Source organism: Oncorhynchus keta, unplaced genomic scaffold, assembly GCF_023373465.1.
Source record: "Oncorhynchus keta strain PuntledgeMale-10-30-2019 unplaced genomic scaffold, Oket_V2 Un_scaffold_23083_pilon_pilon, whole genome shotgun sequence".
NCBI lineage: Eukaryota > Metazoa > Chordata > Actinopteri > Salmoniformes > Salmonidae > Oncorhynchus > Oncorhynchus keta.
In genome coordinates this window covers 266827-338915 of record NW_026290873.1, presented here as the reverse complement: position 1 = coordinate 338915, position 72089 = coordinate 266827, and the positions used below count along the sequence as shown (strand labels likewise).

At 45.0% G+C, this 72089-nt stretch overlaps 3 long non-coding RNA genes across 13 annotated transcripts; all 3 read right to left on the bottom strand.

Moving 5' to 3' along the window:
• Positions 1 to 19885: 19885 nt before the first annotated feature.
• Positions 19886 to 22741, bottom strand: LOC127928201 (uncharacterized). 7 transcript variants are annotated; one of them, XR_008130871.1, is made up of 3 exons: positions 21969 to 22741; positions 21519 to 21718; positions 19886 to 21421 (listed from the first exon to the last, which is right to left on the bottom strand). It is a non-coding gene; the product is annotated as an uncharacterized LOC127928201 (long non-coding RNA). The 7 variants fall into 7 exon arrangements; XR_008130872.1 differs by having other exon boundaries at positions 19886 to 21259; positions 21557 to 21718; XR_008130870.1 differs by having other exon boundaries at positions 21519 to 21706; positions 22007 to 22741.
• Positions 22742 to 22989: 248 nt separating this feature from the next.
• Positions 22990 to 28035, bottom strand: LOC127928196 (uncharacterized). Of its 5 annotated transcripts, XR_008130849.1 has the most exons (4): positions 26883 to 28035; positions 26699 to 26790; positions 25651 to 26606; positions 22990 to 25459 (listed from the first exon to the last, which is right to left on the bottom strand). It is a non-coding gene; the product is annotated as an uncharacterized LOC127928196 (long non-coding RNA). The 5 variants fall into 5 exon arrangements; XR_008130847.1 differs by having other exon boundaries at positions 25651 to 26560; positions 26607 to 28035; XR_008130848.1 differs by having other exon boundaries at positions 25651 to 26560; positions 26653 to 28035.
• Positions 28036 to 30199: 2164 nt separating this feature from the next.
• Positions 30200 to 32565, bottom strand: LOC127928199 (uncharacterized). The gene is made up of 3 exons (XR_008130867.1): positions 30826 to 32565; positions 30506 to 30633; positions 30200 to 30462 (listed from the first exon to the last, which is right to left on the bottom strand). It is a non-coding gene; the product is annotated as an uncharacterized LOC127928199 (long non-coding RNA).
• Positions 32566 to 72089: the final 39524 nt, after the last annotated feature.

Below are 72089 nucleotides of genomic sequence, written 5' to 3'. Positions count from 1 at the left end.
CTGACTCACTCTGTCTCTCTCCTCCCTCTGTAAACCCCTACCACCCAATCCCAATCCCCTGAAACCCCTCCACCCAATCCCCTGACTCACTCTGTCTCTCTCCTCCCTCTGTAAACCCCTACCACCCAATCCCCTGACTCACTCTGTCTCTCTCCTCCCTCTGTAAACCCCTACCACCCAATCCCCCTGACTCACTCTGTCTCTCTCCTCCCTCTGTAAACCCCTACCACCCAATCCCCCTGACCCTCTGTCTCTCCTCCCTCTGTAAACCCCTACCACCCAATCCCCTGACTCACTCTGTCTCTCTCCTCCCTCTGTAAACCCCTACCACCCAATCCCCTGACTCACTCTGTCTCTCTCCTCCCTCTGTAAACCCCTACCACCCAATCCCCAATCTCCCTGTAAACCCCTACCACCCAATCCCCTGACTCACTCTGTCTCTCTCCTCCCTCTGTAAACCCCTACCACCCAATCCCCCTGACTCACTCTGTCTCTCTCCTCCCTCTGTAAACTCTGTCTCTCTCCTCCCTCTGTAAACCCCCCTACCACCCAATCCCCTGACTCACTCTGTCTCTCTCCTGTAAACCCCTACCACCCAATCCCCTGACTCACTCTGTCTCTCTCCTCCTCTGTAAACCCCCTACCACCCAATCCCCTGACTCACTCTGTCTCTCTCCTCCCTCTGTAAACCCCTACCACCCAATCCCCTGACTCACTCTGTCTCTCTCCTCCCTCTGTAAACCCCTACCACCCAATCCCCTGACTCATCTGTCTCTCTGAAACCCCTCCACCCAATCTGACTCTCTCTCTCTCCTCCCTCTGTAAACCCCTACCACCCAATCCCCCTGACCACTCTGTCTCTCTCTCCCTCTGTAAACCCCTACCACCCAATCCCCTGACTCACTCTGTCTCTCTCCTCCCTCTGTAAACCCCTACCACCCAATCCCCTGACTCACTCTGTCTCTCTCCTCCCTCTGTAAACCCCTCCACCCAATCCCCCTGACTCACTCTGTCTCTCTCCTCCCTCTGTAAACCCCTACCACCCAATCCCCTGACTCACTCTGTCTCTCTCCTCCTCTGTAAACCCCCACCACCCAATCCCCTGACTCACTCTGTCTCTCTCTCCCTCTGTAAACCCCTAACCCAATCCCCTGACTCACCTGTCTCTCTCCTCCCTCTGTAAACCCTGTCTCCTGTATCCCCACTGTAAACCACCACCCAATCCCCTGACTCACTCTGTCTCTCTCCTCCCTCTGTAAACCCCTACCACCCAATCCCCTGACTCACTCTGTCTCTCTCCTCCCTCTGTAAACCCCTCCACCCAATCCCCTGACTCACTCTGTCTCTCTCCTCCCTCTGTAAACCCCTACCACCCAATCCCCTGACTCACTCTGTCTCTCTCCTCCTCTGTAAACCCCCAATCCCCTGACTCACCCAATCCACCCTCCCCCTGACTCACTCTGTCTCTCTGTCTCTCTCCTCTGTAAACCCTGTCTCCCCTGACCACCTGTCTCTCTCCTCCTCTGTAATCCACCCAATCCCTGACTCACTGACTCACACCTCTCCTCCCTCTGTAAACCCCTACCACCCAATCCCCTGACTCACTCTGTCTCTCTCCTCCCTCTGTAAACCCCAATCCCCTGACTCACTCTGTCTCTCTCCTCCCTCTGTAAACCCCTACTGAATCCCCTGACTCACTCTGTCTCTCTCCTCCCTCTGTAAACCCCTACCACCCAATCCCCTGACTCACTCTGTCTCTCTCACCACCCAATCCCCCTGACTCACTCTGTCTCTCTCCTCCCTCTGTAAACCCCTACCACCCAATCCCCTGACTCACTCTGTCTCTCTCCTCCCTCTGTAAACCCCTACCACCCAATCCCCTGACTCACTCTGTCTCCCCTCTGTAAACCCCTACCACCCAATCCCCTGACTCTCTGTCTCTCTCTCCCTCTGTAAACCCCTACCACCCAATCCCCCTGACTCACTCTGTCTCTCTCCTCCCTCTGTAAACCCCTACCACCCAATCCCCTGACTCACTCTGTCTCTCTCCTCCCTCTGTAAACCCCTACCACCCAATCCCCTGACTCACTCTGTCTCTCTCCTCCCTCTGTAAACCCCTACCACCCAATCCCCTGACTCACTCTGTCTCTCTCCTCCCTCTGTAAACCCCCACCACCCAATCTGACTCACTCTGTCTCTGTAAACCCCTACCACCCAATCCCCCTGACTCACTCTGTCTCTCTCCTCCCTCTGTAAACCCCTACCCAATCCCCCTGACTCACTCTGTCTCTCTCTCTGTAAACCCCTCCACCCAATCCCCCTGACTCACTCTGTCTCTCTCCTCCTCTGTAAACCCCTACCACCCAATCCCCCTGACTCACTCTGTCTCTCTCCTCCCTCTGTAAACCCCTCCACCCAATCCCCCTGACTCACTCTGTCTCTCTCCTCCCTCTGTAAACCCCTACCACCCAATCCCCTGACTCACTCTGTCTCTCTCCTCCCTCTGTAAACCCCTACCACCCAATCCCCTGACTCACTCTGTCTCTCTCCTCCCTCTGTAAACCCCTACCACCCAATCCCCTGACTCACTCTGTCTCTCTCCTCCCTCTGTAAACCCCTACCACCCAATCCCCCTGACTCACCTGTCTCTCTCCTCCCTCTGTAAACCCCTCCACCCAATCCCCTGACTCACTCTGTCTCTCTCCTCCCTCTGTAAACCCCTACCACCCAATCCCCTGACTCACTCTGTCTCTCTCTCCTCCCTCTGTAAACCACCCAATCCCCCTGACTCACCCCCTACCACCCAATCCCCCTGACTCACTCTGTCTCTCTCCTCCCTCTGTACCCCCACCACCCAATCCCCTGACTCTGTCTCTCTCCTCCTCTCTGTAAACCCCCACCACCCAATCCCCCTGACTCACTCTGTCTCTCTCCTCCCTCTGTAAACCCCACCACCCAATCCCCTGACTCACTCTGTCTCTCTCCTCCTCTGTAAACCCCCACCACCCAATCCCCCTGACTCACTCTGTCTCTCTCCTCCCTCTGTAAACCCCTACCACCCAATCCCCCTGACTCACTCTGTCTCTCTCCTCCCTCTGTAAACCCCTACCACCCAATCCCCCTGACTCACTCTGTCTCTCTCCTCCCTCTGTAAACCCCTACCACCCAATCCCCTGACTCACTCTGTCTCTCTCCTCCCTCTGTAAACCCCTACCACCCAATCCCCTGACTCACTCTGTCTCTCTCCTCCCTCTGTAAACCCCTACCACCCAATCCCCTGACTCACTCTGTCTCTCTCTCCCTCTGTAAACCCCTACCACCCAATCCCCCTGACTCACTCTGTCTCTCTCCTCCCTCTGTAAACCCCTACCACCCCCTTACCCCTGACTCCTCTGTCTCTCTCCTCCCTCTGTAAACCCCTACCACCCAATCCCCTGACTCACTCTGTCTCTCTCCTCCCTCTGTAAACCCCTACCACCCAATCCCCTGACTCACTCTGTCTCTCTCCTCCCTCTGTAAACCCCTACCACCCAATCCCCTGACTCACTCTGTCTCTCTCCTCCTCTGTAAACCCCTACCACCCAATCCCCTGACTCACTCTGTCTCTCTCCTCCCTCTGTAAACCCCTACCACCCAATCCCCCTGACTCACTCTGTCTCTCTCCTCCCTCTGTAAACCCCTACCACCCAATCCCCCTGACTCACTCTGTCTCTCTCCTCCCTCTGTAAACCCCTACCACCCAATCCCCTGACTGTCTCTCTCCTCCCTCTCTGTAAACCCCTCTCACTCTGTCTCTCTCCTCCCTCTGTAAACCCCTACCACCCAATCCCTGACTCACTCTGTCTCTCTCCTCCCTCTGTAAACCCCTACCACCCAATCCCCCTGACTCACTCTGTCTCTCTCCTCCCTCTGTAAACCCCTACCACCCAATCCCCCTGACTCACTCTGTCTCTCTCCTCCCTCTGTAAACCCCTACCACCCAATCCCCTGACTCACTCTGTCTCTCTCCTCCCTCTGTAAACCCCTACCACCCAATCCCCTGACTCACTCTGTCTCTCTCCTCCCTCTGTAAACCCCTACCACCCAATCCCCTGACTCACTCTGTCTCTCTCCTCCCTCTGTAAACCCCTACCACCCAATCCCCTGACTCACTCTGTCTCTCTCCTCCCTCTGTAAACCCCTCCACCCAATCCCCCTGACTCACTCTGTCTCTCTCCTCCCTCTGTAAACCCCCACCACCCAATCCCCTGACTCACTCTGTCTCTCTCCTCCCTCTGTAAACCCCTACCACCCAATCCCCCTGACTCACTCTGTCTCTCTCCTCCCTCTGTAAACCCCTACCACCCAATCCCCTGACTCACTCTGTCTCTCTCCTCCTCTGTAAACCCCTACCACCCAATCCCCTGACTCACTCTGTCTCTCTCCTCCCTCTGTAAACCCCTACCACCCAATCCCCTGACTCACTCTGTCTCTCTCCTCCTCTGTAAACCCCTACCACCCAATCCCCTGACTCACTCTGTCTCTCTCCTCCCTCTGTAAACCCCTACCACCCAATCCCCCTGACTCACTCTGTCTCTCTCCTCCCTCTGTAAACCCCTCCACCCAATCCCCTGACTCACTCTGTCTCTCTCCTCCCTGTAACCCAATCCCCTGTCTCTCTCCTCCCTCTGTACCACCCCCAATCCCCTGACTCACTCTGTCTCTCTCCTCCCTCTGTAAACCCCCACCACCCAATCCCCCTGACTCACTCTGTCTCTCTCCTCCCTCTGTAAACCCCCACCACCCAATCCCCCTGACTCACTCTGTCTCTCTGCTCCCTCTGTAAACCCCTACCACCCAATCCCCCTGACTCACTCTGTCTCTCTCCTCCCTCTGTAAACCCCCACCACCCAATCCCCCTGACTCACTCTGTCTCTCTCCTCCCTCTGTAAACCCCCACCACCCAATCCCCCTGACTCACTCTGTCTCTCTCCTCCCTCTGTAAACCCCTACCTCTGTCAGAGACACCCATAAATCAGTATCCCAGCATGCTCACTGGTCTGTCCAGTTGTCTCTTGTCTCGCTGTCTTTCTCTCCGTGTATTGAGAACCCAGCATTTCTCTCTCTCTCTCTGGCCAGGGCATGGTGGAGGGTTAAGTGGAGAGCAGAGCAGAGCGGTGGGGACCTGTGTGTTCTCCGCTGGCTGAGTGTAATATGATAAAGTCCTGTGAGGATCTGTGTGAGAGGAACACAAGGCAGCCATCCCCCTGCTCTGGCATCTCTCTGTTCTGATGTCTTCTGTCAGAGCAGCCGAGGGGAGACAGAACACAGCAGATAACCCAACGGCCAGCCTTCACCAGGTCCCTGAAGATCAGGGAGGAGAATGGAGAGAACAACCAGGAGTAATGTTCAATTCTTGTAACATTGGATGAGACAAATGTGGGTGTTTGGGAGATAACCTGGAGATGGACTGAAGAAAAGCACCTGGGTAGTCAAGGTCAGCCGGTTGTTACTTTGTACTTCAAGAGAATACACAATAAGCAACTAAGAGAGGGAGTGTGTGTGTGTGTGTGTGTGTGTGTGTGTGTGTGTGTGTGTGTGTGTGTGTGTGTGTGTGTGTGTGTGTGTGTGTGTGTGTGTGTGTGTGTGTGTGTGTGTGTGTGTGTGTGTGTGTGTGTGTGTGTACAACTGTGGCCTTCAAGGACATTTCTCCTTGACACCTCCGCTCATAAACTCATTCCACCAAGGACACTCCTGTCTAGACCCTGCTCTCGTCTAGACCCTGCTCCCGTCTAGGCCCTGCTCCCATCTAGACCCTGCTCCCGTCTAGGCCCTGCTCCCGTCTAGGCCCTGCTCCCGTCTAGGCCCTGCTCCCGTCTAGGCCCTGCTCCCGTCTAGACCCTGCTCCCGTCTAGGCCCTGCTCCCGTCTAGGCCCTGCTCCCGTCTAGACCCTGCTCCCGTCTAGACCCTGCTCCCGTCTAGGCCCTCCCGTCTAGGCCCTGCTCCCGTCTAGACCCTGCTCCCGTCTAGACCCTGCTCCCGTCTAGGCCCTGCTCCCGTCTAGGCCCTGCTCCCGTCTAGGCCCTGCTCCCGTCTAGACCCTGCTCCCGTCTAGACCCTGCTCCCGTCTAGGCCCTGCTCCCGTCTAGGCCCTGCTCCCGTCTAGGCCCTGCTCCCGTCTCCCGTGGCTCCCGTCTACCCTGCTCCCGTCTAGGCCCTGCTCCCAGCCCTGCCCCCGTCTAGCTCCCTAGCCCTGCTCCCGTCTAGACCCTGCTCCCAGGCCCTGCTCCCGTCTAGGCCCTGCTCCCGTCTAGACCCTGCTCCCGCCTAGACCCTGCTCCCGTCTAGACCCTGCTCCCGTCTAGACCCTGCTCCCGTCTAGGCCCTGCTCCCGTCTAGACCCTGCTCCCGTCTAGACCCTGCTCCCGTCTAGACCCTGCTCCCGTCTAGGCCCTGCTCCCGTCTAGGCCCTGCTCCCGTCTAGACCCTGCTCCTGTCTAGGCCCTGCTCCCGTCTAGGCCCTGCTCCCGTCTAGACCCTGCTCCCGTCTAGACCCTGCTCCCATCTAGACCCTGCTCCCGTCTAGACCCTGCTCATGCAGATAACCACCCAGTCAAACTAGGCCTTAAACTTGACTTATACAGGGCGGCAGGTGGTTAGTGGTTAGAGGCAGGTAGCCGTCTAGACCCTGATGATGATGTTACACTGAGTCTGACACCGGTCATCTCTGGAATGATGTTATACTGAGTCTGACACCGGTCATCTCTGGAATGATGTTATACTGAGTCTGACACCGGTCATCTCTGGAATGATGTTATACTGAGTCTGACACCGGTCATCTCTGGAATGATGTTATACTGAGTCTGACACCATCCCTGGTCATCTCTGGAATGATGTTACACTGAGTCTGACACCGGTCATCTCTGGAATGATGTTATACTGAGTCTGACACCGGTCATCTCTGGAATGATGTTATACTGGAGATCTGACACACGGTCATCTCTGGAATGATGTTACACTGAGTCTGACACCGGTCATCTCTGGAATGATGTTATACTGAGTCTGACACCGGTCATCTCTGGAATGATGTTACACTGAGTCTGACACCGGTCATCCCTGGAATGATGTTATACTGAGTCTGACACCGGTCATCTCTGGAATGATGTTATACTGAGTCTGACACACGGTCATCCCTGGAATGATGTTATACTGAGTCTGAATGATGTTACTGGTCATCTCTGGAATGATGTTACACTGAGTCTGACACCGGTCATCCCTGGAATGATGTTATACTGAGTCTGACACCGGTCATCCCTGGAATGATGTTATACTGAGTCTGACACCGGTCATCCTGGAATGATGTTATACTGAGTCTGACACCGGTCATCTCTGGAATGATGTTATACTGAGTCTGACACCGGTCATCTCTGGAATGATGTTATACTGAGTCTGACACCGGTCATCTCTGGAATGATGTTATACTGAGTCTGACACCGGTCATCTCTGGAATGATGTTATACTGAGTCTGACACCGGTCATCTCTGGAATGATGTTATACTGAGTCTGACACCGGTCATCTCTGGAATGATGTTACACTGAGTCTGACACCGGTCATCTCTGGAATGATGTTATACTGAGTCTGACACCGGTCATCTCTGGAATGATGTTATACTGAGTCTGACACCGGTCATCTCTGGAATGATGTTATGGTCATCTCTGGAATGATGTTACACTGAGTCTGACACCGGTCATCTCTGGAATGATGTTATACTGAGTCTGACACCGGTCATCTCTGGAATGATGTTATACTGAGTCTGACACCAGTCATCTCTGGAATGATGTTACACTGAGTCTGACACCGGTCATCTCTGGAATGATGTTATACTGAGTCTGACACCGGTCATCTCTGGAATGATGTTATACTGAGTCTGACACCGGTCATCTCTGGAATGATGTTATACTGAGTCTGACACCGGTCATCTCTGGAATGATGTTATACTGAGTCTGACACCGGTCATCTCTGGAATGATGTTATACTGAGTCTGACACCGGTCATCTCTGGAATGATGTTACACTGAGTCTGACACCGGTCATCTCTGGAATGATGTTACACTGAGTCTGACACCGGTCATCTCTGGAATGATGTTATACTGAGTCTGACACCGGTCATCCCTGGAATGATGTTACACTGAGTCTGACACCGGTCATCTCTGGAATGATGTTATACTGAGTCTGACACCGGTCATCTCTGGAATGATGTTATACTGAGTCTGACACCGGTCATCTCTGGAATGATGTTATACTGAGTCTGACACCGGTCATCTCTGGAATGATGTTATACTGAGTCTGACACCGGTCATCTCTGGAATGATGTTATACTGAGTCTGACACCGGTCATCTCTGGAATGATGTTATACTGAGTCTGACACCGGTCATCTCTGGAATGATGTTATACTGAGTCTGACACCGGTCATCTCTGGAATGATGTTACTGAGTCTGACACCGGTCATCCTGGAATGATGTTATACTGAGTCTGACACCGGTCATCTCTGGAATGATGTTATACTGAGTCTGACACCGGTCATCTCTGGAATGATGTTATGACTGAGTCTCCCCTGAGTGACACCAGTCATCTCTGGAATGATGTTATACTGAGTCTGACACCAGTCATCTCTGGAATGATGTTATACTGAGTCTGACACCGGATGTTATACAGTCTGACACTGGAATGATGTTATACTGAGTCTGACACCAGTCATCCCTGGAATGATGTTATACTGAGTCTGACACCGGTCATCTCTGGAATGATGTTATACTGAGTCTGACACCGGTCATCTCTGGAATGATGTTATACTGAGTCTGACACCAGTCATCTCTGGAATGATGTTATACTGAGTCTGACACCGGTCATGACTCTCTCTGGAATGATGTTACTGACTGACACTGAGTCTGGCTGACACCCTGGTCATCTCTGGAATGATGTTATACTGAGTCTGACACCGGTCATCTCTGGAATGATGTTATACTGAGTCTGACACCGGTCATCTCTGGAATGATGTTATACTGAGTCTGGGTCATCTCTGGAATGATGTTATACTGAGTCTGACACCATCCCTGGAATGATGTTATACATCTGACTGGAATGATGTTACACTGAGTCTGACACCGGTCATCCCTGGAATGATGTTATACTGAGTCTGACACCGGTCATCTCTGGAATGATGTTATACTGAGTCTGACACCGGTCATCTCTGGAATGATGTTACACTGAGTCTGACACCGGTCATCTCTGGAATGATGTTTATGACTGACACTGAATGATCTGAGTCACACCGGTCATCCCTGGAATGATGTTATACTGAGTCTGACACCGGTCATCTCTGGAATGATGTTATACTGAGTCTGAATGATGTTATACCTGGTCATCTCTGGAATGATGTTATACTGAGTCTGACACCGGTCATCCCTGGAATGATGTTACACTGAGTCTGACACCGGTCATCTCTGGAATGATGTTATACTGAGTCTGACACCGGTCATCTCTGATGTTAATGATCTCCCATCTGTCATCTCTGGAATGATGTTATACTGAGTCTGACACCGGTCATCTCTGGAATGATGTTATACTGAGTCTGACACCGGTCATCCCTGGAATGATGTTACACTGAGTCTGACACTGAGTCTGGTCATCCTGGAATGATGTTATACAGACAGGAAGATGTTACACTGAGTCGGTCATCCCTGGAATGATGTTATACTGAGTCTGACACCGGTCATCCCTGGAATGATGTTATACTGAGTCTGACACCGGTCAGAATGATGTTATACTGAGTCTGACACCGGTCATCCCTGGAATGATGTTATACTGAGTCTGACACCAGTCATCTCTGGAATGATGTTACACTGAGTCTGACACCGGTCATCTCTGGAATGATGTTATACTGAGTCTGACACCGGTCATCCCTGGAATGATGTTATACTGAGTCTGACACCACAGACATCCCTGGAATGATGTTATACTGAGTCTGACACCGTCATCCCTGGAATGATGTTATACTGGTCATCCATCTGGAATGATGTTATACTGAGTCTGACACACGGTCATCCTGGAATGGGGTTATACAGTCATCTCTGGAATGATGTTATACTGAATCTGACACCGGTCATCCCTGGAATGATGCACTATACTGAGTCTGACACCCAGTCATCCCTGGAATGATGTTATACTGAGTCTGACACCGGTCATCCCTGGAATGATGTTATACTGAGTCTGACACCGGTCATCTCTGGAATGATGATGTTATACTGGAATGATGTTATACTGAGTCTGACACCGGTCATCTCTGGAATGATGTTATACTGAGTCTGACACCGGTCATCCCTGGAATGATGTTATACTGAGTCTGACACCGGTCATCTCTGGAATGATGTTATGATGAGTCACCCGGTCATCCCTGGAATGATGTTATACTGAGTCTGACACCGGTCATCTCTGGAATGATGTTATACTGAGTCTGACACCGGTCATCCTGGAATGATGTTATACTGGAGATGTTATACTGAGGTCATCCCTGAATCTGACACCGGTCATCTCTGGAATGATGTTATACTGAGTCTGACACCGGTCATCCCTGGAATGATGTTATACTGAGTACACCGGTCATCTCTGGAATGATGTTATACTGAGTCTGACACCGGTCATCCCTGGAATGATGTTATACTGAGTCTGACACATCCCTGGAATGATGTTATACTGAGTCTGACTCATCTCTGGAATGGAATGATTATACTGAGTCTGAGGGAATGTCTGACACGGTCAATGATGTTATACAGTCATCATCTCTGGAATGATGTTACAGTCTGACACCGGTCATCTCTGGAATGATCTGACACACCGGTCATCTCTGGAATGATGTTATACTGAGTCTGACACCGGGAATGATGTTATACATCTGACACCGGTCATCTCTGGAATGATGTTATACTGAGTCTGACACCGGTCATCCCTGGAATGATGTTATACTGAGTCTGACACCGGTGATGTTATACATCTGACTGGAATGATCTGACACCGGTCATCCCTGGAATGATGTTATACTGAGTCTGACACCGGTCATCATCTGGAATGATGTTATACTGAGTCTGACACCGGTCATCTCTGGAATGATGTTACACTGAGTCTGACACCGGTCATCTCTGGAATGATGTTATACTGAGTCTGACACCGGTCATCTGGAATGATGAAATGATGGAATGATGTTATACTGAGTCTGACACCGGTCATCCCTGGAATGATGTTATACTGAGTCTGACACCGGTCATCTCTGGAATGATGTTATACTGAGTCATCCGGTCATCTGGAATGATGTTATACTGAGTCTGACACCCCTGGTCATCTTATACTGGAATGATGTTATACTGAGTCTGACACCGGTCATCTCTGGAATGATGTTATACTGAGTCTGACACCGGTCATCTCTGGAATGATGTTATACTGAGTCTGACACCGGTCATCTCTGGAATGATGTTATACTGAGTCTGACACCGGTCATCTCTGGAATGATGTTACACTGAGTCTGACACCGGTCATCTCTGGAATGATGTTATACTGAGTCTGACACCGGTCATCTCTGGAATGATGTTACACTGAGTCTGACACCGGTCATCCCTGGAATGATGTTATACTGAGTCTGACACCGGAATCATCTCTGGAATGATGTTATACTGAGACACCATCTCTGGTCACTGAGTCTGACTGGAATGATGTTATACTGAGTCTGACACCGGTCATCTCTGGAATGATGTTATACTGAGTCTGACACCGGTCATCCCTGGAATGATGTTATACTGAGTCTGACACCGGTCATCTCTGGAATGATGTTATACTGAGTCTGACACCGGTCATCTCTGGAATGATGTTACACTGAGTCTGACACCGGTCATCTCTGGAATGATGATTTATACTGAGTCTGACACCGGTCATCTCTGGAATGATGTTACACTGAGTCTGACATCCCTGGTCATCTCTGGAATGATGTTATACTGAGTCTCCTCTGGAATGATGTTATACTGAGTCTGACACCGGTCATCTCTGGAATGAGTCACACGGTCATCCTGGAATGATGTTATACTGAGTCTGACACCGGTCATCTCTGGAATGATGTTATACTGAGTCTGACACCGGTCATCTCTGGAATGATGTTATACTGAGTCTGACACCGGTCATCTCTGGAATGATGTTACACTGAGTCTGACACCGGTCATCCCTGGAATGATGTTACACAGTGGAATGATGTTATACTGAGTCTGACACCGGTCATCTCTGGAATGATGTTACACTGAGTCTGACACTCCTGGAATGATGTTACACTGAGTCTGACACGGTCATCTCTGGAATGATGTTATACTGAGTCTGACACCGGTCATCTCTGGAATGATGTTATACTGAGTCTGACACCGGTCATCTCTGGAATGATGTTATACTGAGTCTGACACCCCTGGTCATCTCTGGAATGATGTTACACTGAGTCTGACACCGGTCATCTCTGGAATGATGTTACACTGAGTCTGACACCGGTCATCTCTGGAATGATGTTATACTGAGTCTGACACCGGTCATCTCTGGAATGATGTTATACTGAGTCTGACACCGGTCATCTCTGAATGAATGATGTTATACTGAGTCTGACACCGGTCATCCTGGAATGATGTTATACTGAGTCTGACACCGGTCATCTCTGGAATGATGTTACACTGAGTCTGACACCGGTCATCTCTGGAATGATGTTACACTGGTCTGACACCGGTCATCTCTGGAATGATGTTATACTGAGTCTGACACCGGTCATCCCTGGAATGATGTTACACTGAGTCTGACACCGGTCATCCCTGGAATGATGTTAACTGAGTCTGACACGGTCATCTCTGGAATGATGTTACACTGAGTCTGACACCGGTCATCCCTGGAATGATGTTATACTGAGTCTGACACCGGTCAATGGAATGATGTTATACTGAGTCTGACACCAAGGTCATCTCTGATGTTAATGACTGACACCGGTCATCTCCAATGGAATGAGTCAGCTCACACCGGTCATCCCTGGAATGATGTTACACTGAGTCTGACACCGGTCATCTCTGGAATGATGTTATACTGAGTCTGCTCAACATCTGCTGCCCCAAACACACTTCAGCGGGAATGAGTCAAATGAAGAGCCTTTCCTGTTATCTGTACAGAGCTGAGCAGACCAAGTGAAACATACAGCAGGCCGGTCATAAAGTCCTGGGCAGACACCCTCCCTCCGCCTCTCCAATTGGTTAAGCCAGGCAAAAACCCAGCAGCTCCAAGGTCAAGCCGGGGACTGGGAAGAGAAGGGATATCAACATGACAAACCACTGGCTGGCTGACTGGCTTACTGACTGGCTGGCTGACTGGCTTACTGACTGGCTGGCTGGCTTACTAGCTGGCTGGGTGACTGGCTACCACTGCCACTTACCGTCCCATCTTCCTCAGTCAAGTACACTACACTGCAGCTGGCTGCTTTTCCCGTGGGCTTCATCTGTATGGGCCGAATCAGAACTGGTGAAGAGTATAACTAGAATGGCTTTTTCTTAAAGGTGCAATGCAGCTGTTTTTATCTCAATATCACATCATTTCTGGGGAACAAATAACATTTTCAAAAATAAACAAAAGTAGCTTTTTAGCAAAGAACCATTTCTGAAGCAAGAATTTTGCTAGGACTGTCTGGGAGTGGTCTGAGTGGGGAGGGGGAAACTAAACACTAACTGTTATTGGCAGAAAGGTTATGAACTCGCTTTCTTATTGGCCTGATGACTTATTTACAGCCTGGTGACGTCACCATTTTACTGCCATTTACTTTATGTTCGTATTGTTATTTTTGACTGTTTCTTATTTTTGTTGCATTGACAAGAAGAAACTTTCGTTGGACAATGAAAAACAGTCCATCCCATCAAAACAGGCTCTTTACACAAAAATGTGATTCTCATATTATGATAATTATGTGACCCAGTAGACAGGAAGATAATCATGTGACCCAGTAGACAGGAAGATAATCATGTGACCCAGTAAACAGGAAGATAATCATGTGACCCAGTAAACAGGAAGATACTCATGTGAGCCAGTAAACAGGAAGATAATCATGTGACCCAGTAGACAGGAAGATAATAATGTGACCCAGTAGACAGGAAGATAATAATGTGACCCAGTAGACAGGAAGATAATAATGTGACCCAGTAGACAGGAAGATGATCATGTGACCCAGTAGACAGGAAGATAATAATGTGACCCAGTAGATAGGAAGATGATCATGTGACCCAGTAGACAGGAAGATAATAATGTGACCCAGTAGACAGGAAGATAATCATGTGACCCAGTAGACAGGAAGATGATCATGTGACCCAGTAGACAGGAAGATAATAATGTGACCCAGTAGACAGGAAGATAATCATGTGACCCAGTAGACAGGAAGATAATAATGTGACCCAGTAGACAGGAAGATAATAATGTGACCCAGTAAACAGGAAGATAATCATGTGACCCAGTAGACAGGAAGATAATAATGTGACCCAGTAGACAGGAAGATAATAATGTGACCCAGTAGACAGGAAGATAATAATGTGACCCAGTAGACAGGAAGATGATCATGTGACCCAGTAGACAGGAAGATAATAATGTGACCCAGTAGATAGGAAGATGATCATGTGAGCCAGTAGATAGGAAGACAATCATGTGACCTACTGGGAAGATAATCATGTGACCCAGTAGACAGGAAGATGATCATGTGACCCAGTAGACAGGAAGATAATCATGTGACCCAGTAGATAGGAAGATGATCATGTGAGCCAGTAGAAAGGGACCTGTTGATCAGTGGTGCCCTTACATGCCTGGGTCTGAGTGTTACCCGCTACAGGAAACACTTCAGTACACTTCAAGCTGCCTGTCTACGCATTGAAAAGGATTAAAACCATATATTTACAGGCAATGGCACACTGGCACTGTGTAGGTCTGAAACCAAAATATGGAATCCCTGTAACCTTTAAACAGATGGAACAGCAGGGCTACAGTACGTTCACATGTTGGCTTTTCTTTCTTTTTTACATACGTTTAGCACTGCGGCCGTAAAACATGTCAGCACCTTCGGGCTGGGACCTGCTGTGTGTGTGTGTCTGTGCGCGAGCGAGCCTGCGCAGGGAGAGAGAGAGAGATGGATAGAGAGGGAGAGAAAGAGAGAGGGAGAAGGAGAGAGGGATATGGAGAGAGGAAGAGAAGGAGAGAGGGATATAGAGTGAGGGAGAGAAGAAGAGAGGGAGGAGAGATAGATAGGGATAGAGGGAGAGAAAGAGAGAGGGATATGGAGAGAGGAAGAGAAGGAGAGAGGGATATAGAGTGAGGGAGAGAAGAAGAGAGGGAGGAGAGATAGATAGGGATAGAGGGAGAGAAAGAGAGAGGGATATGGAGAGAGGAAGAGAAGGAGAGAGGGATATAGAGTGAGGGAGAGAAGGAGAGAGGGAGGAGAGATAGATAGGGATAGAGGGAGAGAAAGAGAGAGGGAGAAGGAGAGAGGGAGAAGGGGAGAGAGATAGTGATAGAGGGAGAGAAAGAGAGAGGGATATGGAGAGAGGGAGAAGGAGAGAGAGATAGTGATAGAGGGAGAGAAAGAGAGAGGGAGGAGAGAGGGAGAAGGAGAGAGAGATAGTGATAGAGGGAGAGAAAGAGAGAGGGAGGAGAGAGGGAGAAGGAGAGAGAGATAGTGATAGAGGGAGAGAAACAGAGAGGGAGGAGAGAGGGAGAAGGAGAGAGGGAGAAGGAGAGAGAGATAGTGATAGAGGGAGAGAAAGAGAGAGGGAGGAGAGAGGGAGAAGGAGAGAGAGATAGTGATAGAGGGAGAGAAACAGAGAGGGAGGAGAGAGGGAATACAGCACAGAAGAAACACCATCCGGGTGTCCTCCTCCCGTCCAGGTAGGAGCAGCAGCTTTCAACAACCCATCACAACTCTGCAGACGAGCCAACCCCAGCCTAGATCTGGCACGGGGCTGACGAAAAATGACTGGAGGAGGAAGGGAGGGAGGAGAGGAAAGGGGGAAGGACAGATGACAGGAATAAAGGAGAGTTATTAGGGGAAAGTGAGGCAGTGAGGGGGAGAGGGATTTGTGATGTGTTTTTACATGAAAAGATAGAAAACGTGACAGCAGCACCACAAGGGTGAGGCTTTAAATGACTCCCCCTTCCACCCTTATTCTCCCTGGCCTTTCTCTCTCTCTCTCTCTCTCTCTCTCTCTCTCTCTCTCTCTCTCTCTCTCTCTCTCTCTCTCTCTCTCTCTCTCTCTCTCACTCTCCTTCCACCTTCCACTCATCCTTATTCTCCCTGTCCTTTCTCTCTCTCTCTCTCTCTCTCTCTCTCTCTCACCCTCCTTCCCTCTTCTCACACTCTCCTCCCCTCTATCTCTCTTTCTCTCTCTCACAGACGAAGACAAACCCCCCCCCCATTTTGCTACCAAATGTCTGACACACATCTTTGTCACAATATAAACACAACAACAAGTTTCACCAACCAGCAAACTGCTCTAGTTCATATTGTTGGTCCTGTTTTCTCTATAAGGTCTTGTGTGTGAACAGTTATGTCAACACAGGCTGCTGTGAAGGAGCCCCACGGTCCTGTTGACACTTTACAACACTGCTTGTTTGCTCTGACCACAGTGTTGACCTATCAGCTGCCCGTATGCCTAATGAGGGGCTCGGCCATTGAAATAGAAGGGCTGTGTCCCTTCTAGGGATTCTATTTCTATACGTTCAGCTTTCAGTGGTGGCGCCCCCTAATGTTCCGGTCAGGTACTTGATGTGATTATACCTGGGTGAGAAAAGTAAGCCCCCATCTGCCCACCTGGATCTGTGCCAAAGTCAACCCTCACATTCCACTTATGAAGCATGACTGATGCACCTTGTTCATTTTGCTCCAGCGTTTAAACACCTTTTGTGGAAAAATGCATTGATCGTATATAGCGAGTGTTACTTGACTCACAGTGAACGGTTGACCCACCTATTTTCTTGACAACTGCATCAATATCTATGGTAGTGACTGAAACACAGCTTGATGCTCTGCATTTTGGCCCAGAGAAAAGGCAGCCAGGGAGAGAGGGTTTCATGTATAATTAAAGGGATTTAAATGGCTTCTTCAAAGTAGACCCTGATTCCTATCAGCAAGCCACATAATCATTCATAGTCGTTATCAACCTCTCCCCTCTCTCTCACACCTTCTCCCCTTCTCCAGTCTCCATCCCTCTTCCTCAGGTTCCCTCTCTTGTTCTACATCTCCCTCCCCTTTGTCTCTCTCTCCCCCTTCTCTGTCTGTATGGGTGAAAGGAGCCCCCCCCCCACTCTCACCCCCGGCTCCCCCTCTCTCCATCCTCCTTCTCCTCTCTCTCTCTGTGTAGGTGGGTGTGAGCCTCCAGGTGTCAGTGTGTACACAGCAGGGCAAGGAAGGGTGAGCAGGATTTACAGTTAGCATATTGGTGAGTAAGGTGCACACACGCACAGACACACAGACACACAGACACACACACAGACACACACACACACACACAGACACACAGACACACACACAGACACACAGACACACACACAGACACACAGACACACATTTAAACACACACACACACAGACACACAGACACACAGACACACACACAGACACACACACACACACACACACACACACACACAGACACACACACACACACACACACACACACACACACACACACCACACACACACACACACACACACACACACACACACACACACACACAGGCACACAGACACACACACACACACACACACACACACACACACACACACACACACACACAGACACACACACATGATACACACACAGACAGATACAGACAGCACATAGCAGAGCTCTGTTTTAAATGATTTACTCCTTTTAACCACTTTAACAAGATACAGACAGCAAAGGCATCCTCCTGGTTGTAGAGCACTCCTGTTTTCATCCTTCCCCTTTAACAAGATACAGACAGCACATAGCAGAGCTCTGTTTCATCTCCTTCCCTTTAAAAAGATACAGACAGCACATAGCAGAGCTCTGTTTTCTCCTTCCCCCTTTAACAAGATACAGACAGCATCCTCCTAGCAGAGCTCTTTTCTCCTTCCCCTTTAACAAGATACAGACAGCAGATAGCAGAGCTCTGTTTTCCCTTCCCCTTTAACAAGATACAGACAGCACATAGCAGAGCTCTGTTTTCTCCTTCCCCTTTAACAAGATACAGACAGCAGATAGCAGAGCTCTGTTTCCTCCTGGTTGTAGAAGGACATCCTCCTGGTTGTGGAAGGAACAAGATACAGACATCACATCGCAGAGCTCTGTATTCTCCTTCCTGGTTGTAGAAGGGCATCCTTTAACAAGATACAGACAGGACATCCTCCTGGTTGTAGCATCCTCTGTTTTCTCCTTCCCCTTTAACAAGATACAGACAGCACATAGCAGAGCTCTGTTTTCTCCTTCCCCAGATGGTGTGTCGCTGGAAAGGCATCCTCCTGGTTGTAGAAGGACATCCTCCTGGTTGTAGAAGGAGATCCTCCTGGTTGTTCCTCCTGGTTGTAGAAGGAGATCCTCCTGGTTGTAGAAGGACATCCTCCTGGTTGTACATCCTCCTGGTTGTAGAAGGACATCCTCCTGGTTGTAGAAGGACATCCTCCTGGTTGTAGAAGGACATCCTCCTGGTTGTAGAAGGACATCCTCCTGGTTGTAGAAGGACATCCTCCTGGTAGTAGAAGGGCAGCCTGGCTGCATGACATAGACGGAAGCTCATAAAATCACTCCCAGTCAGGAACGGTGCAGGCTTCAAAGCAACACTGCCTTCATACCGGCCTCTTTAAAGAGCCCTGAGCACACGTGCATAAATAAACCCTGTCAGAGAGAGAGAGAGACGAGCAGCCCTGAGCACAAGGGAGAGTGATGGGGTTACGGAGGTTGGGGAGTCTACAGAGGGGACAGACTTGGAGGAGAGAAGATACAGAAGTGAAGAGAGGAGAAGAGAGGAGAGTGTGATCAGGCATCATTCACCTGAACCTCCTATATGCTCCACCATTGGCCAGTTTTCTGCCAGCACTCATCCAATAAGATGCAACTAAGAATGGGCGCCAAGAAACAGCACACAAACAGTCTGTCTGTCTGTCTGTCTGTCTGTCTGTCTGTCTGTCTGTCTGTCCGTGGAGAGAGGGGGGAACAGACACACACGGACACAAGCCCTCTCTGTGGGATGGTCTGAGGACCGGAGAGAGACCCTCCTCACTGACCAGAGCCCAAACAGAGAGACTGCTCCAGAGAGAGAGACCCTTCTCACTAACCAGAGCCCAAACAGAGAGACTGCTCCAGAGAGAGAGAGAGAGAGAGACCACAGGCCCCTGGAGTATTGATGGTTATGCAAAATTACTTAAGATCTACTTTCATTTCCAATGTTTCCCATCTGCTCCCCTGGAAAGAGAGGAGAGAGAAGAAAGAAGAGAGATGAGAGAAGACAGACTGACAGAGCTGAAGAAAACTGTGTGTGTGTGTGTGTGTGTGTGTGTGTGTGTGTGTGTGTGTGTGTGTGTGTGTGTGTGTGTGTGTGTGTGTGTGTGTGTGTGTGTGTGTGTGTGTGTGTGTGTGTGTGTGTGTGTGTGTGTGTGGTGATGGGATAGGTGCTGGTGAGTGTGTACATGTGCATGCATGTTCTGTGTGTGTCTCAGAGGAGGCTGGTGGGAGGAGCTATAGGAGGACGGCTCATTGTAATGGCTGGAATGGAATGAATGGAACTGTATCAAACACATCTCCATGTATTCCACTCCAGCCGTTACAATGAGCCGTCCTCCTATAGCTCCTCCCACCAGCCCATTCCACACACATAAACACAGCAGCACATATCACACTACCGATGGTCTGCACGACAACCTGCTGTCAACATGATCATTTAGTGGTCAGTTCCATCCCCTGTCTCTTTGCACGGCATTACACAGTGAAAGAGAATGTCTACCCCCCCTTTAACATCACAATGGGCCGTTCCACCTCCGGTCCTCCTTCATTGGAGTGATCCATCTAGATCCAGCAGCCTACATGCAGGGGTAGACTAGACTAGAGATGAGCCCATTAGCCAAGATGACCAGTTCTCTCTCCATTCTTCACTGATCCGTCACACTACTGGAGGGAGGAGCCTTCCAGTTCCCAGCCTCAAGCAGACGTCGTGTTTTCCTCCCTAACGACCGCCTGTCTCCACAACACACTGACTGGTTCAGACCAGACCCGACAGGGTCATTCAGTCACCTTAAACCACTGTCTGGTATGGATTCTTGAAGACCTCTCTCCTAAGAGTAGTTAGGCTCTGACAAGATCCTCTCCCCCATTTGACCTCTCCGTGACCTCTGGCTGCAACCAGGAAGTAGTCAAGGTGTCACATGTGCAGAGACACTCCTTCGACCACGTGGACGGCTCTTACTGACCCCTTCCATTGACGTCTCTGTTGCTTCTTGTCTTGTGAAAGGAGAGCTAGAAAACACAGTCCAGGGTGAACTTCCCAGCCCAAATGAAAAGGGCAACACACCTCATAATCTATGTTGCATGCAGTTATGGCAAATGTCTCCATGAGCCTTAAATATTGCTTTGTAATTTCCACAATAATGTCTAAGGTGTGTGTTGGGGGAGGTGAAGCTGATCCTGGATCTGTACCTAGGGGAAACTTCCCTCCGAGCAGAGAAAACATGGACACTTGGGGCTGATGAGACAGAGGATCCAACCTTCAGCCCATTCAGCCACACAATCACTAAAGCACCACATCACAGTGACGACAAGGTGAAAAATCTACCGATGTGCCCTTGAGCAAGGCACTTACATGTAACCTTCATTTACTGACCCTGTAAAACAACACATTTCACTGCACCTATCTGCTGTATATGACAATAAAACAGGTATTTTTATTGTATTTGAATCATATTATATTAATGTTTCCATCCTCTTAACCCATTAAGAGACACACTGACAATAATGTATCATTACCAACTAGCAACTATCTCACAACATCAAGGCTTCCACGTTGTGTTGTTATCTAGCAGGGAACCTCGATGACCACCTTTATAGCTGAGTAAATACTGTTATCTAGCAGGGAACCTAGATGATCACCTTTATAGCTGAGTAAATACTGTTATCTAGCAGGGAACCTAGATGATCACCTTTATAGCTGAGTAAATACTGTTATCTAGCAGGGAACCTAGATGATCACCTTTATAGCTGAGTAAATACTGTTATCTAGCAGGGAACCTAGATGATCACCTTTATAGCTGAGTAAATACTGTTATCTAGCAGGGAACCTAGATGATCACCTTTATAGCTGAGTAAATACTGTTATCTAGCAGGGAACCTAGATGATCACCTTTATAGCTGAGTAAATACTGATGACCACCTTTATAGCTGAGTAAATACTGAGTAAATACTGTTATCTAGCAGGGAACCTTATAGCTGATGATCACCTTTATAGCTGAGTAAATACTGTTATCTAGCAGGGAACCTCGATGACCACCTTTATAGCTGAGTAAATACTGTTATCTAGCAGGGAACCTCGATGACCACCTTTATAGCTGAGTAAATACTGTTATCTAGCAGGGAACCTAGATGACCACCTTTATAGCTGAGTAAATACTGTTATCTAGCAGGGAACCTAGATGACCACCTTTATAGCTGAGTAAATACTGTTATCTAGCAGGGAACATAGATGATCACCTTTATAGCTGAGTAAATACTGTTATCTAGCAGGGAACCTAGATGATCACCTTTATAGCTGAGTAAATACTGTTATCTAGCAGGGAACCTAGATGATCACCTTTATAGCTGAGTAAATACTGTTATCTAGCAGGGAACCTAGATTATCACCTTTATAGCTGAGTAAATACTGTTATCTAGCAGGGAACCTCGATGACCACCTTTATAGCTGAGTAAATACTGTTATCTAGCAGGGAACCTAGATGATCACCTTTATAGCTGAGTAAATACTGTTATCTAGCAGGGAACCTCGATGACCACCTTTATAGCTGAGTAAATACTGTTATCTAGCAGGGAACCTAGATGACCACCTTTATAGCTGAGTAAATACTGTTATCTAGCAGGGAACCTAGATGATCACCTTTATAGCTGAGTAAATACTGTTATCTAGCAGGGAACCTCGATGACCACCTTTATAGCTGAGTAAATACTGTTATCTAGCAGGGAACCTAGATGACCACCTTTATAGCTGAGTAAATACTGTTATCTAGCAGGGAACCTAGATGATCACCTTTATAGCTGAGTAAATACTGTTATCTAGCAGGGAACCTAGATGACCACCTTTATAGCTGAGTAAATACTGTTATCTAGCAGGGAACCTAGATGATCACCTTTATAGCTGAGTAAATACTGTTATCTAGCAGGGAACCCAAGGGCTTTTCTGAATCAGGACCCCAATACACTCCCACCAGCTGCCCTCTCAGTTGCCTGTTTCCTGTCTCTTTTATTACTCAATCACATCTTCACCACAGTATCCATGATCCTCTTTCCATTGGGAAACTCCCATCGCCCACACACACACAGACACAAACGCAGACACACACAGATGTGCAGTATAAGTGCCAGTTGAGTTCAACACGTGAAGAAAGTTTTCCCACCACAAGAAACTGATTGAGCCACGTAGAGATATACTGATAACACGTGTATGCGTACAAACACAATCACATCACCATGATCCTCTTTCCATTGGGAAACTCCCATCGCCCACACACACGCACAAACGCACACACACCAGTTGAGTTCACACGTGAAGAAAGTTTTCCCACCACACGCCACGCACTGATAACACGCACGCACGCACGCACGCACACACACACACACACACACACACACACACACACACACACACACACACACACACGCACACACACACACACAAACACACAAACACACACACACACACACACACACACACAAACACCTCGGGTAAGTATGGAGACTAACCAAAAGGCATTCAGCCACTTAAGCAGCCTCCTGGCTCACTCCCAGCCAAGTGAATTCTCTGTCAGTGAATTAGCCATCATGTAATCATACCCCAGCCTCACAGCAATTAGATACACTTCTACCAAATCTGAGGAGACCATGTGTTCTCCTACCACTAATAGTTTACTTTAGCTCACCAGCTGACAGGCCTAGCCCTGCCGCTCTCGACTTCTACACACAAAGACAGACACACCAGTGGAGGCTCCTCAGATGAGGAAGGGAGGAGGACCATCCTCCTCAGTGAATTTCATAAAAATCTACATTTTAAAACATTAAAAAAGTTATCCCTTTTAGATGAAACTATACTAATTATATTCACGTCATCAAATCATTGATGTAAATACACTGCTTTGCGATGAAGGTCTACAGTAGCCTCAACAGCACTCTGTAGGGTAGCACCATAGTGTAGCCGGAGGACTGCTAGCTTCCGTCCTCCTCTTGGTACATTGACATGGTACAAAACCTAGGCTTTTGGTTCTCACCCCCTTCCATAGACTTACACAGCAATTATGACAACTTCCGGAGGACGTTCTCCAACCTATCAGAGCTCTCGCAGCATGAATTGACATGTTGTCCACCCAATCAAAGGATCTAAGAATGAATCTAGTACTGAAAGCATAAGCTACAGATCAGAGAATGAATCTAGTACTGAAAGCATAAGCTACAGATCAGAGAATGAATCTAGTACTGAAAGCATAAACTACAGATCAGAGAATGAATCTAGTACTGAAAGCATAAGCTACAGCTATCATTGCAGTGCATAAAATGTGGTGAGTAGTTGACTCAAAGAGAGAGAAAGGCAATAGCTGAACAGTTTTCGACAAATTAATTTATTCAAAAATGAAGGAGAAGCAAGAGAGAGAGATTTCGTCTTTTTTTTTCACTTTCAGTTTCACTTAATTAGCTAGCAAATGCAGCTGGCTAGTTTAGCCTACTGAAACACCCTGCTCAGACAGAGGGATGCTTTGTTAGCTAGCTGGCTAGTTTAGCCTACTCAAACACCCTGCTCAGACAGAGGGATGCTTTGTTAGCTAGCTGGCTATGACTATCCAACACAACACTGGAACTCTTAGCTATACAGCCTGTAACCTGGCTGGTCCCTCTTCCAGTAAACTTTCATTCATAGGCTAGGTTGTAGCAAACGCATGATGGGTATAGGGAAAATTCAAGTATCATGTAGTAGCCTAAACCTATCGCTGTTAGATTGAGCTGGGTGAATGGAATATGAATAACAATAGAAATAAGGCCATGTTCATAAAAAATAAATTGTTCTCCCTCATCATAAACGGCACTGACCGCCACTGAGACACACACACACACACACACACACAGGCATACAAATCTCATCATCCCAGACACCCTGAACCCACTTCAATTTGCATACCGCCCCAACAGATCCACAGATGACACAATCTCTATCGCACTCCACACTGCCCTGTCCCACCAGGACAAAAGGAACACCTATGTGAGAATGCTGTTCATCGACTACAGCTCAGTGTTCAACACCATAGTGCCCTCAAAGCTCATCACTAAGCTAAGGACCCTGGGACTAAACACCTGCCTCTGCAACTGGATCCTGGACTTCCTGACGGGCTGCGCCCCTGTGTTGAGGGTTAGGCAGCAACACATCTGTCATGCTGACCCTAAACACGGGGGCCCCTCAGGGGTTCGTGCTTAGTCCCCTTCACAAATGTATATGTGTATTTTAACCCAATAATGGTTCAATTTAAGACGTTTAAGCTGCCTATCAATCATTGACCAGTGGACAGCCAGTGAAAAATGTGCTCTTGCAAAATCTGCATAGTGCAGATCCCAGCCTATGGAATAACAGTTCTTCCCTTCTAATCTTTGCTATGGTATTGTGCTCTGTACTGTCATCAGCAAGATTAATTGAAGAAGACCGATGGGGCTTTTATTGCTCAATCTAATTTGTGCTGATTAAAAAAAAAATATCCATAAAAAGTAATCTAAACATAACTGAAAGTAATCAGATTATGTATACACACATGTGTGCCAATAAAACATACACACGCACACGTGTCCATGAACACGCACACATACACACACAAACACACAAAGACACAGCTGTGGCTCATCTGTCGATATGTGAAACCAAATAGAATGTCAGTAGTGTCTAACTGGTGTCCAAACTATTAACCTACATCTCACCTGTATGAATGAAGACTATCCCATAATATTAACCTACATCTCACCTGTATGAATGAAGACTATCCCATAATATTAACCTACATCTCACCTGTATGAATGAAGACTATCCCATAATATTAACCTACATCTCACCTGTATGAATGAAGACTATCCCATAATATTAACCTACATCTCACCTGTATGAATGAAGACTATCCCATAATATTAACCTACATCTCACCTGTATGAATGAAGACTGTACCCATAAATGAAGACTATCCCATAATGAAGACTAATAATATTAACCTACATCTCACCTGTATGAATGAAGACTATCCCATAATATTAACCTACATCTCACCTGTATGAATGAAGACTATCCCATAATATGTATGAATGAAGACTATCCCATAATATTAACCTACATCTCACCTGTATGAATGAAGACTATCCCATAATATTAACCTACATCTCACCTGTATGAATGAAGACTATCCCATAATATTAACCTACATCTCACCTGTATGAATGAAGACTATCCCATAATATTAACCTACATCTCACCTGTATGAATGAAGACTATCCCATAATATTAACCTACATCTCACCTGTATGAATGAAGCCTATTACATAATATTAATCCACTGGTGTGTAAGAGATAGCGTCTTAGCAAGAGAAAGCGTGCGAGAGAGAATAGTGCCTAATGAAGGTTGAGGAAGTGAGAGCGTTTCCACACACACACATACGCAGACCCACTGATGCTATTACTATTAGCCTGGTGAGCCCATTGCACTCATGTGTCACTTCAAAGCATTCTCAGCTATTAATCAGGAACTATCCAGCCCTCCGAGCGAGCGAGGGCCCCAGCTAGCCGCGCCGCGACGCAACGCTAACTACACCCCTCAACATCAACACAATGGAGCCATCATTACAGCCGTTACGCTACGCCTCGGCCTAGACAGCACACCTTTATCTAGGCATATACATTACACACTCACGGCCAATTAATTTGTCTGCCACGTCTGAGAATACAGGGGGTGGGTAGTGGGGAGGGTTTGTGTGTGTGTGTGTGTGTGTGTGTGTGTGTGTGTGTTTGCATGCGTGCATGTGTGGCACCTGGCTCCTGTTGCTTACAGTGGGCTCTGTGCCCTGCCTCAGAGCCTCTTTATTAAAGCACCTGTCAGCTAGCTATACAGCCTGTAACCTGGCTGGTCCCTCCTCGCCTGTCAGCTAGCTATACAGCCTGTAACCTGGCTGGTCCCTCCTCGCCTGTCAGCTAGCTATACAGCCTGTAACCTGGCTGGTCCCTCCTCGCCTGTCAGCTAGCTATACAGCCTGTAACCTGGCTGGTCCCTCCTAGCCTGTCTGCTAGCTATACAGCCTGTAACCTGGCTGGTCCCTCCTAGCCTGTCAGCTAGCTATACAGCCTGTAACCTGGCTGGTCCCTCCTCGCCTGTCAGCTAGCTATACAGCCTGTAACCTGGCTGGTCCCTCCTAGCCTGTCTGCTAGCTATACAGCCTGTAACCTGGCTGGTCACTCCTAGCCTGTCAGCTAGCTATACAGCCTGTAACCTGGCTGGTCCCTCCTAGCCTGTCAGCTAGCTATACAGCCTGTAACCTGGCTGGTCCCTCCTACCCTGTCAGCTAACTATACAGCCTGTAACCTGGCTGGTGTAGGCAAGCCATTCTCACAGCCTGGCCCTCCTCACCTTGCAGCCACAGCGTGCGTATACAATCAATCCTGACAGCAAACACACACACAAACTAGACAGCTAGCTTCCGCCTCCCAGCCCCTCCGCTCAGATAGCACTAACTCCAGCAGCCCCACCCATTCAGCTGGATATCAGGCACCTCACACACAAGCCTCCCAGCCCCTCCGCTCAGATAGCACTAACTCCAGCAGTCCCATCCATTCAGCTGGATATCAGGCACCACACACACAAGCCACCCAGCCCCTCCGCTCAGATAGCACTAACTCCAGCAGCCCCATCCATTCAGCTGGATATCAGGCACCACACACACAAGCCTCCCAGCCCCTCCTCTCAGATAGCACTAACTCCAGCAGCCCCATCCATTCAGCTGGATATCAGGCACCACACACACAAGCCACCCAGCCCCTCCGCTCAGATAGCACTAACTCCAGCAGCCCCATCCATTCAGCTGGATATCAGGCACCACACACACAAGCCTCCCAGCCCCTCCTCTCAGATAGCACTAACTCCAGCAGCCCCATCCATTCAGCTGGATATCAGGCACCACACACACAAGCCACCCAGCCCCTCCGCTCAGATAGCACTAACTCCAGCAGCCCCATCCATTCAGCTGGATATCAGGCACCACACACACAAGCCACCCAGCCCCTCCGCTCAGATAGCACTAACTCCAGCAGCCCCATCCATTCAGCTGGATATCAGGCACCACACACACAAGCCTCCCAGCCTAAGGGATTACCAGAGGGATAGCGTTGTCTCTTTAATATTAGATACATGTTATACAATGCTAATCCCTCATATAAACCGTTTTGTCTCTTTGTTTTGGCTGAAGTGATGTACGGCGCTTTGGTATTGAATGAATTGGGGCAGGAGGGGGGTGAAGTTGGGGGTTTGGAGGGCGGGCTCCTAACTCAGTGGTTCTCGTGGCTTTGGTCTGATAGCTAACAGTTTTCTAGTGAAAATCCAGGCAAATACACCAGATAATGACATAGTTTCCCTTGATAGTTCCACGCTGAGGTTGAATGGAGGTCAGGCTTCATGTATTAGACACTCTGCCCCTCCCCCACTCTCCAGTGGACTGTCAGCCTGTTGAACAAGCCCCTCCTCCACTCTCCAGTAGACTGTCAGTCTGCTGAACAAGCCCCTCCCCACTCTCCAGTAGACTGTCAGCCTGTTAAACAAGCCCCTCCTCCACTCTCCAGTGAACTGTCAGCCTGCTGAACAAGCCCCTCCCCCACTCTCCAGTGAACTGTCAGCCTGCTGAACAAGCCCCTCCCCCACTCTCCAGTAGACTGTCAGCCTGCTGAACAAGCCCCTCCTCCACTCTCCAGTGGACTGTCAGCCTGCTGAACAAGCCCCTCCCCCACTCTCCAGTGGACTGTCAGCCTGCTGAACAAGCCCCTCCCCCACTCTCCAGTGAAATGTCAGCCTGCTGAATAAGCCCCTCCTCCAGTCTCCAGTGTACTGTCAGCCTGCTGAATAAGCCCCTCCCCCACTCTCCAGTGAACTGTCAGCCTGCTGAACAAGCCCCTCCCCCACTCTCCAGTGAACTGTCAGCCTGCTGAACAAGCCCCTCCCCCACTCTCCAGTAGACTGTCAGCCTGCTGAACAAGCCCCTCCCCCACTCTCCTGTCAGTGCTGAAGCCCCTCCCCCACTCTCCAGTAGACTGTCAGCCTGTTAAACAAGCCCCCCCACTCCTCCACTCTCCAGTGAACTGTCAGCCTGCTGAACAAGCCCCTCCCCCACTCTCCAGTGGACTGTCAGCCTGCTGAACAAGCCCCTCCCCCACTCTCCAGTGAACTGTCAGCCTGCTGAATAAGCCCCTCCTCCACTCTCCAGTGTACTGTCAGCCTGCTGAATAAGCCCCTCCCCCAATCTCCGGTGAACTGTCAGCCTGCTGAACAAGCCCCTCCCCCACTCTCCAGTGAACTGTCAGCCTGCTGAACAAGCCCCTCCCCCACTCTCCAGTGGACTGTCAGCCTGCTGAACAAGCCCCTCCCCCACTCTCCAGTAGACTGTCAGCCTGCTGAACAAGCCCCTCCTCCACTCTCCAGTGAACTGTCAGCCTGCTGAACAAGCCCCTCCCCCACTCTCCAGTGAACTGTCAGCCTGCTGAACAAGCCCCTCCCCCACTCTCCAGTAGACTGTCAACCTGCTGAACAAGCCCCTCCTCCACTCTCCAGTGGACTGTCAGCCTGCTGAACAAGCCCCTCCCCCACTCTCCAGTGAACTGTCAGCCTGCTGAACAAGCCCCTCCCCACTCTCCAGTGGACTGTCAGCCTGCTGAATAAGCCCCTCCCCCACTCTCCAGTGGACTGTCAGCCTGCTGAATAAGCCCCTCCCCCACTCTCCGGTGAACTGTCAGCCTGCTGAACAAGCCCCTCCCCACTCTCCATATGCTGACCCCTCTCTCTCTAAATTGACATGGGAAACATATATTTACATTGCCAAAGCAAGTAAACTAGAAAATCAACAAAAGTGAAATAAACAATGAGAAATGAACAGTAAACATGACACTGACACTAGTTTCAACAGAATAAAGACATTTCAAATGTTATATTATGTCTATATGTACAGTGTTGTAAGAATGTGCAAATAGTTCAAGTACAAAAGGGAAAATAAATCAACAACATATGGGTTATATTTGCAATGGTGTTTGTTCTTCACTGGTTGCCATTTTCTTGTGACAACAGGCACAAATCTTTCTGCTGTGATGGCATCAAAAGTGGATTTGTTTACTAGTTCTTTGTGGGTTCTGTGTAATCTGAGGGAAATCTGTGTCTTTAATATGGTCATACATTTGGCAGGAGGTTAGGAAGTGCATCTCAGTTTCCACCTCATTTTGTGGGCAGTGTGCACATAGCCTGTCTTCTCTTGAGAGCCAGGTCTGCCTGCGGCGGCCTTTTTCAATAGCAAGACAATGCTCACTGAGTCTGTACATAGTCAAAGCTTTCCTCACCTGACCACTGTCAGTCACAGTGGTCAGGTGAGTGGACCCCAGACATCACAAACATAAAGGGAAATGGATTCTAGAAAGTATTCAAGTATTTTTTTCCAGATCCTTATTGGGATGTCAAATTGTATGTTCCTTTTGATGGTGTAGAAGGCCCTTCACGACTTGTCTCTCAGATGGCTCATAGCTCTGTGGAAGTAACCTGTGGTGCTGATGTTTAGGCTGAGCTATGTATAGTTTTTGGAGTGCTCTAGGGTAATGGTGCCTCTCTCTTTCTTTCTTTCTTTCTTTCTTTCTTTCCCTCCCTCCCTCCCTTTCTGTCTCTTTTACCGCTCTCTCCCCCTTTCTCTCTCTCCCTTTCTTTCTCTCTCCCCTTTCTGTCTCTTTACCTCTCTCTCTCTCCCTTTCTTTCTCTATCACTCTCTTTCTTTCTCCCCTTTCTGTCTCTTTACCTCTCTCTCTCCCTTTCTTTCTCTATCACTCTCTTTCTCTCTCCCCCTTTCTGTCTCTTTACCTCTCTCTCTCTCCCTTTCTTTCTCTATCACTCTCTTTCTTTCTCCCCCTTTCTGTCTCTTTACCTCTCTCTCCCTTTCTTTCTCTCTCCCCTTTCTGTCTCTTTACCTCTCTCTCTCTCCCTTTCTTTCTCTATCACTCTCTTCCTCTCTCCCCCTTTCTGTCTCTTTACTGCTCTCTCTCTCCCTTTCTTTCTCTATCACTCTCTTTCTCTCTCCCCCTTTCTGTCTCTTTACCTCTCTCTCCCCTCTCTCCTCTTCTCTCCCTTTCTTTCTCTCTCTCTATCTCTCCCCCTTCTGTCTCTTTACCTCTCTCTTTCTCTCTCCCCCTTTCTGTCTCTTTCCCTCTCTCTCTCTCTCTCTCTCTCTCTCTCTCTCCCTTTCTTTCTCTATCACTCTCTTTCTCTCTCCCCCTTTCTGTCTCTTTACCTCTCTCTCTCTCTCTCTCTCTCTCTCTCTCTCTCTCTATCGTAAAATCAAAAAATCCAGAGGGAGGAACAGAGAAGGGGAAAAAAGGGAAGAACAGAGAAGGGGAACAGAGGGAGGAACAGAAAAGGGGAACAAAGGGAGGAACAGAGAAGGGGACAGAGAAGGGGGACAGAGAAGGGGGACAGAGAAGGGGGACAGAGGGAGGAACAGAAAAGGGGAACAAAGGGAGGAACAGAGAAGGGGACAGAGAAGGGGGACAAAGGGAGGAATAGAGAAGGGGAACAATGGGAAGAACAGAGAAGGGGAACAGAGAAGGGGGACAGAGAAGGGGGACAGAGAAAGGAACAGAGAAGGGGAACAGAGAAGGGGGACAGAAGGAGGGGGACAGAGGGAGGAACGGAGAAGGGGATATACCAGAATAGAGGAGAGGAGGGAAAGAACGACTACAAAACAAAATGAGACTAAGGGGTCGCTACAGAGAAGAAACACACAGACATTAACGAGTGACTAGTGTAAAACAACTTAACAAGGGATTCACAAAAAACCTGATAAGAGCGGAGGAAGAGTAATCAACGTCAGAGGAAAGAGGTGCGGGGAAGACAGACGCACAGAGAGCAACAAGTCCCTGTCGTATTGTGAAGCAGGCAGCTGGTTGGAGGGTCCCCCGAGACTTATTAAAATGGAATTCCTGTTGCTAATCTTTGTTTTCTCTAGAAAGGGATGACACATCCCAGAGAGGCGTTGCTGCATGTATATTTAATGGCACAAAACTCGGCATATCCTTGGCAGCAGAGGTGGCGTAGCGTCTCATTGTTTAGGTGGCTTGTGTGTCGCCACCACGGCGCCGCCCGCTGCTTCACTGACAGTCACTAAATCGCAGCCCATTATTTGGGTTTATCTGCATTCAGCTAACATCAACACCCCCTCCTCAGGGGGAGTGTCCATGACATAGACTGACCAGGTGAACGCTGTGATCCCTTATTGATGTTACTTGATAAATTCACTTCAGTGTAGATGAAGGGATGGAGACGGGTTAAAGAATGACTTTCAAGCCTTGAGACAATTGAGACATGGATTGTGTTTGTGCTGTTTAAAGGGTGAATGGGCCAGACTAAATAGGTAAGTGCCTTTGAACGGTGTATGGTAGTAGGTGCCAGTTTATGTCAAGAACTGCAACTCTGCTGGGTTTTTCACGCTCAACCGTTTCTGTGCGTATCAAGAATGGTTCACCACCCAGAGAACATCCAGCCAACTTGACACAACTGTGGGAAGCATTGGAGTCAATATGGACCAGCATCCTTATGGAACGCCTCAATTTGCCCCGACAAATTGAGGCTGTTCAACTCAATATTAGGAAAGTGTTCCTAATGTTTTGTCCACTCAGTGTATGTACAGGTTGACGGACATGCATCTGAAGCATGTCCTCTAGGAGAGGAGGAACAACAGTCATATTTGTATTACTATCTATATTACTGATAGTACAGCCTTCACTCAGTAGGCTAGAAATAACGCCCACATTCAACCTCTTCATCACACTGGAAGCATTGGGGCTTCCCCTGGGGTCTACAGGAGCCCACTGGGGCCACTAGAGACAGAGCCAGTAGGGAGGGACAGTCTGTGCTGTTATGAGGGGAACAATGCACCTGTCTGGGGTGGAAGGTTTAACCACACACACACACAACCCAGCCCAGCGTCTCTACTCTCGCCCATTTCGCCTGCTGCCCTCGCCCAGTGTGTGTGTATATGTTCTTTCCCCTGAAAGATTACAATAATAACATTGAAATTAAATTAAAAACAAGTAATCTGGATTTTCTGCATGAGCCGTTAATAATGTCTAACAGCTGTCACATGCAATACAGCCACGCCGAGGTGGGCCTTAGGCTGTCTGATGAGGAGCAGGCTGATACTACGAAGAGGGAGAGGGGAAAGGAGAAGAGAGGAGAGGAGAGGAGAGGAGAGGAGAGGAGAGGAGAGGAGAGGAGAGGAGAGAGGAGAGGAGAGGAGAGGAGAGGAGAGAGAGAGGATGAGAGAGGAGAGGAGAGGAAAGGAGAGGAGAGGAGAGGAGAGGAGAGGGAAAGGAGAGGAGAGGAGAGGAGAGGAGAGGAGAGGAGAGGAGAGGAGAGGAGGAGGAGAGGAGAGAGAGAGAGAGAGAGAGAGAGGAGAGCAGAGGAGAGAGAGGAGAGGAGAGGAGAGGAGAGGAGAGGAGAGGAGAGGAGAGGAGAGGAGAGGAGAGGAGAGGAGAGGAGAGGAGAGGAGAGGAGAGGAGAGGAGAGGAGAGGAGAGGAGAGGAGAGGAGAGGAGAGAGAGAGAGAGAGAGAGAGAGAGAGAGAGAGAGAGAGAGAGAGAGAGAGAGAGAGAGCGAGAGAGAGATACATCGTTATAATACTGTTTATAGACATAATATGACATTTGAAATGTCTTTATTCTTTTGGAACTTCTGAGTGTAATGTTTACTGTTAATCTTTATTGTTTATTTCCCTTTTGAAAGCCAAGCCCCTGAAACCTGATACAGGAAGGTATTACCCAGCATGCCGCTCTCTCTCACCCGTGAGTCTCCTTTGTGTTGGTCTTGTGGTGCCGCCCCGTGCTGCAGGGCCAGGGTTCCACCATGGCACCAGGCCACATGCTGTGGAGGGGGGAAGGGAAGGGCGGCTGGCGGACTGTTTGAAGAGCCCCGTCTCTGGGACCACACTGACTCTCCAGCCAGAAGAGGCTGTTGCGACGCCAAGCGCTAGCTAGCTACTCCGGACACAGACTGCTCCATACACACAAACATCCCCCTTACCTTCACGGAATGGGAGCAAACGAGCACCACCGCATTTAGTATCTTCAGAGAAATCTGATCAAATCAGTCCTGTATTACTAATGAATACTTGATTGGATGATTGTCTCATTCTTTTGATGTTTGGCTATTACAATAATGCTAATTATTACTGTAATGACATCTGTTATTACTGTATTGACATATGTTATTACAGTAATGACATCTGTTATTACTGTATTGACATATGTTATTACTGTAATGACATCTGATATTACAGTAATGACATCTGTTATTACTGTAATGACATCTGATATTACAGTAATGACATCTGATATTACTGTAATTACATCTGATATTACAGTAATGACATTTGATATTACTGTAATAACATCTGATATTACTGTAATGACATCTGTTATTACTGTATTGACATATGTTATTACTGTAATGACATCTGTTATTACTGTAATAACATCTGATATTACAGTAATGACATCTGTTATTACTGTAATGACATCTGATATTACAGTAATGACATCTGATATTACTGTAATAACATCTGATATTACAGTAATGACATTTGATATTACTGTAATAACATCTGATATTACTGTAATGACATCTGTTATTACTGTATTGACATATGTTATTACAGTAATGACATCTGTTATTACTGTATTGACATATGTTATTACTGTAATGACATCTGGTATTACTGTAATAACATCTGATATTACAGTAATGACATCTGTTATTACTGTAATGACATCTGATATTACAGTACTAACATCTGATATTATTGTAATAACATCTGATATTACAGTAATGACATTTGATATTACAGTAATGACATCTGTCTGTTTGAATGGTCCATGTGTCAATAACAGGGATGCCCTCCACCCCCCTCTTCAGTTCACCCTATGACTGAGTTGTAGACAGACACTGACACACTGAATCTGGATAGTGACCGATTGTGTAGACTGATTTCATTGCGGGCAGTGTAGAGTGATTTCCAGGGGGGCAGTGTAGACTGATTTCATTGCGGGCAGTGTAGAGTGATTTCCAGGGGGGCAGTGTAGACTGATTTCAATGGGGGCAGTGTAGAGTGATTTCCATGGGGGCAGTGTAGACTGATTTCCATGGGGGCAGTGTAGACTGATTTCCAGGGGGGCAGTGTAGACTGATTTCCATGGGGGCAGTGTAGACTGATTTCCAGGGCAAGCAGGCTGCAGGGTGACAGCTGGTGGTAGCAGCCGGTCGATCCCTCCCCACCAGGTGTGTGTTTCAGCCAGGTGTAGGGTGCCACCGTGCACTGAATCTGGATAGTGACCCCATAGCTCAGGTTAAGGACAGATGCTGAATCTGGATAGTGACCCCATAGCTCAGGTTAAGGGCAGACACTGAATCTGGATAGTGACCCCATAGCTCAGGTTAAGGGCAGATGCTGAATCTGGATAATGACCCCACAGCTCAGGTTAAGGGCAGATGCTGAATCTGGATAGTGACCTCATAGCTCAGGTTAAGGGCAGACACTGAATCTGGATAGTGACCCCATAGCTCAGGTTAAGGGCAGATGCTGAATCTGGATAGTGACCTCATAGCTCAGGTTAAGGGAAGACGAGAGCGTATACAGCCACTACGGAGAGGGAGAGGGGAAAGGCTGGTTATAGAGGGTAGGGCAGTGTAGACTGATTTCCAGGGGGGCAGTGTAGACTGATTTCCATGGGGGCAGTGTAGACTGATTTCCATGGGGGAAGTGTAGACTGATTTCCATGGGGGCAGTGTAGACTGATTTCCATGGGGGCAGTGTAGACTGATTTCCATGGGGGCAGTGTAGACTGATTTCCATGGGGAAGTGTAGACTGATTTCCATGGGGGCAGTGTAGACTGATTTCCATGGGGGCAGTGTAGACTGATTTCCATGGGGGCAGTGTAGACTGATTTCCATGGGGGCAGTGTAGACTGATTTCCATGGGGGCAGTGTAGACTGATTTCCATGGGGGCAGTGTAGACTGATTTCCATGGGGGCAAGTGTAGACTGATTTCCATGGGGGCAGTGTAGACTGATTTCCATGGGGGCAGTGTAGACTGATTTCCAGGGCAAGCAGGCTGCAGGGTGACAGCTGGTGGTAGCAGCCGGTCGATCCCTCCCCACCAGGTGTGTGTTTCAGCCAGGTGTAGGGTGCCACCGTGCCAGGTGATCGCCAGCCATTTAACGAGACACCTCATGACATCATGTCTGCTCTGTGACGGTCATGTCATCTCACGACAATCCACAAAAAGCCCAGTGACTCTGGAAGGCTGGAGGCCAGCACGCTTTTACAGAGGCCCAGAGAGGGTGGAGAACACCAGGCATGAGTACAAAGAGCCATGGCCAAATGCAACTTGGCATAAGACCCACGTTCTGTCACTACACTCCCACCACAGCGGCTCCCTGAAACAAGTTGCTTTTTAATGTCATATTTTGTGGGCTATTTAAGATGTCATTTTTTGTTCGCTCAGACTTCAAAGGTAGGTCTCAGAGCTTTATTATTTTCCCTTCGCCAAATCCTAAAACTGGTTGTGATTTTGAGTTGGCACCAAATAATTACAGTGAGGCGCTGCAGCCCGAGTCCAGCCACTGCTCTGCCCCTGGCCCTCCCCTTCTGGCCAGACTATCAGCAGTGGCCGGGGGAGTGAAGGAGAACTCAGTGTTCACAACACCAGACACTACAAGGCCAAGACGGCGCCAGTCCCATCCTATCTCACAAACAACCTTCACCCACTCCACTCCCCTCACCCACTCCACTCCACTCCCCTCACCCACTCCACTCCCCCCACCCACTCCACTCCCCTCACCCACTCCACTCACTTCACCCACTCCACTCCCCTCACCCACTCCACTCCCCTCACCCACTCCACTCCCCTCACCCACTCCACTCCCCTCACCCACTCCACTCCCCTCACCCACTCCACTCCCCTCCCCCACTCCACTCCCTCACCCACCCCCACCCACTCCCCCCCTCACCCACTCCCCTCACCCACTCCACTCCACTCCCCTCACCCACCCACTCCTCCACTCCCCTCACCCACTCCACTCCCCTCACCCACCAGTGTTTCTTTTTCAGACAAGGTTGTAACCAGCCACTTTCCTAACTCCACCAAACACCTGTGTTTTGTCTTTGATGCCATCCTCCCCCCACCAGCCCCCCAGGCCATTGGGATATTCCAGCAATGAGGCATTCAATAAAAACCTATTGTAAAGTGATTTATTCCCCTTTGGAAGGAAAAACACAAGGGGGCAGAAGCCAGACAGAAGTGCTAACCTTTGAAGAGGCGATCTGCTCGGATATCCAGCCAGCCAGGACATAACAAGCCAGGGGACTGACAGGGACATCCTAGCAGAAAACAATAAAGAGGGTGTTTTTTATCTTTAACAACATGCAGTAAAACACACAAAGTTGGTCCTCTGCAACAATGGCCCCGTGGCAGAGGAGACTGGCTGAAACTAAAGTGTCAGGAAAGACCACTGGCTTCCCAGACACAAGACTCTTCCTGGTCAGAATGAGACCATGTGCTTCCCAGACACAAGACTCTTCCTGGTCAGAATGAGACTACTGGCTTCCCAGACACAAGACTCTTCCTGGTCAGAATGAGACCATGTGCTTCCCAGACACAAGATTCTTCCTGGTCAGAATGAGACCATGTGCTTCCCAGACACAAGACTCTTCCTGGTCAGAATGAGACCATGTGCTTCCCAGACACAAGACTCTTCCTGGTCAGAATGAGACCATGTGCTTCCCAGATACAAGCTCTTCCTGGTCAGAATGAGACCATGTGCTTCCCAGACACAAGACTCTTCCTGGTCAGAATGAGACCATGTGCTTCCCAGACACAAGACTCTTCCTGGTCAGAATGAGACCATGTGCTTCCCAGATACAAGCTCTTCCTGGTCAGAATGAGACCATGTGCTTCCCAGACACAAGACTCTTCCTGGTCAGAATGAGACCATGTGCTTCCCAGACACAAGACTCTTCCTGGTCAGAAAGGGGCGGTTGAAACAGAGGAGAGGACCAAGGACAGCAAGAGGCATAGAGAGAAGAGGAAAGAGGAGAGAGAAAAGAGAGAGGAAGAGAGGAGAGAGGAGAGAGAGAGAGAAGAGAGAGAAAGAGAGAGAAGAGAGAGAAAGAGAGAGAAAGAGAGAGAAGAGAGAGAAAGAGAGAGAAGAGAGAGCAAGAGAAGAAAGAGAGAAGAAAGAGAGAAGAGAGAGCAAGAGAAGAAAGAGAAAGAGAGAAGAGAGAAGAGAGAGCAAGAGAAGAAAGAGAGAAGAGAGAGCAAGAGAAGAAAGAGAGAAGAGGGGGGAAGAAAGAGAGGAGAGAAAGAGAGGAGAGAAAGAGAAGAAAAAAAGAGAGAAAGAGAAGAAAGAGAGGAGAGAAAGAGAAGAGAGAGGAAGAGAAGAAAAAGAGAGAGAAGAGAGAGAAGAGAGAGAAAGAGAGAAGAAAACAGAGAGAGGAGAGAGTGGGATGTGTAAGGGAATAGGAGCGAGTGTGAGTGTGTGTGCGTGTGCGGGTGTGTGTGTGAGTGTGTGAGTGTGTTCCTCTGTTTGTCTGTCTGTCCCTGTGTCTTTAAGAATGTGACGTAAATATGACCGTTGATTACATGGGGTGTTGAGAGCAGCTCTCAGCCATGGACGGTCCCCTCCAGGGCCGAAGCCCTTCTACCGACCCTAACCCTAACCCCCCCCTACTGTTTCAACAGACACACCTCCCAGATGCACCCCAATGATCAGAACAGTATGGCTGAAAGATGACCCCCAGGTCATAAATGGCAGCAGTAAAGACAGCTCCACTGTGGCTCCTAGTTTTCTGCTATCAGGTCGGCTGTGGTTCTCTCTGCTAATCAACCAGAAGGGGAATTAGAAAACCGTTTGAATTAATACAGTGTATTTTTAGCTTTGTAGCAGAATGAAGAGACCCAACACCAATAAGTAGAATCTGTGCCTCTGTGTGTGTGTGTGTAGGAACAGAGGAATAGTTATTCCGGCAGATTCAGTGAGGACATTGCTAGATTAGTACAGGCTTCACATCGACCACCTGACTTACAGGACAAATGACTGTCTGGCTGTTCTGGGTGAAGAGAGACAGTGGCAGATACATGTCTAGCGGGTTCAGCAACATGCTTCAACAGACAAGTGAGAGAATATAGGCTTCCTTATTGGGTCCACTTGCTCTCTGTACAGGGGCCCAGATTGCAACTAAAATTCCCTTCTGTGGAACCGACAGTGTGCGTTTCATACCAAAACATGTTGAAATATCGTAACCCAGCGAGGAACAGAGTGGTTACCAAGCTAAAGAGAGGGAGTCGCAACAACAGCGCCAGTTTCCAGACGTCTCTCTGCAGCCAGAGTGGAGAGAGATGGTTGATGATAATAAACACCCCTAAAATCAGACAGAGGAACTTCTTTCAAGGAGCCACAGCACAAACCTGCTTCTGAATGCATTTTTACACCAACTCTGAAATATGAATGCTCTGTGTAATGTATTCATGGGAACCAGTGTGTGAGTTAGTCCCCGGGGAAAAGCACCGAGAAAACTGAAGAGTTCAACACACTCAGCAAACAACGTGCTCTGTTTTCCCTAATGGTAGTGGTGCCCAGGACAAGACAGTTGAAGAGACACTAATGACTCCTAGAAGACAAAATAAACCTGTTTAGTTGAAGATGTTAAAATGTGATTTCAGCCACATACAGTAGGAATATTGAGTCTGTGTTGGATGGTCTCAGTCCACATTTTGTTGAGAATCTATTTCCACATTTTGTTATTTCTTAAAGTTCTGTTAGAAAGGTTTCACCAAGTAGTTTTGAAACTAGCGCTCATGAGCCAAAACAGGTCCCTGAAAACTGTGCACAATTGTGGCTTACATCATCCATTTGGTATGACGATGTCACGTCCTGCAATTAAAAACATGTATAATCCTGTATGATATCTAACAAATTCCAATTTGTACAATATCTTACAAATGTGTAAGTGCTTAAGAACCCATTCAATCTGCTTAAATGATACATACATGATGGTATTGTCTGTAGCGGTGTGAAACCTGTATCTCTGTCCTGTTCAGGTTATTCAGTACAAGTCTCTACACACTGATAAGAGAGTATCTAGATGCATCATCAACAAATCACATTTTCTAAATCACATTTTTTTTTTATCTCTTTTTTTTTTTTATTACACAAATTCCTGAATTATACTCAAATTCTCATCCAAAGGATCATTTCTGGTAACAAAATACTAAATCAGGACAACAACAAAAAACATACAGTAACAAATCAATGGATTTGTGAATAGACTTTAAAACAATCTGGTGTCAGTGAAATCAATGAATAGTAAAGCTGACCATCTTTAACGTTATGTAATTGCCATGATTTTGTGATTTATTGCAAGAATGTCTTAATGCACCTGTTCAAAAACGTTGGGTAATTCCGATGGTGTTTCTAAATGGGTCTACAACTGTCTATTCTTTCCAACAACCTTACATCGAAATCAATTAGATTGAGTCGTTTGACAAATAACCCAGCAAACCGAAATTGGTTCTGTGAACGTTCCCAGAACATTCATTAAGGGCTAAATGACTATACAATTAAATAAAATTAATACACAAGAACGTTCCAGTTGTGCTGATGATTATACAATGTTGGTATAAAACATTCACCCGATGTTGCACGAACGTTCCCAGAACACATTTTGTTATTACATTACCTGGAAACCTAACAACAACCTCAGGGGAATGTTCTGTGGTGGTTGTTACAGGTGTTGTGCACAACATCTTAGTGCATCTGAGGAGAACATTTCAAGGATATTTCATTGAATCACTTTCTGAAGAAGAAGTAAATATTTTGTGATGAAAAACATTATTTTAATGTTTTTGGGGTGTTATCATTCTAATGTTAGATTAAAAATGCTAACTAGAACTTAATGTAGAATGTTAAAGCTAAGGTCCTAGGAATGTTCCCAGTTTACTGGGAAGAGATTGGACCCAGTGGGCAAAAATGCCTAACATTTTCAAACGATGGATTTTGCCAGGAACTCCACATGAGGTGCACACCAACTGGTTATCAATGAGAGATTGAAAAAAACACAATAGATAACTTTACAAATGGTAAAAATCAACTGACAAAAGTATAACACATAAAAAAAGTATGGTTTGCCTTTTTTCCAAATGACTCTCCCTCCCTTCAACCACTGCACTGTAGCTGTTGTCTATGTGGTTGGGTGGGAAGCCAGGACAACCCCTAGAGCACCAAGCAGGCATTCACAGACATACCCAGACCTGCTGCCCTTTATAAGAGCTAACCACGTCACAATCTCCTGCAAAGGCCAGGACTGCATGCCTGACAGACAGACAGACAGACAGGAAGAGGCATCGTGAGCCCCTTGTCAACAAATGTATATTGATTTTGATATAATGTATACAGTGTGTGCAGTACATTCCAATAATGTATTTTTTTTAAAAACATATTTGTATAAGAATTGATGTAATTGCTATAATCAGATGTCATTTCGACAAATGACACTGCACTAGAAGAGCATAACAGGGTATTTAAATCAACTCTATGGGGGACTCCAAAATGCAACGTCTCAGCATAATTCAGAAACAGGGCAATAGTAGGAGAAAAGATGACCCAGCCTTTGCCAAATATGAATCAAATATTCAATAACTCCTACAGATGATTTCATTATTTAACCATACCCCGCACCTGCCTGTAACATATAAGAAATATAGTGCTGTTGTCCTCTATGGTGACCCCAATGACCTTAAAGTTGCATGTGGGTATATCATCTAATGACAATGATTATTTGAGGAAATTGTGGAAGCATTAACGACAACAAAAACAAACTTTTATATGAATGATATATGTTATACAGTTTAATGTGACATGTCCAAATCAAACTATTTTGTGCTGTTGTTCCACTGGACACAGATGTCAATTCAACTTCTATTCCACATTGGTTCAACATCATTTCTTGAGATGACGTTGAAACAACGTTGATTCAAACAGTGTGTGCCCTGTGGGGTCTCCCCAAACTTTGATAATCTACTCCCATACCCTAAAATGTAACTGGTGTGAATATGAACTTCTAACGTTGCGCCTTCCCCATGTTTTGGTTGTCCCTATATAATACAGTTAGTTGGTCGTTCAGTGGAGACACGCGCGCACGAGTCCACGCACGCAGGCACTCCATGTTGACACACGTGCCTATTTACATGCCGTACACTTCGATAAATAGATACCTAAGTCACTGATGCATGCACTGCGAATGCCCGATATAGAAGGAGGATTTTCCCGCGGCTATGCCTACATGGTTACATACATCAGATCCCCCTTCAGTCGCCGTATGCACTTCCGTGAACAGTGAACGCCCAGGCTTTTGTTCGTGTGCTTGCCATCAACCACAGCAGCATGACACTCATGAATATCACTCAGAATCACCAGCATGTCATTGAAGAAAAATGGGAGGACGCCGGAAAGCTGCGTAAAAAAACCGTGCATTTGGTAAAAACGACCAATTGTCTAATTCATTAGACCACACGGTTTAAATTAAATAGGCCGCAACAATTGGGTACAATTGACTCCACAGAGTTACTACATTTATTACATGTGGCCCATTAAACCAAATTACAATTCACCCACTCAACATCAACAAATGGTCAAGTACAGTAGCAGACATTTTGTTTACAGTAGCCCACAGCGCGTAATAGAACACCACGGATGTGTAATATGTGCTTGCTTTACATATGCATGATGCAGCCTAATATAACCCGGGGTTTATGAAACCACTAAAACAACATGAACAAATCATGTAGTGTAAATCATAATTACACCGCAAAATCATTCTGGACATATTTAGTGCAAAATTCGTTAGTAACGTCCCTTAGCTGCCAACCTCGCGTGCTAATTAATTATCTGGTGCAAATGCATGCAGGGGGATTGGGGACATTTGGCACAAATTCGATGGATTGATATATTTTCATTGTGTTTCAAATACTCTATGGTGAAACAACACGTATATATATTTTACCAACCTGAATGCGGAGCCATTGGGATGTGAGAAGGGTAGTATTTTCCTGACGGAAAATGACCGCCATGCTGTACTGAACTGTGACCGGTGGAGGCGATCCGAGATGCGGCGCGGTGTACCAGCGCGCCCCGCTCCGACAGGAGGTGGGCAGGCGCAGCAAAATCCCGTCCCTCCATACTGGCGAAAGGTGAATAATCCGAAATCCAGCGGGGAGACCAAAATAATCAAATGCAATCCATATAATAATCCTTTATAGGTCTAAGTATTGTATTTAGTTGGTCGAAGGCTCCTCCAGCCAAAAACGTAGCCACGAATCATCTTTTCTGCAAGAAATAAAAATGAAAAGGGTTTTGATTGACAGAGAGAATGTTTAGAATATTATAACATTCTAAAGGCCTACAGTTGTTGATGGCATATGCTGGAATAGCGTTACTGTGTAGATGTGCCTTACTGTTATATACAGTTATACATGTCACAGGCTGTGCTTAAGATATTCATAACTATTATGCAGAAGCTGTGAACGGTTGAGACAAAAGCGTTGTTCAGACTTCCCTTCCTTGAGGGAGTGTAAACGCTGCACGAAAACAACACGGGATCAGCAACAATAAGAACAACCACCCAAATCTTTGTTTTCTACAACCGTATACGACGGACCAAGCACGGGTTTACTGCGACTGACAGGCAGGCCTATAGGCCTACTGAAATCTCTATTGATTATGCTATTGGGGGAAAGGCCTTCCTTGATGTAGCACTGAAACCGTTGGAGCCTGGCTTGAACACATCAGGTCTCTCTGTAGTCTGTTCAAGGTCTTACTTTGTGCACTGAGGGCTGTAAATGTCATAGCCCGTAGTTGTGTTATTTTATTCATACCTTATCGTACAGTTCATCAGAACAATCAATACATTCACTTTTGTCAGCTGTCAATGTTGGCAAATAGTGTTTAATCTGTGAAGACATTAGATAAATTAGATAAATTAAGAATTATTGGGACAAGGACATGCTATTGATGAAGTAAATGCACGATTTATAAGACAGAATGCTCAAACCGCACAAAATGAAGTATTTTTATTTTATTTCCAAATGATTATGCCTCAAATGTGCATTAATATCTCTAGGGGAACACTGATCCCTCCTGATCATATGGTCTTTGACTATTCAACCATAATACAGGCATGTTCATTATTAAAAATAAATGTATAGTTGATCATGTATATTTATTAGGCTCGTGTCAAAATGCTGGTCTATGCATAGACCTAACAATGGGATATTGTCTTGGACAGTCCACGCTAGACTGTAACGCGATTATTTCCACGTACGTGAAATATCTGCGAAGTAAATTTTCCTGAAACCCCCATGTGAAAATTACACATCAAAATGCACCGTCGTCCGAAACGTCGTTATCAATTAATCAAGAAATTGTGCGTGTCCAAACTGTCCATGCAAATAGCTGCTTTCCAGCTCCTCATCTTTCGTGACCCATTTACGCTGTTATTTCAGGTAATCAAAGAGTAGCAAACCCTAATATAACCTCTAGCCTTTAGGCTCCTGCATAAATATAATATAGCCTATCACGCGAGCTTTCTCTTTCTCATTTTAATCAAGTACAAGAGCATGTCATGTGTATAGGGCCAAACCAATATTCCTTCATCTGTAAAATGCTATACATTGGTTATTTTCTCACTTTATTAACTGACTGTCTGAGGGATAAGTAAAACAGTGCAGCCTAGCCAGCTATCTAAAACAATATTTGCATGGACATTGGAAGTATTGGCCAAATATTTTAATTGTCATAATTCCCTATGTATAAATGCTGTTCAAGTTTCTTCATCGTGAAAGGTTTGATTTTGACATGAAAAAATGCTGAATCCCCAAAATTCTAGTACTAAAAATCCAAGGTGAATGACCGTGGCGAAGACTGTCTTTGTCTCCACGTTTAGACTGCTTGCAGTCAGCCATTAGCCTTGCTACAGTCCTTCACCCGGCGGATATAAAGTCATAAACCGCCCGCCTACATGTGTTTGACGACTAAAACAAGACTATCTAAGAACAACCTGATTGCAAACCTATATTACCTTTTAGAAATGCGAAGACGCCATGGCTATTTGGGGCGAGTAGGCTATGACCATTTTTATTACAGCGTAATAGGGGAAACGCGTTGTGGTTGGTAGCCTAGCCTACTACACAAAGCTGTGTCGGACTCATGCTATGTGAATTTTATACACGAACACTGTCTTGTTTGCTAACATTTTCAAATGATCGACGCCAATAATTCAATTGCATTGCATATTTCATTTGCAGAATCCGTTCGGACACAGGAACTCGGATGATAAATCAAATTATATTTTATTGGGTCGGATCATGCTGCGGGAGAGGCGCCCATCCACGTCAAACCTGGCGGGGTGGGAATACACCATAGCAGGGCAACGATTGTAAACATTATTCCCTATACAAATACCACCACGGCGTGTAGGCTATGTTACTAATCCCACATAAACTAAATTGACGGTTGAACCATTTTTAATGATTTGCCAACAGACAATCGAGGTAAATACAAAAAATAAATACATCTTAGAGCGGCCATGTAACATGAAATAGTCCGAATTCATATATTATCAGGTCTCCTGTAAAATAAACGACTCAAGCAATTCCAATGATTACTCATTTACAAATTGATTAAATGTGTCGTCGATCAATAAATCTCGACCAAAACGTTTATGCCGCTACATAATGCAGTTTTGTCTTTGTAAAATAAAAATGTAGGAAAATAAACTGTAGATCGGTAGATCACCTCATGCCAATTGCTAATATATTGCTAATATATACTCTAAATATAATTATTGTGTTATAATAATAATAGTTTGGGATAGGCCTATTAATTTGGTTTTAAATAACGCCAACCGCATAATTAACATTTTCATTTTAAAAGCCAGCCCATAAGTAGATATGCGCACAAAGCCTCATATTTACATACATTGAATTTAGACATTGCATGCAGAGTTTAATATTTACCTAGCATACACTTGCTTGCAATTATTACACTGTTACAGCCTAGGTGTGTCATACTGTAATTGTGTTGTTTATAAAATTACCTGGGCTTTTGTAGAATAGTTACATCCATGAATTATTTAGTTATTAGGCCTGTCATTTCAAATGGTGTGTTCGTGGTCGACATAAAGCTATGGTTTAATTTGCCAAGATCAAGAAAATATAAAATACAATTTACTTACTGGTATGTTAAATCCTTGCATAGCAATAAATTAGGAAATTATAAAATAAAGGGGAAAAAATACAGACCAAAAATTACGTTCATTTGGACAAAAACGTGTGCCTACGGTTACATCCTATAGGTTTTCATTTTGAGCTGCGCAGTACGTCGTTCAATCTGCTGAAAGCACCGGGATTCGGGCTTCTAGACTACAGAATCGAGGCTCGGATCTCCGAACAGCAATTCTCTTTCCCAGTGCACTGATCAGCTCATGCCTCGCATCTCGGGGAGGGTAAACACATTCGCCCATTGGCCGGATACCTGCATGCTAATGAGCTTGTGCCGCTCGCCCGGGGACACACGAGATGTTGATTGGCCCATATCAAGAGCCAATAGCGTAGCGACTGAACAAAGTGATGCGCGCCAGATTTAAAGTTGTACTGTGAGCTATTTACATGTAGGTTTGAGCAATTGAACATTTAGGCCTCCACAAATAGACATACATCCACAAGACCACCACTAATAATGAAAAACAAATACAGTAAAGCCGTGTTTGAATCAAAGCAACATTTAAATAATAAATATTTAGAGAACTTGTTCAGTATGTTATATGTTAAAATGTATACTGTAATTGTCCCTTATGATGTATCTGTCTGTAAGTAATTAAGTAATGTGTCATTTTGGACATATCTGCAGTTTTCAGAAATGACCCATGATTTTATTAACACTTTATTCAACATTTTTAATGAGACAAGCATGCACTGTCTATCTAGTTAGTATGATAAACTTTTCTCTTGTGTCCAAAATACAAATCTCCCTAAAATCCTTACATTCAAATGCGCATTTAAAACAGTTAAATCAAGCATATTTTGTAATAAAATAATGTATTAAAAATGTCAGTGCCTCGTGGATGGGAACACATTGGTGGATCAATAGACTAGTTGTTATGATAATATATTTGGAATAAGGATGTACAATTACGAAGGGTCTATATCTTTACGTCTATGACTCAATAATCACTCTTATTTCTGCCTGAAGTGTCTATGAGCACAACAATGAGGTCAGAGCTTTCATGTTGTGACAACTTCAGATAGAAAAGTGTTTCTTCAAACCATGACAACATGCCTTAAATGCTTATTTTGCAGGGATATTATTTCAGAAGGTTATGATCAGGTGTTATTTTGTTCAACCACCAGCGTTGGAAGATAAACTATAGAAGGCATAATCAGTGTAACAAGTTAACATTTCTCCTGTATTTATTAGTATATGGACTATAAAGGGTTTAAAAATGAGTCCCACTCAATATACGTTTTGATTGGCTGGCACATTGCCAGAGCATTGTCACTCACATAGTGTAAACAAGACTCTCATTGGGTGCTGTCCAGTCCGCATTGGGCTGTCTGGAAAAAAAGAAGCAATAACTGGCCCTGCGGTTTCAAGGCGTCCCAGGGTTAGATGATGAAAGGAGATAAGACGAGACTGTTTCAAGGCGCTCCATAGTCGGACCCCATTCGCCCTCGAGCCATATGAGTCAAGCGTGAATCAAAGGGAATACGGCGGGCAGGAAGAGGGGACGTTAAACATTATATATATTTTTAAATTAGGTTATATTTCGGATAAATGCGATGCAACAATGGTTTAGCAGTAAACGTTTTGAGACAACCGCCGCGAATCACCAGATGAATGGAATACAGCGAGTTAGATATATCGTCTCATAGAGAAAGAAGTGAAACGGCAAGCCCGGAGTCCCTCCTCTTGGAGTTTCAATGGAGTAAATGTAAATGGACCCTCTCACCAATAGGCCTATTTAACAACTAGAAATGTTGTGGCTGCTTGAGGTTTGTCGTATATAGTGTTAAACAAATAGCTGTGCTTGCGAAAATACCGCTTGTTATCTTCTGTAGAAATAATAATTGGATGATCACCACGTAGTTAACATTAAAAAGTAGTTTGTAATAGCCTTCAATAGATCAGTCGCTGTAAAATGAGAGTAGTATATATTGTCAAACGCCTACACTCCAACAAATCTGTTGGGATAATTTGTCTGAAAAGAAAACCAGTAGCCTATGCGAGGGAAGGGCATAGTCTGCAACTGTAGACTCTGCAAATGTAAAATATATACGATTGTGCAAAATCGTGTGCCTCTAACTGCAATAAAATGTGTTTGTACATACTGTAAAATAATAAAACAGGAGCAAATATGTTGTGTTTACGTGAGATAACTTTATTTACATGAGACATTATATTGGCTGTGAATAGAATGAAATGTACATTGCATTTAATGATGAACTGTATCTTACTGGAAAAAAATATAAATTGCCACAATTAAGAGTCATCTAATTTATCAAAGAGACATTTAGATGTTTTGTATATTTATGGAGGAATCATATACATTGAATACTAATGTTGTTTTATTTTTTAACAATAAATCAAATGGAGAATTATCTGTATTTTCTTTATTATTTTGCTATTTTATTGTTTACATATACAGACAATACATAACATTCATCTTGGTCACCGTGGCAATAAAAACAGACAGTTATTTTTGACATGCATCATTATTGATTAAACCTAGACCTGCGACTGAATTTTTAAATAAAAAATAATGATTGAGACCCAACAATAGGCTGACATTAGTCGGGATTGCGGAGGAGCATGGTGTTGATTCTGAGAACTCATCACCATGGTTTCTCTAGGTCGGTGACCCCTGAACTATGGCGACGGCCTAGTTACACCAGTATGCATATGGTAATGGTAGTGGGAAAAGTAAACAGATATTTTACAAGACTAGGACTGGTTATAACCCGTTATAACACGATAGGTGCCAATAAATATATACATACATAGATGTATATTTATTTATCGTTTGTTGCAACATGTGTAACTTAACATGTAATTCAGTATGATATAGCCATAAATATTCGGTATTTGTAGATATTCATTGGCTACCTGCAGTTAGCATTTAATTTCAGACTCATTAAGGAATGTACCTCAAGGTAAAATGCAAGCAAGACAAATCGATTAAAACTATCCAGAATATTTTACATTTTACTCAAACACCAAATTGACATAAAACCAAACCGTCTACACCTGTCTCAGAATTGATTTGATTTTAATTAAAGTGGGTTTATTCAGTCACATCCATGCCCAGTCCATCAGGACAATACGGAATTGTAGTCCTTATTCAACAAAATGTCAAGTAGATCTGGTTAATATTGAAATGTGCATTTAGAAGAGATATGGTAGGCATTGTAGTGCTTCGTCTCATTATAGCCTCTTTACAACGGTGTGTACGCGCGTACAGGTTGAGCGCACGTTATGGGAGAGGCTGTGGCCAGTCTCAAAATTCACCACGCGCTCGCGCAAACATAGGTCAACACACGCACACGCTCACACACGACAAGTGCTTTCTCTCTCCCATATTAACCGTGTGCCAGTGCGTGCTGCGCTGCCCTATAGCAGGGCACATTGATACTAAATGCGGAGTGACTGATTTCTTACGAAGGATATTGTCCTTGGTCTATGAAGCGGCTCTGATTGACAATCTCTCCAGCTCCCACCCACATCCAAACAAGGGAACAGGCCCCTTTGTAGCCGTGCACGTAGTGGACACAGCAACCCATATACCCAAAGATGTTTTGTAACGCAAGACACTTGCTTTTTATATCCAAGAGGCAAATTATGATACATACAAGAGAATGTGAAAATAAGAGCACGTGCAATACACTGTTAAAGCTGTAACACCGTATGCTTGTCATAGCGCATAGTGGCGTAACACACGAGGTGCAATGTCTGTCTGATAAAGGTAGGCATATATAAGGTGAATTGATCAGTCCCTGCAATGTGTATAGGCTGCATTGAAACGATGGCCTAACATCATCCTTGTTATTCTTATGAATATTGTGCTAAATATGTTCTGTTCATGCATGAATCATTAGTGATGTAGGCTATATGTCTATAAATCCCAGTAAAAACCTAAATATATCAAAATCATAAGAAAAAAATAAAGAAACCTTGACATTACTAGGCCTACAGTACATTCAGAAAGTATTAATACCCATTGACTTATTCCACATGTTGTTGCGGTACATCCCGAATTCAAAATTGATTTTTTTTTAAATGCTCACCCATCTACAGAATGTGTAAATACTTAAATACAGAAATTAAAACATTTAAATTAAATACAGAATTATCTAATTTACATAGGTATTTACACCCCTGAGTCAATACTTTGTAGAAGCACCTTTGACAGCGATTACAGCTGTGAGCCTTTTTGGGTCTCTAAGCATTGCACACCTGGATTGTGCAATATTTGCCAATTATTATTTTTTGAATTCTTCAAGCTCTATCAAGTTGATTGTTGATCATGGCTCGACAGCCGTTTTCAAGTCTATCCATAGATTTTCAAGCCTATTTAAATCAAAATCGTAACTAGGCCACTCAAGAACATATATTTTCATGTTGGTAAGCAACTCCAGTGTATATTTGGCCTTGTGTTTTCGGTTATTGTCCTGCTGAATGGTGAATTAGTCTCTAGGATTTTGCCTGTGCTTATAGTTGTATTCCGTTATGTTTAATGCAACAAAAACCTCAGTAGTTTTACTTAAGTGCCTTGTTGGAGTCAGGATGCATGTTTTGGAATATTTTATTCAGTTCAGGTTTCCTTCTTTTCACTCTGTCAATAAGGTTAGTATTGTGGAGTAACTACAATGTTGTTGATCCATCCTCAGTTTTCTTATATCACCACCATTAAACTCTGTAACTGTTTTAAAATCACCATTGGCCTCATGGTTGAAATCCCTGAGCGGTTTCCTTCCTCTCCTGCAACTGAGTTAGGATGGAGGCCTGTAACTGAGTTGGGAAGGAGGCCTGTAACTGAGTTAGGAAGGAGGCCTGTAACTGAGTTAGGAAGGAGGCCTGTATCTTTGTAGTGACTGGGTGTATTGATACGTCATCCAAAGCCTAATGAATAACTTCACCAGGCTCAAAGGGAGATTCAGCATCTGCTTTTTAATGTTTACACATCTACCAATTGGCGTCCTTCTTTGTGAGGCATTGAAAAAACTCCCTGGTCTTTGTGGTTTTATCTGTGCTTGGAATTCACTGCTCGATTGAGGGACCTGACAGATAATTGTATGTGTGGGGTACAGAGATGGGGTAGTCATAAAAAAATAATGTTATCCACTATTATTGAACACGAAATGAGTCCATGCAACTTATTATGTGATTTGTTAAGCACATTTTTACTCCTGAACTTATTTAGCCAATAGCAAAGGAGTTGAACACTTCTAGACTCAACACATCTACGTTTTAAATGTGTTCTTTATTTCTAAAATGTTCTACAAACAAAATTCCTCTTTCACATTATGTGGTATTTTGTGTAGATAGATCAGTGACACAGTCTCAATTTAATCCATTTTAATTCCAGGCTGTAACACAACAAAATGTGGAAAAAGTAGAGGTATGAGAATAGTTTCTGAAGACACTATATGTATGACACTATTGATCGTTTGAGTTTTATTCCAAAACGCTATATACCCATTTTCATAAATGTTGGTAAATTAGCTTCTATTCTTTAAAGAGCATATGAAAGAGATTGGTGTGTTTTTTTTTCACTATTTAATCATGGCATGGGGTTGTTCAATGACAGACAATCTATTACTTGATGGTTTCATTTCTGAGAGACAAATATTCATGTTTTTTTTTGATAACTTCATATATCTGCCTCACTCTCAGAGAAATAAGTGAACTGGTTTTCGCACAATTTTTTGTTGTTGTAGAAATGATACAATTGTGACATCACTATTTAAATAATAATACAAAAATGAATCAATACAGTCATATGAGATCTGCATTTAAAACATTTACATTTGACAATTTAGTCATTTAGCAGATGCTCTTTGGCAGAGCGATTTACAGTAAGTGCATTGATCCTACGGTAGCTACAGTAGGTGAGACGACCACATTACAGTAAAATATACAGTATATGAACATTCCATTCCAGCTAAACAATGGAACAGCGTTTTGCAACAAAAAAAAAAACATTTTAATACACATATAAAATATATGAATTAAAAATTTGAGAACAGTGATATTTTACACACAGATGAAGGTACCCATAAGCAATAATTATTTGTGACAAAACACAAATGTAAAAAATTGGTGGATGTAGCATTTTGGAAATGAACTCTTGAATTGTTCATTGCCTGTTGCCGTCATGCAGGAACTGATTGCATGCATCCTATAGGCCTACATGGTAAGACATGACATCTAACACATTGTGTTCCGTACCTAATAAACATAGAAAAGTGTGCAAGGACTCAAGGTTTGGCTCCAATTCATGTAACAATTAGGTTACTATTGCTATAAAGCCATGAGTGTTTTGGCCCCACATGAAAACGTGAACGATGCTAAAGGTGAAGTGTATGTTGGTGGAGGGAATTTGGAGTTTGACGTGTTAACTCGGCCAATTGATTCCCATCCGGTATAGTGGGTTTCTCAGTAATAAAATGCACAAGGTTTCAATTAAGATTAAGAAGGGTTTGGGGAACGAAACTCTTAAAGACGAGCATGAACTACTGACAGCCCCCTTTCATTGAAACCTGTGTTGGGGAAGAGAAATTCAGTGCATTAAAAATGTCAAGAAAGGCATAAAGAATGTTGAGTAATAAAAAGAGAACTACATCTATAGGAATCCAAGCATAGGACTACATACACTATGAATGTATGTAGACACCCCTTCAAATTAGTGGATTCGGCTATTTCAGCCACACCCGTTGCTGACAGGTGTGTAAAATCAAGCATGCAGCCATGCAATCTCCATAGACAAACATTGACAGAAGAATGGCCCGTAATGAAGAGCTGTGACTTTCAACGGGGCACCGTCATAGGATGCCACCTGTCCAACAAGTCAGTTAGTCAAGTTTCTGCCCTGTTAGAGCTGCCCCGGTCAACTGTAAGTGCTGTTATTGTGAAGTGTAAACGTCTAGGAGCAACAGCGGCTCAGCCGCGAAGTGGTAGGCCACACAAGCCCACAGAACGGGACCACCATGTGCTGAAGCACGTAGTGTGTAAAAATTGTCTGTCCTCGGTTACAACACTCACTACCGAATTCCAAACTTCCTCTGGAAGCAATATCAGCACAAGAACTGTTCGTCGTGAGCTCCATGAAATGGGTTTCCATGCCCGAGCAGCCGCAAACAAGCCTAAGATCACCATGTGTAATGCCAAGTGTCGGCTGGAGTGGTGTAAAGCTTGACGTCATTGGACTCTGGAGCAGTGGAAACGTGTTCTCTGGAGTGATCACGGTTTACCATCTGGCAGTCAGATGGATTCATTTGGGTTTGGAGGATGCCAGGAGAACACTACCTTTCCCAATGCTTAGTGCAAACTGTAAAGTTTGGTGGAATAGGAATAATGATCTGGGGCTGTTTTTCATGGTTTGGGCTAGGCCCCTTAGTTCCGGTGAAGGGGCATCTTAACGCTACAGCATACAATGACATTCTAGACGATTATGTGCTTCCAACTTTGTGGCAACAGTTTGGGGATGGGCCTTTCCTGTTTCTGCATGACTATGCCCCCGTGCACAAGCGAGGTCCATACAGAAATGGTTTGTCGAAATACGTGTGGAAGAACTTAACTGACCTGCACAGAGCCCTGACCTCAACCATGTCGAAAACCTTTGGGATGAATTGGAACGCTGAGAGCCAGGCCTATTCGCCCAACATCAGTGCCAAAACTCACTAACATGCTGACGAGAACGGACACGTCGCGTGCGCGAGCGTTGCAAAATAAATGTTGAAATCCATGTTATTCAATTAAAAAGCCTGGAAGGAGGAGAGATGACTAGAAACGATTCGGTTGACTGTTTTATGTGTGGATTAATTGTCGGAGTAGAGGACCTTGTGCATTTCAGGGAAAATAACAACTCAATGTTTATATTCCAGGACAACAGTAGTAACAGCAAGCTAGCTAAATAGGACAAATTAGCTAGCATGTGCAAGCTAGCTAGCTAAATTGCCATACATGTTTAATAATTTTCAACCTGTCCCCAAATTAATGTAATTGGTTCAGAGTTTGTTTAGCCATTTCAACCTGTGTGTCATGATCACGTTTGGTGTGGGGGGGACAAAATAAATATATGCACGATGGCGCACGCGCGCAGCCGGTTTGGGTTCCGTGTAATGCTCTTGTGGCTGTATGGAAGCAAGTTCCAACATCTAGTGGAAACCCTTCCCAGAAGAGTGGAGGCTGTTATATTAGCAAAGGGGGACCAACTCCATATTAATGCCAATGATTTTGGAATGAGATGTTCGACGAGCAGGTGTCCACATACTTTTGGCCATGTAGTGTACCTACACAGCGACGGAAAACTGCAATTTATGCGGTAATTTGAGGTATTATCAACAGTAAAAAACGTTGAAACGTTTTACTGCATTATACTGTTAATTATGGTGTATTGTGGGGAAAGTGCTGTATTTCGAATGGTACTGTACTTCCATCCCACAGAATACAGTACCATACCATATCTTTAGAGCGCCAAAAACCTTTTGACCATGGTATTGCATGGTATTGTTGTTTCTGGCTCATTAACATATTTTGAGGTGTGCCTTGTAAGAGGCTGCTTTTGTTGCACCCCATGAGTGAGAATGCTGTACCAATTATACTCCTATGTGGCTAAAGTTCCCCATCAATTCAAAATGTACTGGGGACTGATTGAAGTGTCAGCAGGTCTTGAACGTTAAGTGGTTTTAAGCATTTAGCCATGTCCTTTTGATCCGTTTTCCCCTGTAGTTGACGTCAGTTTGGAAGCCGTCGTTAAGGCCTCTAGAAGTGCAAGTGATATAAAACACCAAATATTCATTGATATGCTGTAGTATGTAAACACTGCTTGCACCGATCCTATGTAATTACAGTAAAATACTGTGAAATACAAACCCTTACCATCAATAAATGTAATTCATTCATCCATGTATTCATTCATTCCATTTTCATTAGTGTTTAGTTTTTTTTTTTACAATATAATAAAATCAATTTTACAGTATTGTACTGTGTGTTATTACACAGTACGTGTCTTGATACCGTATTCATATTACAACAGGTGTACTGTAATATGAAATACAGGATGTTGCTTGCCACCGAGCTGCCTGTAAACTACTGTCAAATTATACCCTATAGGCTATACCATCAATTGAACGGGGTCCGTTGTTTTCTGATGTGGGAATCTCTTACTACCGCTCATGTCACAGCTACAGGCTCAGCTCTTGGTTAGGCATGGGACACTAGTGCTGATTGAATCTGATCATCAACGCATACAAACACATAGTTTTAATATGATGTAGAATTATGCAAAAGAGATTACGCCTTCTGAAATGGACACCTTGCATGTGAGAATAATGCAGTCAGGCCCCGATTCCGACCCGAGTTAAGAGCACATAAATGGAACGCACTTTTTTCTCTTTGCGTATTCTGACCTTGAATTTAAGCATGCGAATAGTGTGCTATTCACCCGCTATTCATTTTGGGTGGAGATCGAAGATATTAAGGTGTGGCAGAGGTGTGTATACAGATAAGCCGTATTCTGACCTTGACTTAATTCCACCACCTTTACACGTGAGGTAACCATGAATAATGAGCGAAACTGACGGTTCCTAGTGGAAAAGGTTCCTACTTAATTTTTGTTCTCTGATAGAAACAACAGCATTCTCCATGCACTGTAATTTATAAATGGATAAGTGCTATTGATTAGAGCTGGGTAAATAAGTAATCCATTTGGAGAAGGGGATTATAAAATACACATAATCATTGTTTTAGATGACTTTTCCTTATGATCCCTGGAGACGAATGTGAAACTAGCCACATGGACGCAAACTAAAAATCATATCAACAGGATATGTATTGCGGACACTTTCCCACGGTGAAATAGGCTATAAAGAGCTGTGTCGTTATTCCACATTTTCAATGTGTGCCCTCGTAATTTGCACGAATGAAATGTGGACACCCAAACTATAGACGTCAGTAGCGCTGAACCAGCCAAGGTGACGTGTGTGCTGTAGAATGCTTTACTTATAGCCTATGGCTGGAAACATACACTACCGGTCAAAAGTTTTAGAACACCTACTCATTCAAGGGTTTTTCTTTCTTTTTGCAATTTTCTACATTGCAGAATAATAATGAAGACATAGAAACTATGAAATAACACATATGGAATCATATAGTCACCAAAAAAGTGTTAAACCAATCAAAAACATATTTTATATTTGAAATTCTTCAAATAGCCACCCTTTGACTTGATGATAGCTTTGCACACTATTGGCATTCTCTCAACCAGCTTTATGAGGTAGTCACCTGGAATTTCAATTAACAGGTGTGCCGTCTTAAAAGTTCATTTATGGAATTTCTTTCCTTCTTAATGCGTTTGAGCCAATCAGTTGTGTTGTGACAAGGTAGGGGGTATACAGAAGATAGCCCTATTTGATAAAAGGCCAAGTCCATATTATGGCAAGAACAGCTCAAATAAGCAAAGAGAAACTACAGTCCATCATTACTTTAAGACATGAAGGTCAATCAATATGGAAAATGGCAAGAACTTTGAAAGTTTCTTCAAGTGCAGTCACAAAAACCATCAAGCACTATGATGAAACTGGCTCATGAGGACCAACACATGAATGGAAGATATGTTCATTAGAGTCACCAGCCTCAGAAATTGCAGCCCAAATAAATGCTTCACAGAGTTCAAGTAAGAGACACATCTCAAACATCAAGTGGCCAGAGGAGACTGTGTAAATCAGGCCTCCATGGTCAAATTGCTGCAAAGAAACCACTACTAAAGGACACCAATAATAAGAAGAGACTTGCTTGGGCCAAGAAACACGAGCAATGGACATTAGACCAGTGGACATTTGTCCTTTGGTCTGGAGTCCAAATTGAAGATTTTTAGTTCCAACCTCCGTGTCTTTGTGAGACGCAGAGTAGGTGAATGGATGATCTCCGCATGTGTAGTTCCCACCGTAAAGTATGGAGGGGGGTTATTATGTGGGGGTGCTTTGCTGGTGACACTGTCTGTGATTTATTTAGAATTCAAGGCACACTTAACCAGCATGGCTACCACAGCATAATGCAGCATACGCCTTCCCATCTGGATTGGGCTTAGTGGGACTATCATTTGTTTTTCAACAGGACAATGACCCAACACACCTCCAGGCTGTGTAAGAGCTATTTTACCAAGAAGGAGAGTGATGGAGTGCTACATCAGATGACCTGGCCTCCACAATCCCCCGACGTCAACCAAATTGAGATGGTTTTGGATTAGACGGACCGCAGAGTGAAGTAAAAGCAGCCAACGAGTGCTCAGTAGCTGTGGGAACTCCTTCAAGACTGTTGTAAAATCATTCCAGGTGAAGCTGGTTGAGAGAAAGCCAAGATTGTGCAAAGCTGTCATCAAAGCAAAGGGTGGCTAATTTGAAGAATCTCAAATGTAAAATATATTTAGATTTGTTTAACACTTTTTTGGTTACTACATGATTCCATATGTGTTATTTCATAGTTTTGATGTCTTCACTATTATTCTACAATGTAAAATAATATATATAATATAGAAAAACCATTGAATGAGTAGGTGTTCTAAAACTTTTGACCGGTAGTGTAGATTTATAACTGTCACTTTTGTGTCAGTTTTCTTCAATTTGTATCTTACATTTTGCATCATTCCGTTCCGTTGACCTTTCTTTCCTCTGTCACATCCTGGTAAGTTGTTCCTGAGGGTCACTAGCATTAGTGGATCATATTAGACTAAAAATTGTGCAATCATTTGGGACATGTAGCCTATTTGGATATTTATGGAAATCAGACCACACATATCAGTTTAAACCTAGAGAGCCAATCAGTAACCGAAAGGTTGTCTGGTTTGAATCCCCAAGCTGGCAAGGTGAAAAAAATCTGCCATTCTGCTTTTTGAGCAAGGCAGTTAACCCCCAACAACTGCTCCCTGGGCGCCGATGACATCGGTTAAGGCAGCCCTCTGCATCTCTCTGATTCAGAGGGATTGGGTTAAATGCTGAAGACACATTTCAGTTGGATGCATTCAGTCATCCATCTGACTAGGCATCCCCTTCTCTACACTTTTTTCCACCTTCCAATATTTCATGGATTGATCTTGAATATGACAACTTTCAGGATTAATTCAACCACTTAATCAATATATTTAGTGTGTAAAGGCTCTCCAAACCGTTTTTTAAATAATTCATACATCATTTCCTAACCCTAAAATGTACCTAAATAATCTACAAAATACTTTCAAATCTACCATATTTACAACAGGGAAGAAGAAGCATAGAGGGCATTCTTTCATTGATCCATATTTTCAGAACCTGTTCTCTCAATTCTAATTGAATGTACACTGTATTTAAAGAGATGACGTAACATAAATGTACTGAAACCCCTATTGAATGAAAACTCCACGAGTAAATCTGTTGGCCAACAAGTGGGAGGGTTTTCAGCAGTTGAACTACATTTATTCAGTGCAGGCAAGGGATCCACGCCTGCAAAGCCCATTACGCACCTTCATAAAGTAAGTTTGAATACCATCTACTGAGACGTGCGTAAGAAAGGCTTAATGTCCTAAATTGAAATCTGGCCCTCGGTGCATTGGGAGAACCTGGGGCCATATCAACATGCTAAAAAGGGAAAGGACGTTGCCATGGGATCTTACCTATAGGCCTATCTGGAAGATATGATTGTCAACATGTTACTAGGAATGTATTTATTTTCTATAAACGATTATACACAACCAACCTTTACTTACATGAAGGATATTGGAATCTCTGTGTGTGTGTGTGTCTGGCAACCTTGACTCTTTTGGCCAGGCAAGGCATGTGTCATCAAATATGCAAAGTCATTTTTTTCTGATTACATCAGGGGAAAATACAAATGAATTAATAATTGAACTCAAATGACAACATTCAATTATTTGTATAAATAAAATCCTTAAACATGCTAATTATTATCATTAAAATTCATAATTGTTATAGTTGTTTGAGTTGATACTTTTAACCATATTTTATGCCTTATTACAAAGTGTCAAAGAAATGCCAGGCATGGTAGAAACCCGGTTGGTCTTTGTACTGATTGGGATTTATAAATTACTATTATGGCAAATTATGCTAACATGGTCAGTAGAGGGTTTAGTCGTATGAACGTCACAGTAGAAATCGAGAAGCTAGTCATAAAAATGGAATAGAAAATCTAAACTATAGTATATTCGTACTTCAGAATTCCAGCTGAGAATGAATTGCGTTCATTGATTCACTGCATGCTCGCTTCTTGTGGCAACAGACAATTAGAAATGTAGCCTACCATATTTAAAACATGTTCTGTTCCATCATTCACCACCACAAAGTTGTTGAAACACAAACTATTGACAGTTAATTAACCATGTTACAGTCAAATTAATCAATACCATACTCTGCATTCGTTTTGCTCGTTTAATGCATAAAAAGCATCATAATTCCATTTAACTGAGAAGAAACTTGAAATCTAAACCAACAGTGTTCTTTCCATTTAAAAAAAAAAACAAATGGGAGTCACTCATGTTTGACACCCTTCCGTTTCAAACGGGTTTGGATTGTGAGCTGATTCTTCCGAAACTGCCAGATCTCTCTGTGGATGCAGAACTCTCCCTACTGAGATGGCCGCGAGTTCTCTGGTCCCTTCATCTCGACATACTGCCGTTCTCTCCAGACAAAAGGCTGGGGAGCCTCGTGAGAACGTCCATCAGACAAGCAATCCATCTCGGTCGAATCGACATTTCAGCACACATCGAATTATATGTACGGACGATTTCAGTAATCCTTTTAAATGAGTGGGACGCAAAATCCGTCGACACCCTGTACTGAGTTTGCATGTTAGACATGGAAGAAACGTTTAGCTATAAGCTAATATTACATTGTCACTCGTTGCTACATTTGCGTTGCCTGCTAACTAAATGCATCTCAGCATACCCTAGCTAGCCTATAGCGCCCCTAAACTCCGAGCAAATCCCCACAAACAACTAGTATATCGAGTGACGTTCATCTCCAGAGTAAAACACCTTAAATGTAAAAACGAATTGCTTAGAAAGCCATTCTATAAAGATGTATCTAGCACTGTCTGCAGGGAATTCATTAAGTTATGTCCCCTAAATTGAATAATTTTCCTCGTTTCTCAAATATCTCCGGAAGAGATTTGTATCTCTTTTCACAGAGCCCTGACGTCATATTAGTAACCCCTTCATTACTGATGAGGAGCGGTGTCGCGCTCCATTTCCTGTCACCACTCCGGAGAAATAACCTCAATCAAAATGGAATTAATTGAATTGGACAAACAAGCAGTGTCTTCAAATCCAAATTTAGAATATGTAGAATGTATTAGTCAAAGAAGTCAGACACAGGCCTAAAATAAACTGGCATGACAGCAGGATGAGACGTCCAAGAAAGTAGCATAGATTAATAAAATAGTTTGCTCATTTATTTTCAAATTATGATTTATATCATAGCCCAATCCCAGTTAAATGTTTGACTTGAGTAAAAATACCACATATTCTTAGTTTAGACTACTTATTAAAACACCATCACATTAGCAGTGCACTACTTTTAAAAAGAGCCCTATTGGTAAAGTAGTGCAGAGAATAGGTGCCATTTGGGACAGAGATGAAGAAATGCACACAAATATAAAAAATAAAAAAAATCATCACGAAAATAATGCAATACAGTACTTGTATTATATTGCATTATACTTATACTTGTATTGCGCACAACTATTCTTAATATTCAGTGTTGGAGCGAGCGGTCGCATCCGCATTTCGCTCCGCAGGTAGTATAACTTTTTCATTACATTTCATTACATTTCATTATAGTACAACGGTTTGATTTGTCTAATCTTAGCAATTTCTTCTTAGCTAGCTACATAGCCGTCTTTGTATCAAAGATAATTGCGTAATTATCGTATTTCGTCGTCCTAACGTAGTCTTCACTGCTCTGCCCAGCAGCTAGCCAGCTAGCAAACGTCCACCGATTAGCAGCACTGTAGAAACTATTACACTCAACTGAACGACTTGATTAGTGTAGTGTTAGCTAGCTACATAGCTGTCTTTGCTGTCTTCGTATCCAAGATAATTATGTAGTCTTAGAGTGATTATCTTAATTTACCGAGGTTAGCTAGCCAGCTATTTGTCGTCCTTAACGTAGGAGACACTGCGAGCTAGCCAACAGCTAGCCAACGTCTTCCGAATAGAACTCAACAACCCGGTCGCATTCCGCTTCGCTCCACAGGTAGTATCACATTTTCATTTAATTTCATTACAGTACAACGGTTTGATTTGTTTGATCGTAGCTAGCTACATAGCTAGCTACATAGCCGTCTTTGTATCAAAGATAATTGTGTAGTCTAGAGCGATTTTCTAGGTTAGCTAGCCAGCTATTGTCGTTCTTTTAACGCAACGTAACGTAATCAACACTGCTAGCTAGCCAGCTAGCCCCCGAATAGCAGCACTGTAGAAACTATTACACTCAACGGAACGACTTGATTAGTGTAGTGTCAACAACGCAGCCACTGCCAGCTAGCCTACAAAGTCAACAACGCAGCCACTGCCAGCTAGCCTACTTCAGCAGTACTGTATCATTTTAATCATTTTAGTCAATAAGATTCTTGCTACGTAAGCTTAACTTTCTGAACATTCGAGACGTGTAGTCCACTTGTCATTCCAATCTCCTTTGCATTAGCGTAGCCTCTTCTGTAGCCTGTCAACTATGTGTCTGTCTATCCCTGTTCTCTCCTCTCTGCACAGACCATACAAACGCTCCACACCGCGTGGCCGCGGCCACCCTAATCTGGTGGTCCCAGCGCGCACGACCCACGTGGAGTTCCAGGTCTCTGGTAGCCTCTGGAACTGCCGATCTGCGGCCAACAAGGCAGAGTTCATCTCAGCCTATGCCTCCCTCCAGTCCCTCGACTTCTTGGCACTGACGGAAACATGGATCACCACAGATAACACTGCCACTCCTACTGCTCTCTCTTCGTCCGCCCACGTGTTCTCGCACACCCCGAGAGCTTCTGGTCAGCGGGGTGGTGGCACCGGGATCCTCATCTCTCCCAAGTGGTCATTCTCTCTTTCTCCCCTTACCCATCTGTCTATCGCCTCCTTTGAATTCCATGCTGTCACAGTTACCAGCCCTTTCAAGCTTAACATCCTTATCATTTATCGCCCTCCAGGTTCCCTCGGAGAGTTCATCAATGAGCTTGATGCCTTGATAAGCTCCTTTCCTGAGGACGGCTCACCTCTCACAGTTCTGGGCGACTTTAACCTCCCCACGTCTACCTTTGACTCATTCCTCTCTGCCTCCTTCTTTCCACTCCTCTCCTCTTTTGACCTCACCCTCTCACCTTCCCCCTACTCACAAGGCAGGCAATACGCTCGACCTCATCTTTACTAGATGCTGTTCTTCCACTAACCTCATTGCAACTCCCCTCCAAATCTCCGACCACTACCTTGTATCCTTTTCCCTCTCGCTCTCATCCAACACTTCCCACACTGCCCCTACTCGGATGGTATCGCGCCGTCCCAACCTTCGCTCTCTCTCCCCCGCTACTCTCTCCTCTTCCATCCTATCATCTCTTCCCTCTGCTCAAACCTTCTCCAACCTATCTCCTGATTCTGCCTCCTCAACCCTCCTCTCCTCCCTTTCTGCATCCTTTGACTCTCTATGCCCCCTATCCTCCAGGCCGGCTCGGTCCTCCCCTCCCGCTCCGTGGCTCGACGACTCATTGCGAGCTCACAGAACAGGGCTCCGGGCAGCCGAGCGGAAATGGAGGAAAACTCGCCTCCTTGCGGACCTGGCATCCTTTCGCTCCCTCCTCTCTACATTTTCCTCTTCTGTCTCTGCTGCTAAAGCCACTTTCTACCACTCTAAATTCCAAGCTTCTGCCTCTAACCCTAGGAAGCTCTTTGCCACCTTCTCCTCCCTCCTGAATCCCCCCCTCCTCCCTCTCTGCAGATGACTTTGTCAACCATTTTGAAAAGAAGGTCGACGACATCCGATCCTCGTTTGCTAAGTCAAACGACACCGCTGGTTCTGCTCACACTGCCCTACCCTGTGCTCTGACCTCTTTCTCCCCTCTCTCTCCAGCTGAAATCTCGCGTCTTGTGACGGCCGGCCGCCCAACAACCTGCCCGCTTGACCCTAACCCCTCCTCTCTTCTCCAGACCATTTCCGGAGACCTTCTCCCTTACCTCACCTCGCTCATCAACTCATCCCTGACCGCTGGCTACGTCCCTTCCGTCTTCAAGAGAGCGAGAGTTGCACCCCTTCTGAAAAAACCTACACTCGATCCCTCCGATGTCAACAACTACAGACCAGTATCCCTTCTTTCTTTTCTCTCCAAAACTCTTGAACGTGCCGTCCTTGGCCAGCTCTCCCGCTATCTCTCAGAATGACCTTCTTGATCCAAATCAGTCAGGTTTCAAGACTAGTCATTCAACTGAGACTGCTCTTCTCTGTATCACGGAGGCGCTCCGCACCGCTAAAGCTAACTCTCTCTCCTCTGCTCTCATCCTTCTAGACCTATCGGCTGCCTTCGATACTGTGAACCATCAGATCCTCCTCTCCACCCTCTCCGAGTTGGGCATCTCCGGCGCGGCCCACGCTTGGATTGCGTCCTACCTGACAGGTCGATCCTACCAGGTGGCGTGGCGAGAATCTGTCTCCTCACCACGCGCTCTCACCACTGGTGTCCCCCAGGGCTCTGTTCTAGGCCCTCTCCTATTCTCGCTATACACCAAGTCACTTGGCTCTGTCATAACCTCACATGGTCTCTCCTATCATTGCTATGCAGACGACACACAATTAATCTTCTCCTTTCCCCCTTCTGATGACCAGGTGGCGAATCGCATCTCTGCATGTCTGGCAGACATATCAGTGTGGATGACGGATCACCACCTCAAGCTGAACCTCGGCAAGACGGAGCTGCTCTTCCTCCCGGGGAAGGACTGCCCGTTCCATGATCTCGCCATCACGGTTGACAACTCCATTGTGTCCTCCTCCCAGAGCGCTAAGAACCTTGGCGTGATCCTGGACAACACCCTGTCGTTCTCAACTAACATCAAGGCGGTGGCCCGTTCCTGTAGGTTCATGCTCTACAACATCCGCAGAGTACGACCCTGCCTCACACAGGAAGCGGCGCAGGTCCTAATCCAGGCACTTGTCATCTCCTGTCTGGATTACTGCAACTCGCTGTTGGCTGGGCTCCCTGCCTGTGCCATTAAACCCCTACAACTCATCCAGAACGCCGCAGCCCGTCTGGTGTTCAACCTTCCCAAGTTCTCTCACGTCACCCCGCTCCTCCGCTCTCTCCACTGGCTTCCAGTTGAAGCTCGCATCCGCTACAAGACCATGGTGCTTGCCTACGGAGCTGTAAGGGGAACGGCACCTCAGTACCTCCAGGCTCTGATCAGGCCCTACACCCAAACAAGGGCACTGCGTTCATCCACCTCTGGCCTGCTCGCCTCCCTACCACTGAGGAAGTACAGTTCCCGCCTAGCCCAGTCAAAACTGTTCGCTGCTCTGGCCCCCCAATGGTGGAACAAACTCCCTCACGACGCCAGGACAGCGGAGTCAATCACCACCTTCCGGAGACACCTGAAACCCCACCTCTTTAAGGAATACCTAGGATAGGATAAGTAATCCTTCTCACCCCCCTTTTAAGATTTAGATGCACTATTGTAAAGTGACTGTTCCACTGGATGTCATAAGGTGAATGCACCAATTTGTAAGTCGCTCTGGATAAGAGCGTCTGCTAAATGACTTAAATGTAAATGTAATGTAATGTAATATTTTGCTTCCACAGTACCAAACCGGACGCACAACACACATCACAGGCTGGGAGCAGCACAGGGGCTTGAGCAATTAGGGATAAAGTACCTTGCTCAAGGGCACAATGGCGGTAGGTAGTATACTGGGATATTGAAGCCTGTAACCCTCCAGTTGCTGCTTCACTCCCTCCAGATTTCCTCCCAGGCAGCTCAGGGGTTTCGAACCGGCAACCCCCGCCTCTCTAACCTCGAGGCTACCACCGGCCCCTAATGGTAGTAGTATCATCCCCCTAATGGTAGTAGTATCATCCCCTAATGGTAGTAGTATCATCCCCCTAATGGTAGTAGTATCACCCCCTAATGGTAGTAGTATCATCCCCCCTAATGGTAGTAGTAGTATCATCCCCCTAATAGTAGTAGTATCATCCCCCTAATGGTAGTAGTATCATCCCCCTAATGGTAATAGTAGTATCATCACCCCAATGGTAGTAGTATCATCCCATTAATGGTAGTAGTATCATCCCTCTAATGGTAGTAGTATCATCCCTCTAATGGTAGTAGTAGTATCATCCCCTAATGGTAGTAGTATCATCCCCCTAATGGTAGTAGTATCATCCCCCAATGGTAGTAGTATCATCCCCCTAATGGTAGTAGTAGTATCATCCCTCTAATGGTAGTAGTAGTATCATCCCCCTAATGGTAGTAGTATCATCCCCCTAATGGTAGTAGTATCATCCCTCTAATGGTAGTAGTATCATCCCCCTAATGGTAGTAGTATCATCCCCCTAATGGTAGTAGTATCATCCCCCTAATGGTAGTAGTATCATCCCCCTAATGGTAGTAGTATCATCCCCCTAATGGTAATAGTAGTATCATCACCCTAATGGTAGTAGTATCATCCCCCTAATGGTAGTAGTATCATCCCTCTAATGGTAGTAGTAGTATCATCCCTCTAATGGTAGTAGTATCATCCCCCTAATGGTAGTAGTATCATCCCCCTAATGGTAGTAGTATCATCCCCCTAATGGTAGTAGTATCATCCCCCTAATGGTAATAGTAGTATCATCACCCTAATGGTAGTAGTATCATCCCATTAATGGTAGTAGTATCATCCCCCTAATGGTAGTAGTATCATCCCATTAATGGTAGTAGTATCATCCCCCTAATGGTAGTAGTAGTATCATCCCCCTAATGGTAGTAGTAGTATCATCCCCCTAATAGTAGTAGTATCATCCCCCTAATGGTAGTAGTATCATCCCATTAATGGTAGTAGTATCATCCCACTAATGGTAGTAGTATCATCCCCTAATGGTAGTAGTATCATCACCCCAATGGTAGTAGTATCATCACCCCAATGGTAGTAGTATCATCCCCCTAATAGTAGTAGTATCATCCCCCTAATGGTAGTAGTATCATCCCACTAATGGTAATAGTAGTATCATCCCCCTAATGGTAGTAGTAGTATCATCCCCCTAATGGTAGTAGTATCATCCCCCTAATGGTAGTAGTATCATCCCCTAATGGTAGTAGTATCATCCCCCTAATGGTAGTAGTATCATCACCCTAATGGTAGTAGTATCATCCCCCTAATGGTAGTAGTATCATCCCCCTAATGGTAGTAGTATCATCCCCCTAATGGTAGTAGTATCATCCCCCTAATGGTAGTAGTATCATCCCCCTAATGGTAGTAGTATCATCCCCTAATGGTAGTAGTATCATCCCCCTAATGGTAGTAGTATCATCCCCTTAATGGTAGTAGTATCATCACCCTAATGGTAGTAGTATCACGTTTAGTTCTCTTAAGATTAATGCACTAATTGTAAGTCACTCTGGATAAGAGCGTCTGCTAAATGACCAAAATGTCAAATGTAATGTAAAATGTGCTGAGCAGTGTTTCTGTCTGGCTGATGTTATTAATCTGAATCTTCTAGACGACCTTACAACCATCTTACTCACTGTGCTATTTATTGCTTGGCTCTCCATTCTGACACCCAGGCGATTTAAGGCATTGACCTTAACTGTTGGGAAGGTATCTGGTTCTCAGAAATAAACTAGAGCAGTTCCCATTGCTGCACACACATTACATCTCTGTTATCTGTCCTTCTCAGCAACAACAATGTCAAAGTATTGTCACTGAAAAACAAATGGTCTAACTATCCCTTCCAGCCACGCCCTCCTGGCTCTCCAGAACACAAGACCATACAGCCATAGGGTTCTCATTCCAACAGGTGACCACAGCAGGACCAATGAGTATAACTTTCCCAACTCTGTCTATCTAACAGGTAATAATCATTGCGTGCAAAGTGGTTTTGGAAACCTCAGAAACTCTACTTTCATATCACCCTAAAACGATTATGCAAATACAACATATATACTGTATGTAGCATTGGAGTCATAAAAAGGGCAAACCATATGCCTTGCCAATGCATAATGTTGTGTATGTCATCAAGAGATATTTTAAACACTCCTCCAACCCTGAACTACTATAGTGCAGTCTGTGACTACTATAGTTCAGCCTGTGACTACTATAGTTCAGCCTGTGACTACTATAGTTCAGCCTGTGACTACTATAGTTCAGTCTGTGACTACTATAGTTCAGCCTGTGACTACTATAGTTCAGCCTGTGACTACTATAGTTCAGTCTGTGACTACTATAGTTCAGCCTGTGACTACTATAGTTCAGTCTGTGACTACTATAGTTCAGTCTGACTACTATAGTTCAGTCTGTGACTAGTATAGTTCAGTCTGTGACTACTATAGTTCAGTCTGTGACTACTATAGTTCAGTCTGTGACTACTATAGTTCAGCCTGTGACTACTATAGTTCAGTCTGTGACTACTATAGTTCAGCCTGTGACTACTATAGTTCAGCCTGTGACTACTATAGTTCAGTCTGTGACTACTATAGTTCAGTCTGACTACTATAGTTCAGTCTGTGACTAGTATAGTTCAGTCTGTGACTACTATAGTTCAGTCTGTGACTACTATAGTTCAGTCTGTGACTACTATAGTTCAGCCTGTGACTAGTATAATTCAGACTGTGTCTACTATAGTTCAGTCTGTGTCTACTATAATTCAGTCTGTGACTACTATAATTCAGTCTGTGACTACTATAGTTCAGCCTGTGACTAGTATAATTCAGTCTGTGACTACTATAGCTCAGTCTGTGACTACTATAGCTCAGTCTGTGACTACTATAGTTCAGTCTGTGACTACTATAATTCAGTCTGTGACTACTATAATTCAGTCTGTGACTACTATAGCTCAGTCTGTGACTACTATAGTTCAGTCTGTGACTACTATAGCTCAGTCTGTGACTACCATAGCTCAGTCTGTGACTACTATAGCTCAGTCTGACTACCATAGTCCAGTCTGTGACTACTATAATTCAGTCTGTGACTATTATAGTTCAGTCTGTGACTACTATTGTTCAGTCTGTGACTACTATAGTTATGTCTGTGATTACTATTGTTCAGTCTGTGACTACTATAGTTATGTCTGTGACTACTATTGTTCAGTCTGTGACTACTATAGTTATGTCTGTGAATACTATTGTTCAGTCTGTGACTATTATAGTTCAGTCTGTGACTACTATTGTTCAGTCTGTGACTACTATTGTTCAGTCTGTGACTACTATATTTCAGTCTGTGACTACTATTGTTCAGTCTGTGACTACTATAGTTCAGTCTGTGACTACTATATTTCAGTCTGTGACTACTATTGTTCAGTCTGTGACTACTATATTTCAGTCTGTGACTACTATTGTTCAGTCTGTGACTACTATATTTCAGTCTGTGACTACTATAGTTATGTCTGTGACTACTATTGTTCAGTCTGTGACTACTATATTTCAGTCTGTGACTACTATTGTTCAGTCTGTGACTACTATATTTCAGTCTGTGACTACTATAGTTATGTCTGTGACTGCTGTATTTCAGTCTGTGACTACTCTAGGACACTAAGTGTGATGTTTTATTCAGCCATTGTTGGAACCCCACATGGTGTCAGAAGTGGGATCCAGCGCATACAGTATGTGCACAACTGAAAACTAAGTGTGCTTACATATATTCATTTAGTTTTGTTATCAGTATCAAAGATGTAAGAGGAACATAAACTCTTGGCCATAAAGTGTGCTGAGTCTCAAGGCACAGTATTCCTTTACCATGTATTTGAATCACAGCTGTCTGATACAGCTGTTGTTGGTTTAAGACACACAGGGCCTGTATTGAGGCTCCATCGTCAAACTTGTTCTCCAAGTTCTGTTCCCAACATCTGCAGTGGTTGGTGGGGTTGAGAGGGGTGCATTCTGGGAGATGGATGTTTGGGTGGGTGATGGGGGTGGGGGGGGGGGGTAATAGGGGGGGTCAGTGGTCATGTGACTGATGGCCGTTGTCACTAAAAGCTCTTGTTTGAGAGAAGAAAGGGAGTTTGTGAGGCGATCAATTTCTCACCCCCGTGCAGCTGCAGCAGGTTTCCAGGGGCCCTGCACAAACATCACATGGGCTAAACTGGGCACAGAAGATAATGCAGATCAGAGCTAACTAACACAGACCCAGTATCTCTGCTACAGAAGCCTCTCTCCATTGCTGCATGGAGCCCCTGTGGGCTTCCTCCTTTCACATAGCCTCGCATTCATTTCATTTCACACAACCCCGGCCTTTATCCACTTCTCTACACTGGTGCTGCGGGACCAACCTCAATGGATTCAATTGTGAGCGGGTTTGGGGTTTACAGATATAGTTTGTGATTTCTCTTACGTCAATTTGATAGTGAAATTAAATCACATGATTTCTGTTCATATGCAAGTGGAAAATATGCTTACTGCTGGTAATCTAATTTTAAAGAGGGATTGTTATTCAGTGGGGCTTGATTGCGTCAAGCCTGTAACAGTCTGCCAAAAGACGCCACGCATACAAATGGTTCGCCAACTGAGAGACTGAATTATGATCTAAAAACTATTGAGACAAGGTGTGTTGCAATGTTAAAGGGATGGAAGAGAGGAAGGGGTCTGTTCCATGCCAGGAAAGGCCGAAAATATTTCTGCTATCTCAGATTGTTCTAGCAATCCTCACATAGAAACTTCATTGGGAGAAAGGATCTTTGACATGCTATTTACATTTGTATCACACAGTTTTCTTTTGAAAATTTAGGATGAAAGTGGCCATTTTAGGCCCTTTTCAGGCCTATACATGCTTCCTGTCAGACCTTATGATCCGTGAACTGTACGTGATACAGACAACATATTCATTATCCTCCTTATAGTGGGCACTAACACGCTACTTTCTGAAATACAATTTTTCACATTCATTTATTCAACATTTAACATGTTAATATCTCAAAAGTAACCTTTTTTATTTATTTTTCTCGTTTTAAAGAGGGATTGTTGTTCAGTGGGTCTTGATTGCATCAAGCCAGTAACAGTCTGCCAAAAGACACTACGCATACAAATGGATCGCCAACTGAGAGACTGAATTATGATCTAAAAACAACTGAGACAAGGTGTGTTGCAATGCCAACGTGATAGAAGACAAGATGGGCAGTAAAAAGGAAACCTGAAGAACAACGGGAATATTGTTACATCTTAATAAATATCTTGTGACGAAAATGGCGACAATCATTTTGAGGTGACAGTAGGGCGATATGCAACCAGATGCCAACCAATAGCGTAAGATGGATCCACTTGAGTCAGCAGTCGCCAAAACAACACAGGGCACAGGCATAACAACACACTAGTCAAGTAAACACGCAGTATCTTCCTTTCCTACACAGACCAAAACCCCACTATTTGACCAGGCCTGCTTCTTTATAGCAGCTGTTGGTGTGTCTGAAAAGGGTAGTTGGGTCAAAAACAAGGGGGAATAAAACCCACCTAAAGACATAGACATGACTCCTGCATTTTCACAGACCCTGTAATACAGCCATCAGGTTCACTGCTTTTTGCTGGTAAATTCATGAACACTTCCATTGTTTAACACCTCCCAAAAGCAGCCATGGTTTAACAACACCTTGCAGCACTCTTCATTTTACCCACTGATTTGTAGAAAGGCATAGACCTGTACATCAGTGGTAAATAAGGGGCTGTTTGAAAGGGGCTCATACAAACATTTTGTACAGGTACAGTATATAAAGTGAAGAGGGCACGTCAATGCCTATTCCCCCTCAGGAGACTGAAAAGATTTGGCATGGGTCCTCAGATCCTCAAAAATGTATACCGCTGCACCATTGAGAGCATACTGACTGGTTGCATCACCGCCTGGTATGGCAAATGCTCGGCCTCTGACCGCAAGGCGCTACAGAGGGTAGTGCGTACCGCCCAGTAAATCACTGGGGCCAAGCTTCCTGCCATCCAGGACCTCTGTACCAGGCATTGTCAGAGGAAGGCCCTAAAAATTGCCAAAGAATCCAGCCACCCTAGTCATAGACAGCAAGCGGTACCGGAGCGCAAAGTCTAGGTCCAAAGGGCTTCTTAACAGCTTCTACCCCCAAGCCATAAGACTGCTGAACAGCTAATCAAATGGCCACCAGGACTACTTACATCGACTCCTACACTTTATTTTAGACTGCTGCTACTTGCTCTTTATTGTCCATGCATAGTCACTTTACCCCTACCTGCATGTACATATTACCTCAATGACCTCTAACCTGCACCCCCGCACATTGACTTGGTACCGGTACCCTCTGCAAATAGTCTTGTTATTGGTATTTTCTTGTTGCTCTAGTTGCTCTTGTTGCTCTTGTTTATTTAGTAAATATTTTCTTAACTCTTATTTTTCTTAAAACTGCATTGTTGGTTAAGGGCTTGTAAGTAAGCATTTCACGGTAAGGTCCACACTTGTTGTGTTCGGCGCATGTGACAAATAACATTTGATTTGATTTTGAAATCTCCCAGTCAGACAAAACTGAGTGTCCAAAAGAGTCACACACGACCAGAAATAAAGGTCACACTCTATTTGGATAGTCCCATATATATATATTTTAATTGTTTTTTACCTTTATTTAACTAGGCAAGTCAGCTAAGAACAAATTCTTATTTTCAATGACAGCTTAGGAACAGTGTGTCGTTCTGCCTGTTCAGGGGCAGAACGACAGATTTGTACCTTGGGGTTTGAACTTGCAACCTTCCGGTTACTAGTCCAACGCTCTAACCACTAGGCTACCCTGCCGCCCCATAGATGATCTACAGATGGTTATACTATCAACAAATGATCTGTTGATCAGCAACTAAGGTTGGGTTTAGAATAAGGGTTAGGTTAAAGGTTAAGGCTAGGGTTAGGTTTAGAATAAGGGCTAGGTCAAGGGTTAAGGTTAGGGTTAGGTTTAGAAAAGGTCTAGGTTAAGGGTTAAGGCTAGGGTTAGGTTTAGAATAAGGGCTAGGTTAAAGGTTAAGGCTAGGTTAAG